Here is a 60,948-nt window from a genome sequence, read left to right on the forward strand (position 1 = left end):
CCAACACTGCTCTGAGACTAAACTGTGTCTCGGTTTCCCGGCCTAAGGAATATCTATATTCCTGGAACCTGGTCTCTGATGCATAGTAGGTGTTTGGTAAATAATCGCTGAATTGAATGGAAAGGAAATTGCAAAGTATCCTGTAGCTCTTAGTCATCTGCCTGCTTCTGAGGGTGAACGTGTACTCGGGGAGGGGCAGGCAAAGCAGTCACAGAAATAAACATTGAAGGTCAGCCTTTGGGCAACTCGACCTCAGCTAAAAACCCCAAAACCATTGGTGTGTGGTTCATGGTTCGGGGGGTGCTGCTGACAAGAGCCTGGACTTCTGCTCAAAATATCAGAGCGTGGGCAGAACGTGTGAATGCAAGGCACCCCTGACCCCCTAGGGCTCAGATGAGCAGCTGCTTCTCAAGGCCAGGCTTTGAAAGCTGGAGACTTGACATAGTCCTGGCTCTATCACCCCAGCTTGGTTGGAGGGTGTCCTCCCAGCCCTTTTTGATTAAACTCTATTTACCATTTTCTGCTTTTAGGTGACCTTTGACAATATCCACCCTTTGAAATGGTCTGCCCAAAGGATTTCGAAAGGTCAACATCTTGTATTGGGTATTTTACACAAGGGCCCTTCTTTTTGACATGTGGAACCCAGCTGGGTGGAAGTTTTTTGCTCGAGAAGCCAACCCCAAAATACCCATCTAACACATAATCAATTCAAGACTGGTCCTCGGTTTTCTCCCGCTTCCTTGGGGGGATTCCTCTGACACTATGGAGCAGAGGGGGCTGTGAGAGGGGTTGATGCCCTTTGTGCCGAGAGTTTAGTTCAAAATCTTACCATTGCCAGCCTTGAAGGGAAGGAAGGCGGAGAGGAGAGAGTCTCAGTTTGCAGCTGGATGGTTGTGGCCTCAGGAATAAATGTGAACTAGCCAAGACTCTCTAATGAGGACCAGAGGCGGCCTGCTCAGATAGCATCAGTTCTGTGGGTCTTCAGCACAGCCCCGGTCCACAAGGAAGTTAGCAAACTTCCAACTAAACTCTCCCTTGTCACCATGCGAGTGCTACAAAAGAAATGCCTCAAGGCAGAATAGACCAGTAGGACAAATTAGAAAGGAAGAAATGAGACCTCAGACTTTCCCTGCCCCTTGAGGACAACGATTCCTTCTCTTCTGCATGTGTTCCAGAATTCCAGGACCGCGAGCCTACTCCTTACAACTAGACCAGCAAGGTCTTCGTAAACACAAACAACAGAGAAACACATGAATAGGTACTTTGTTGACTTTTATCAGAATGGTTTTAAATGTTTGATACAGATGATAAGAAACAGGGATTTGGTTTCCCAACTGGTGTAATTTTCTGCTGGATGTAGTTCTTCTTAATGCAACATGGTACCCGTTGAGGCAGAGATTTAATAGGTACCTGCCTCGGTATAAATTAGGCAGCCATCCCATGCCTGGGGAGAGCTCCAGGTCACCTCAAGGGGGATCATCATCCCTTTCCCGCACTGAGAGTTGTATCTGGGGTCTCTTCTTAGTTATGTAAGTTACGCACACAGACCCAGAAAGCACCTGCTGCCCAGAGGGAAGGGGACAGTGGTACCATCTGTGGTCAGTCAGACACAGGGCTCTGAACAACAAACACCAAACGATATGACCAGCACTTCTCTAGGGACACAATGAGCCAGCTTTCATATTTCACCACAGCGGGCAAAATGGCAAATGTGACAGCATGCTTCAAAATGGTGCTCAGCAGGAAAGCCAAGGAAGTGTGGGTGAGGATGTGGGCTCAGCCCAAGGGTGGAAAGGTGTTCAGTTAGGCTGGTGGCACCCCTGGTATCAACAGGGTTCTGGAGCCAACCCTCCCAGGACCCAGCCACCCTGCACAGACGCCCTGCTTGGGGCATAGGAGTGAGCACAGACGTGTGCACTGAAGAACACAGGTAGCCATATAGCACACCTTGGCTGAGCATCGCTCCGAACGAGGAGTGGGGCTGCCATCTTTCCAGTCACCCCTGAAGCCTGTGCAGGATGAGGACCAGCCTGGAACCATCTCTGTGGAGACGCAAACCATGCAAGACTCATCTCCAACAGCGATACCATGTGGCAGCCAGTGCAACTGCGAGAGTGTCCGTTTAGGGTCTCTTGCTCCAGTCTGCGGACCCAGGACTGAAGCCCTTTGGCCTCTTTACATAAGGCCCTGGGATTTTTAACCCTGTGCCCCAAGCTTATGCAGAAGCTCCCATCAGTTACATTCATTTCCATCTCTCTCACAATTGCTATGTCTGTAAGCTCGTGAATGGCCTTTTGCTGTACTGACTTACGGGTTACTTGTATTGCATTTCTGGCTTCTCAGTGTCAGGGCTACCCTCAAGTGGCCCCAGTTTTACAGAAGGTCTCATGGCATCTCTCCACGGCTGCCAGCAGCAATGGGATACACACTGCTGGAAAAGTACAGTTCCTCTCCTGACTGGGTGGCAAAGGACCCAATATCCCCAGGACCCCATTGGATACTAGGTACTATCAGACCTCTCCTCTTCAGCCCTGTGACCACCTACGTGGCCTGAGGTGATACGAAACTGTGAGCCCCAAGTCTGTTCTTTGGCTGAAGGTTCTCATCTTTCTCTCCACAGCATCTCAGGAGGACCGCAGATGCCTTTTGCTGCTTTCTAGCATCTTCCTAGGATGATGTGTGTCTGTGCAGAGAGGGAAACTGGTCCTGGTTCACTTGGGGACCAGGAAATCAGGTTTCAATCACAGACGCATGAAGACAAATGTCACCACCTTTCTTCCCTAACGTGGCACAAAGTGCCCAAGGAGAGACCAAGTGGGCTGGGCTAGCCTTCGGTATTTTTTATATTTCTCAGTTATTCAGGGAAGCCACTTAATGGTGAGTTTTAAGTGGGGAGAAGGAAATGGATCTGGCAAATTAAATGGAAAGCTATCTGAAGTAAGATGAAGGCAATGCTCTACAATTTGCCCCCCTGCCTCAGGTCATAGACCTGGGCTTTCCACTCTATTGTAGTGTGTCCCACCCTTAACCCAAAAACGCAGAGACGATGTGCACCAGGTATGTCCCAGAAGATCATATGAATATAAGATCATTCAGACCTGGCCACCTGTCCTTGCCTGGATTTCCCAGAAAGGAGAATCTGAGGCAGAGGGCTCATAGGATTCAAAAGTCCACTAGGGAATAGAATCCCCTAAAGATTACAGGGAGCAGGAGTGAGGAAGAAGGGGAGGGAAGCAGAGAAGGAAGGAGAACCAATCCAAGGAAGCTAGTCACTGAGCTGCCTACCCCTACTAAGTGCAAATGCTGGCTACATATGTGGGCATCCGTTCCCAATATATTTCTTTCACACTCATTAAACCCCAGGTGTTACGCAAAAAGCTGTAGAGTCGGTGCCCGTCCTCACCGAATGGTGGGTGGGGAGGGAGAAATTAACCCACCAGCTCTTGCCTCCCATTGGCCGAAGGCTCACTCCCACAGGACTCCCCCGCCCCCACCCACTTCCAGCTTAAACACGGGGGGCATCAGGCAGGTCTCACGGAGGCATCCACCGAGGTGCCCGAGCAGGGAGATGAGAGGTGACCCGCGTGCCCATAGACCAAGCACCGTTGGGCCCATGGGAAGTCAACTGGAGTCCAGGTGCCGGAGGCTTGTCCACTGGGACAAGAGACGGACAAGGCCAAGAGGATGGGAGACACCAGCCACGGGAAGAGTGAGTAGGACAGGATGGGAGTGGCTATCTGCACACTGGGGCACCTGGAGCCAAGTGTCTCGGCCACAGCCAGCGCCACATGAAAGAGCCAGACGCTCGGAGGCAGACGGAAGGGACAGTAAGCACATTCTAAGTCTGGGGAGTGAATGGCATTTCACAGGCCTCCGGGGCTTCTCAGAAGGTGCTATGCTCTGATTCATAGGCCACGTCCTCCACCGTTTGAGGACCCAGCGAGATCACAGTTCCCTCCTCCTCCTGGGGAGGCGGTCAACGATGAAGCCTCACCAGTTTGCAGGCAGCCTGTGTTCCGGTCCCAGGCCTGCCACCTCCTGGCTTTGTCACCTTCTGCCAAGCTTCTGTGACCCTCCCAAACAACCTCAGCCTCGGTTTCTTTATCCGAAGAAGGGGAAGTTGAAAAATAAATAAATAAATAAATAAAAGGGGAAATCAATATATCCAATGAGATCATTCAATGCCGTGGTTAGCGCATAGTCTGGCACACAATACATTCTCCATAAATAGAAGCTTCTGTGGTTATCGTGCCACCAAACTCTGTGCCCCCAGGAGTATCGGGTTTCTCTGGGAAAACTGAGGATAGTATGACACTCAGAGAGGGCTCTAAATCCTTAAATATATCAATTGCTTCTATTTTAACACTGCTGTGAGCAAATAAAAAAACTTGGCAAAATCACCTGAAAAAAATACATAATCAAGTAGTAAAATTAGCACCACAGGTTTCCTTCTTCACTCCAGGGCCCCCAGTGCTCACCAGCACCCCCAGGAGTGAGTCAGTTCTGGCAGAAGAGAAATGAACTCGTCCTGAAAGAGGATCTCTTATTCTTTACCCCACTAATCCTTTTCTTTCAGACTCAACGTTTCAGCCTCAAGGAGGATGGTTGTGAATGACTACGTAGGCTTATGACGTGGCCCCGTATGTCTATAACTTGTCATAAGCTGATGTACCTACTTCTTGACACTCAGTGGCCCCACTCTGAGTTGATTTTTGAGTGCCTGGGACTCTTCTTAAGGCCTTTTTCTTGTTTCAGTGATAGAGGAGGGATAGCAGTGACAGAGGATATTTCATCACTGATGAAATATCAATGATGAGTTCATCACTTCGTTAGCCTCTCCCGGACGTCTACAGAGCCCTGAATAAATAAAATCTTTAAAAAAAAAAAAAGGAAGGAAAATTGCATAACTCATAAAGCGTAGCTGGATGTGCCAGGCCCTTGGGGATACAGAGGTGGGTCACTAGGGGAACACATTCCACAACAGGTGAGCCCAGAGGCTCAGGTGTGTGTTCAGTACATACTCACTGAGCACTTATCAAGCCCAAGTGCTGTTATAAGAGCCATAGACTCCGTGCCTGCCCTCAGGGAGCTTGGGAGCTAGAGGGACAGACTGACAAATAGCAGATGATTGCAATGTAAGGAGACGGGCAGTGCACGTGGAGGAACGTGCCCCTGTGCCCTTTCTAGAAATCTACTCCAGAAACCCGTACCAGGCTGCACTACAGCTAAGCTACTCCACGCTCAGTTCATCTCAACTTTTCAGGCTCTGGATATCCGTTCAGACCATTCTTCTCTCTTGGATGAGACTTTTACGTTTATCAAATAGGGCAAAGACTATTTTTTTAAGGGGTTGATAAAACACTCCTCTACACGAGACTTTCCTGTCTGGCTAAAAGCCACCAACCTGGATTACCAAAATGTCTCAGAGCTCAGGGCCTAAGAGAAGGAGAAAGTTCCTCTCACTCCATAAAAGGCCCACCTAGCAAATTTCCATTTCCAGGCCCCAGACTGCCTCTTCCCAGGTAAAAAGTCCACTCCCCTCAGTGGAGACCCTGCCTCCCTGTCAAGCCTTTCTCAAGCTAATTAATACCTGTGCAGTGGCTGAGATGAGCGGTATATATCCCTATCCCCCTAAATTATCAAAAATCACCCCAAAATGGTCAGCTCCTTTTTTCATTTTATAAAGTCTTTATGGATACATATAGAAAGTTGCAGGGGCACCTGGGTGGCTCAGTCATTAAGGGTCTGCCTTCAGCTCAGGTCATGATCTCAGGATCCTGGGATGGAGCCCTACATCGGATTCCCTGCTCAGCGGGAAGCCTGCTTCTCCCTCTCCCTCTCTTGCTCTCCCTGCTTGTGTTCCTTCTCTTGCTCTCTGTCAAATAAATAAAATCTTTAAAAAAGAAAAGAAAATTGCATAACTCATAAAGCACAGCTGGATGAATTATCTCCAAGGAACACCTCCCTCCCATGACAACTACCTAGGTCAACAGTTATGTGTTCGGTTTTGATCTGTCTTAAAGTCTAGATTGTTCTGAGACCTAGAGTTGAGAGTCACCAAACCCAGTCCAAGGCTTTGTTATGGCCCCTTCTCCAGCAGGAGGCCACGGGAATGCCTGTGTTCTCTTCCTCTGTCATGCCCTGTGAGTATCAGAGCCAGACCCAACGCTGCCCAGAACACTAGTGTGTAGACACAGCACGTACGGATCTGCCATAGAGGAGGAGCCATTTCCCAAAGGCAACATCAGCTGCGGAGAGACATCTCTGCGCACCTCCTAGACAGCCTTGGAATCGTTCAGCTCCAGCTTCTCAATATAACAGCCAGTTCGGGTGGGCTTTCCTAAAAGAGAACAGTTTCTATCAAAGCTATAGTCAAGACCCTACCTTTTGCATGACTGAAAACCATTGAGAGTGCAGAAATGATCTTTTCCCCACCTTTGACCCCTCCCGAAAGGGTTTCAAAGAACAGCCATTAAATTGCACTTTCCCCCAGAGGGCTCTGAAAGAAGGGTGCTTCTTCCCAGCACATGGCCAAGGACGGGGAGGTTCACGATCAGCCCAAATCCCATCTCTGCCCAGCTTTTTGTGCCCACTCCAAGGGCCACATTTGATATTTGTCATCTACTTTTTTGTATGCCACACCATCACACTTGCCCTGGCACCCGATGGCCGTCTAAGGCTCAGACAAAATCATTGACTCCACAGGCCTCCTAAACATCAACTTTGGTGTCAGACACTGGGTTAGGAGCTAGGAATACAAAGGTAAATATGTCCGGGATAGCTAGCTGACCGCCAAATTTTGTGTGTGTGTCCCCTCCTCCCCCTCCCCCCCCGGGCCCCTTCATAAAGTTGTCACAGAGAACTGACTTCCTAACCCGGAACAATGTCTTCCCCGTGCCCTGCCTTTACATGGGACTATGTGACCATTTCTCAACAATGGAAAGTGAGCAGAAGTAATGTGTGTCATTTCGGAGACAAAACATTAAGAAGTACGGCTTCCTCACCGTCTCTTCCCTTATCCAGTGGCTGGATACAGGATTCTCAAGATTTAAGGCACGGAAGATCCATATAAGGGAAGGAGTCAGAGTCCCTGTATTGCCTCGTAGAGGAAAACCACCCATCAACCAGGAGTATCCATTTTGTGACTGAGAAATGAATTTCTGCTGTGTTAAGCCACTAAGACATGGGAGATTGTTACAGCAGGTGACATCCCTCTAACTCTTACAATGAACAAGATATAGGCTCTATCCCCAAGATGCTAATTTATCAGAATGTTTAGACTTGCATTTTAGAAATCTCTTTCCAGCAATGGGAGGGAGAAGAGACCGAAGTGAGACCAGTTTACAGGCCCAGCATTTCCCCCTTCTTGTAACAACACCCTAATTTTCCTCGATCCATGTAGTTTAAGTGGGACTGAGTCACCATTGTCCTAAAGGTTGGTTTGGACAATCAGAACCAACCAGTGCTGTACTGAGACTTCTTCTAGAAGAGAGAGAAAGGCATTCTCTTTTTTTGTTGGGTTACTGACAGGGTAAATAGTGGGACTAGGGCTCAAGGCAGACATCTTGCCTCTACTGAGGGAGAAATTGCTGAGTGGAATGGTTGAGGAAGAAAGAGCTAAAACAGTCTGTGATCCATTTCTCTCCCAATGACTAGAGGGACCCCTAGGGAAGAAAAGGTAAGCGGCATGGCCTAGTCTCTCTGTAAATGTGATCACTGACCTCCTGATAACTGTTAACAACGTTTCAGGGAGAAAAGTCCTTATCTATGGAATTATCTTAGCAGGATGTCCCTGGTTTTGGCTTGCTTGTGGTAAACGACTCTAGAATCTATGGGTATCTGAGGCATGGCTCCCTGGAAAATGTCACATAAGCTCAGTAATGATCTTGCCGTAAAATGGAGACATTCATAACACGAACGCTCCCTGCCATGTAGGATGAGTATAAATATTACTTATAGACCTCGTTTTACTAAAAGAATGTCTTAAGCAGGAAGGAAGGACCTGGGGAGCTACATGGGATATCCACATGGGATGCTTTTCTGTGTATTCATTTATCTATTACTGTGTAACAAATTCCCTCAAAATGTAGTGGTTTAAAACATCATATTATTATCTCTGATGTTCTCTCTGGGCCAGGAAGTTGGGCAGCGTGCAACAGGGTCAATACATCTCTGCTCCATCAAGTCTTATGGGATGCGGGGTGGGCAGCACCACTGGAAGGACTCAAAAACTGGAGGGGAATTTAGTGGCTAGTGCTGGAATCACCTGGAGCCTCATTCACTCACCTACCTGAAGATCTGTGCTGTCTGGGGAATCAGCCATCACCAATGTGGGGTTCCTCTCCATAGCTTGCTCAGCTTCCTCATAGCTTGATGGCTGGGTTCCAAGAGAAAGCATCCCAAGAGGAACAAACAGAAGCCATATCACCTTTTATGACCTAGACTCAGAAGTCATATAGCAGGGGCACCTGGGTGGTTCAGTCGGTTAAGCGTCTGCCTTTGGCCCAGGTCATGATCCCAGGGAGCTCACATCGGGCTCCCTGCTCATGGGGAGGTCTGCTTGTCCCTCTGCCTCTGCCCCTTCCCCCTGCTTGTGCTCACTCTCTCTCTCCCCCTAGCGCGCGTTCTCTCTCGCTCACATAAATAAATAAAATCTTAAAAAAAAAAAAAAGATGATACAGCGTCACTTTGCAACATTCACAAGCCTGTCCAGATGCAATAAAAGGGAATCTAGATTCCACTCCTTGAGGGGAAAAGTGACAAAGTCATATCACAAGGACAGCATGGAAAATGGGAGGTCTGGTTATAGCCTTCTTGGAAAAATGCAATTTGCTTATGCTGTTTGATTATATTTTTTAAATCACTAGTAAAGATTACTCATCAAGGTAAGATCTCTGATTTGACCGAGGCAATCAGAGCCAAGAGGTGATGAACCAGAGAGAGCCATGATGACTGTGTGCTGTCTATTTGGCTATGTTTGAAGGTGAAATCATTCTTGGGCTGCCCAACTGCATGAGCCAAAAATGTCCTCCTTTTTTATTTAAGCTGGTTTGAGTTTTCCTTCACTTGGAATCAAAAGATTTCAAAATTACATAGTGTGTATGTATTATTTACCACTTTGTTCAGTGGTATTTTAGGCTGCTTATAAAAATACACACATTCTATGCAGCAAGATAAAAATGTTTTTTAAAAATGGAGGAAATTAAGCCCGAGAGAAAACAACAATAGAAAAACAAGTTTAGTTAAAATAAGGATGAGGTTGGAACTCACAATTCATGCTGCAAGATCATGAACACTTAATAGAAGGAGGGGAGAGCAGCTAAGAAATTGTAGAAATAATACAGGTGAGGGTGGGAAGGGACATGAGCGGATGGATCCGTTAGGGTTTGTTGACTAACTAAATGTGAAGAATAAAGGAAAGAGTAGGGTACAGTAGAAGTCTGAGAAAGTTCTTATGTTTCTGGCTTAGGTGATTGGGGCAGACAGAAGTATGACTCACGGAGATAGGGATATCCCAAGGAAAAAATGAGTTTGGGGGAGGATTACTTGGAGGTAAGCCGTTCTTTCTGGACGCTTTGAGTATAAGGTATCATGAGCATGCAACATGGGGTTGCAAGTGGGCAGCTGGTTTTCTAGGACAACAAATGGGGAAGAGCTCTGAACTAGAGATACTGATTTAGTTAACTATACGTATTTTTTTAAGATTTATAATGGGCAAGGCACTGTGCGAATTACTGGAGACAACTATGGAGAGGCCCAATAGGCAAGATTTGTGTCCTCACGGAGCCCACGTTCCAGCAAGCATCAGCAGCAGATACGTGACGCCTGAGGTCACGGGTGTGCACCAAGGCCCCCCGGGGAACGTCGTCTGGGACAAGCCAAGGAAAAGGTCGCACAGAGGAGACTGAGGAAGACGGCCAGGGAAGTAGAAGCCAAACCAGAAGGGACGGTCTAAATGCCACCCGGGAGAGAGGATGTGCACTGTGTACAAAAGGACTTAGTAAAGCCCAAGGTAAATATGTTGTATTATTTATTATTATCAATTGTGGATCTCCTCTCCTCTGCCTTTTCTCTTTTCCTCTTTTAGGTACTTGCCTTACTGAAGTTTCTTGAGGGCCGGGACATTTTTCACCATGGTAGCCCCGAGTGGCCTGGCTAGCATCCGGCATTATACCCGGTCAGTGCTCGGGGAGGTAGCATGTCTACTAATTATCATGAGTGTGTGAGCATGTGTGTGCTTCTGCACACGTGCACGCACGTGTGGCCGTGCCTGGTCTCCCTAACCCGGGCCAGCCCCTCGACGACCAGGGTTGGACAGGGCCTTGGGTTCTTGGTCATCAGACCTCCATTCAGTCTCTCCCATGTTAAGTCACTTGAGCAACATGCACTGAACGGAAATTTCTCCCCTGTTCCAGTAGCTAAGCATTCATGTCTGATCTCTGAGCATAAATGTACTGCCTGTAGGGAAACAATTTGTTTTCTTCTCTCTGATTCCTGTTGTTCCTTTGCACAATGTGTTCTCACAGGGCTGTTTTTATTCCAGTGTTGGAATAAAGGTTTCCAAGGTTAGTAAGCAGGGCACTTAGCCTCACCAAGCCCCAAACAAACCAGGTCTGCTGGGATCTGAAAAGGCAGCCCTAGCAACAGAATTTAGGACCAGAGGGACCTAGGAGATCATCTAGCGATGGTGCAAGTCTAGTCCCTCCCCTCTCTTACAAGCAGCAGAACGAATACTGAGAGAATTTCCAAAACTTGTCCAAGGACACAGCTAATTAATGGCAGAGCCGGGATTAGACCCAAGTTCCCAGACTCTCAGGCCTTTGATCCTTGCCCTGTACACACGGTTTTCTCTTAGACTGAGTTTTACCTATAAACCTAGAGGACTTTGCCCTAAGCTATTCTTCCTATCACATAGGATTTGAATAAGGCTGCAGAGGGGTGGCTGGTAGCCTGTTCTTGGGGTGCACCCAAACAGAAGCACAAGTGAGGGCTCATCATAGCACCGCGTGGCATTCCACCTTGCACTTCCATAACATACATACTAGTGTTTCTACGCAACATTCACCATGGCATAACATTTGCAAAGACCAGAGACTAGAAGTTTCTCCAGACTCTTTTTGCAAGACCTTCAGACTGCCACCTCTCTTTAACTGGCTGTCACTAGAATGGCAGGGCGAGGGAAAATATCGTTAACAAATCCAATAAACCAAACCACTTGAAAATGGTCACCTGCTCCCATTTACAACTCACTTGAAGCCTTAATCTTCTATCCGCGACATTAGAATCCTCTCCAGTGGCAACTAACTGTGGTGTCGCAAACAAAGGATTATAACTATTTGAGGAAGACGCAGTGGAGAGGAAAGATCCTGTTTCCACGTCAGTGTTTCTGGCAGACTTGTTCTTCAAGACACAAAATACAGCAGCCTCTTCATTCTCACATTTAATAAAAACAATAATGCCTAATATCTTTTGAGTCTCTTGGTGAATACTTTTTCACATATGTGACCCCAATTAATGTTTGTAACAATCTTTCAAAACAGAAATGATTCATAATTCACCACAATGGAAAAGCCGAGTTAGAAAGGTTAAATAAATTGCCCAGTGTTGTTACAGATGGTGTGCGGCCACGCCAACATTTCCTACAAGAGAGAGGAGGGATTAAATGCGATATTCAAAATATGAAATATGATATGGACAAATTCCATAGCCTTATAGGTTCTTAAAGAAACCACAGATGTCAGATAAAAACGTATCATCCCTTGTGGCGCCTCGGTGGCGCAGGCGGCTAAGCGTCCCACTTGGTTTCTGCTCAGGTCATGGTCTCAGGATCCTGAGATGGAGCCCCATGTTGGCCTCTACATTCTGTGCTCAGTCTGCTTGAGATTCTCTATCCCTCTCCCTGCCCCTCCTGCTTGTGCTCTCTCTCTCAATCTCTAAAATAGATCAATAAATCTTTTAAAAAAAAAAGTTATCCTTTTTACAGGCAAAGCTCCTAAGACCTGGAGAAGTTAAAGGACTCTTCCCCACATTCCTAGAGCCAGCAAGTAGCAGAAGAATAAACTCCTTGTCTCTTATTCATGCTCTAGCACACTGATCTGTAAGGTCATAATCTCAGTTATGACCAAGCATCCAATAGGTGCCAGGGACAGTTCTGGGCACATCATTTATCTCATTGAATCCTTGCAATAATCTTACAGGACAACTATTACAATCCCCACCTTATAAACAAAGATGGAAAGTTAGAATACACCAGGGCCTAAATGCAAACCCAAGTCTCCCCATGCTGGCTTGCTCCCTTTGTCTAGTTCAAATTATGTACCCCCCCAAAAATTGAAAGACTCTGAATCACCTTTATCATCAAAAAAAGGGGGGGGTCTGGGTGGCTCAGTCGGTTAGGTGTCTGCCTTCGGCTCAGGTCATAATCCCAGGGTCCTGGGATGGAGCCCCACATCTGGCTCCCTGCTTAGTGGGGAGTCTGCATCTCCCTCTACCCCTCCCCCTGCTCTTGATCTCTCTCTCTCTCTCACTCTCTCTCTCAAATAAATAAAATCTTTTTTAAAAAAAAGATTTTCCACCTATGTATCACTGTGCTTCCAATTTCCCCTATCTGATTCATTCCTTCAAAATGATATTATGGAAGAGACTGCTAATTGTCCACCAGTTTCCACTTTCCCCTCCATATTACCTAGCCCCCCTTCCCTGCAGTTGGCAGTAGAATGTGAGGAGTGGACACATACCATTCTGGCCTGAGCCCCAAGACCACGGGTGTGTCTCCCTTGCACACTTTTCCTTTCTTGCTGGCTGGACATTGGCAAAGAAGCAACCAAACTTGAACCACGCAGATGAGGGCCACACCCTAGGGGATGGCAGACAAGTGAAGCGAAAGAAGTGTAAATCCTTGAATGACTGTGTGGAGCAGACCCACATGCCAATCTGGGACATTTACCTCATACCATTATCTGAGAAAGAAATGAAATTCTATCCTCCAGCCACCAAGTTATTGAGCAATAATAAATATCCATTGTTTCGAGCCGCTGAGTCATACTGTCATGCAGCAATATCTGCTGACGCGAGTAGCAAGGGCAACTTCTCTCAGGAGGCCTTTCCATGGTTCTGGCAACAGGAAGTGGCAGACCATGTTAAGCAGGAAATAATCTATCGAGAGAAGAGTGAGTTGCTGACAGAGTCAAGAGAAGGCTGGAGAGGCAGCCTCTGGAAAATAGGCAGGAGAAAGGGAAGCTGGGCAACTGAACCCAGGGCCCAAAATTACACCCCAGCAACCACCTGGAGACACACTCCTGCGGCCACTGCTGGACACTGACTGGACACCAGATCTGGCACTGGGAAGTGGACACCACTGGGGTGACCGTGGCCATGGCCGCTCTGGAATCCATGGTTGCTTCTGCCGGAACAAAGTCCCCCCCACCCCCATCCTTGCTCCTTGCCTCTCTCGATCCAGAGTCTAAGTCTGAGCCAGAGAATCTGATTGGCCACCTCTAGATGAAAGTACCGAAGCCTGGCCTTCTTGGGAAGGGGGCATATATCTGGCTGTTCCAGCAACTCTAGTCCCACTACGACTCCTACAGGAAAGAGGTTCAGATGTTGGGCAGGCAAAAATAATAATACAAAATAAAAGCTGCAAAGTGTCCTCCTGGAAGAAAAATGCTTCTAGAGCAGTATGGTTCTATGGAAACTCTCAGGTTAGAGAAGTGCTCTCAGGAGGCTGCTGCTTCCCCCCAGCTTGCTACATCCGACCTCCTGGTTTGTCTTAACCGGGACTCTCAGTTACAAAGGACAGAAACATAATCAAAACTCTTTTGTGCTTTTTAAAATGGAGGAGTGTTATTGGCTCAAATAAGTAAACAGTACAGACATATTTGGGTGCAGCCTGAATGGTGTCACTGGGGCTCACTATTTCTCTGTTCTGCTTTCCCTGGAAGGCCCTCCATTATCACTATGGATCTCCCTGTATGCAAGATACCTTCTGCACCCTGAGGCATGTGTCCTTTCTGCTCAGTGTACCCAGAGGAAACTGAGTCCTTCCTCCACCATTCATGGAACCTCTGGCATTAACTGGTCCACGTCTTTTGTGGAACCAGCCACTGTGGGCAGATGGTACAATGGTCACATTCCCACACCTACAGTCAGCTCCACCCAGACCACAGGGACAGTGAGTAAAGGACGGCAGTTTGGCAAGGGAAATTAGGATCCTGCTGTGAGAGGGAGGAGGGTAGGCAATAAGAGGAGTCTATCAAAGGGTCAAATTGATGCTCTGGCCTAGGACACCCATAGGTTAGGTTGAAGAGGTTGAAAAAAATCACCACACAATCCGAACTAAATAAACAATCCCCCCTAAATCAGAGCTCTTTCTCCCATCCTCTGCAAAGCTTAGCTTTGCATCCCCAAGACAGACCTGAATGTTTGTCTAAAAAGGATGAACACCATCTGATGTAGTAAAACAGGGTTTCTCAACCTCGGCACTGTTGACATTTGGGGCTGGATCATTCTTTGTTGTGGGAGGTCTGTTCTGGACATTGTGGAATGTTTAGCAGCATCCTGGTCTCCACCCTACCCCCAGTTATGAAACTAAAAATGTCTCCAGACATTGCCAAAATAGGGGGACCTGGGTGGCTCAGTCAGTTGAGCGTCTGCCTTCAGTTCAGGTCATGATCTCAGGGTCCTGGGATTGAGTCCCACGTTGGGCTCCCTGCTGAGCAGGGAGCCTGCTTCTCCCTCTCCCTCTGCCCCTCCCCCTACTTGTGTGCTCTCCTTCTCTCTCAAATAAATAAATAAAATCTTTTTTTAAAAAAAGAAAAGAAAGAAAGAGAGAAGGAAGGAAGGAAAGAAGGAAGGAAGGAAGGAAAAGAAAGAAATTGCCAAATGTCCCCTGGGGACAAAACTGCTCCTGCGCACCCACAGGTAAAAACCAGCCTATTAGAAGGCTTGAGAACAGAGAGGAAGTGCTCTAAATCCTCACCAGGAAGGACAAACCTGAGTCACCTGGTCCCGCCGGGCCCCTCCACAGCTCTGGGGCCTGCACAGCTGGACTCCCGAGCAGAACTGGGCTATGGGACCCTAGAGACAGAGCAAGAGATCTTCTAGTCCTGCTCCAAAACTTTTGCTCGGGGCTGGGTCTGGCCTCAGGATGCCAGGGTCTCCCCTGCAAGTCAAGTTAGATGTCATCGTACCTCCCAGCACATTCTGAGCGCCTGCTGCATGCAAGACACCACTGGGTACCTGCGTGCACTTTTTCTCACTCAGTCGCCACAACCATACTCCAATACAGATGTTAGATCCATTTTACAAAGGAGGAAACTGAAACTCTGGGAAATGAACTGCCCCCAAATCACACTTAGTAAATGCTTAAAACTGAGATTCGAAATCATGTCTACCTTTTCCGAGGGGCCCTGCGGCCACTCTGTACCCCACCTCTGATGGCGTTTTACATGCAAGTTATTATAACTTACGATCTATATTCCAGGTTCTGTTTTCTTTGAGGTTTTATTGTATATTTTCTCTTTGTGTGAGTTTGTGCCTTTGGTTTCTGCTTTGAGAGTTTAATCCCTTTTATCACTACACATCCAAAACAACAAAGAACCAAATAACATAGTGGCTACTCCTCACTCTCCATGGATGACCATACTTCACTGTTTCTCTTGGAGATCTGGTCGTTTTAGAGATTTGTTTCATGATTCCATTTGGAATTGGGGGTTGAGGGGGTTCAGGCCACTGCCTGGATTTAAATGTATCATCTTAGACCCCTCGTAATATGATGAAGGGGCTTATGCTTGGGATTCAGACGACCCAGGTTTTCGTTTGGGCCCTACCACAGACTTGCTGTGTGACCTTGGGAAAGTGATTTAACCTCTCTGAATCTCATTCTTTTCAACTATAAAGTTAGAGGCCTGGACTTACTGATCTGCAAGTACTCTTCTGGCAAGTTGAGGGAAGGCACTAAATCTGACATTAATTCCACGAAATATTTAAAATAGGCTTCAAGTAAGTGGCAGGTGCTCCTTTGCAGGGAGGAGGCTGGAAAGAGCTGCTCTGTGTGGAAAAACAGCCCCCGGCTGACTTCAGCTATGATCCATGAGGACAAAGAAGGGGGTAGGGCTGTGTCACCTGAGTCTTGATATAAAAGTTAATTAAAAATGCATGCCAGGCTGAAGGAAGACACCTAGTGAATTAGTGATGGCCCTCGGATGTCTCCGTTTCAGGGGTGACAGCATCCGTACAGAATGCAGGAGGTGGGACCCGGAGTGAGGCCCTGCCAAGGAACAGAGAGCCTGGCTCAGAAGGTCCTCCTTGCCTGGTTTTGGGTGTAGCCATGGTGCAGAAGGAGGCTGCTTCCAAGTATTAGGTTAACATGATTCATTTAGCAGGAGTCGTGGGGCAAACGCTGAGCCTCCCACACAACCAGGGCACACACAGCCAAGCCCGCCGCCTTCTGTCTCCCAGCCAGAAAAATACCAACACTAAGGTCAAAAAGAGGGGCCCCGCAGCAGGAGTGGCGACCCTACCGAGATGACAGAGTAGCCTGACCTCCCTCCCGCCAGGAGCCCATGACCTCTGAAGGCAGGAGGGAGTTTGTCAGGCAGGCGCCCCCCTCCCCACCTCTCCCTGGTACTCTCAGGCCTAGCACAGTGGCTGTCAAAACGTTTCTTCTGTCCTGAGTCCTTGCAGGGAGTCTCTAATGGATCCTCACAGCCTAAGAATGTGAAACCCACCAGAGCTGGAGAGAACCCACCTGCTTTTCGCAGTAAGGGTGGTAGGAGAGCTCAAGAAACCCTCCGGGGAGTAATCAGGGAAAGGAGCTTCCTCCCCTCTCTGACTGCGCCATGGGCCATGGGCCGGAGACTGCATGCCCTGCCTGTAAAGGGAAGGCCCGGAGGCTGTCGGGGAGCCACTCAGGCCCTCCCTGGCTCCTCACATCCTGGGCAAATACACAAGCGCCCCTGGTCATATGCACAGGGAAAGTCAGTCCCAAGCAGTGGTGAGGAGGAGACAGTTCAGGGAACAATCCAGCATGAGGAGAGCGAGAAGAGGAATGCCAGGTGGCCCCAGGCTAGTAAGATGTCTGGAAGATGCCAGTCACTGAGGTTGGGAGGTGGCCACATGCAGCTAGCAGGTGGACAGAGAACCTGAAGCTCGGGGATCATGCCTTTGGGGTCATCAGCCACAGGGAGATAGCACGTGCAGGGTGGACAAGTCTGGATAGCAGGCGTGAGCAGATGAATAACAAAAAAATCTCATCTTGGGCACCTGGGTGGCTCAGTTGGTTAAGCGACTGCCTTCGGCTCAGGTCATGATCCTGGAGTCCCAGGATCGAGTCCCCCATAGGGCTCCCTGCTCAGCGGGGAGTCTGCTTCTCCCTCTGACCCTCCCCCCTCTCATGCTCTCTCTCTCTCTCTCTCTCTCTCATTCTCTCAAATAAATAAATAAAAACCTTTAAAAGACTTCATAAAAAGAAAAAAACACCTCATCTTAAGGTTCGTCCTCTGTTGAAGATGCTGAGTTGTCTCTGCCAGGTCACTTTTCAGTGATTAGGAAGTGCAAATGTGATATATCACATACAAATTTTGAAAAAACGTTAAAGTCTCAGCTAAAAGGGCAGCCAGCAGTCCTCAACACCTTCCAGGCTTTGTCAGATGTGCTGGGAAAGCTTCTGACTCCCCCAGGCCCAATGGAGGTCTCCTCCATCCGCTCAACACATACCTCCTCGATTTCAGGCCTTCATCTGCTCAGCTTGCCCTTGTACCCCGAGTGCTAGAACAGTCTCTGGCACATGGAAGGGAGTCAAGAATGAATGAATGAATGAATGAGTAAATGAATGAATGAATGAATCATCAATCTCTCTACTAAACACTAGACCCTTTCTTAAAAGCCATTTCTATATCCAAAGCCCCTCTTCCAGCGCCTGACACACAAAAGTGCTGCATAGGGCACCTGGGTGGCTCAGTCCTTAAGCGTCTGCCTTCAGCTCAGGTTATGATCCCAGGGTCCTGGGATGGAGTCCCGCATCGGGCTCCCTGCTCGGCGGGAAGCCTGCTTCTCCCTCTCCCACTCCCCCTGCTTGTGTTCCTGCTCTCGCTCTCTCTCTCTCTTTGTCAAATAAATAAATAAAATCTTTAAAAACAAAAAAAGTGCTGAATAAATGTTTCTAAATGACGTAAAATTGTCCAATGCCGAGAGCAGGCCATGTTTGTGCTCTGGCTGCCCTGGGGACCGTGAGCTCCCACCCAACTCCCCCCACACCACCTCTCATTCCCCTAAAGTTGAGATGAATTTCTGAGTTGTTTTCCAGACAAGCAATATATCCACTTCTCCTCTAAAAACATGTGTGCAAATTATTTCTTTTGGCTAAAGATCAAGCCAGGCAAGTGTCTACCCACCTCCAACAGCAGAAAAATAAACACAGGACATAGTAAGGACACAGCTTAAAGGGGGAGAAAATGTCTACCTGTTTTAGTTCATTTGAAGAGCTTATTTCCTAAGAAACTGTGTATTTGCAGAATTATAAATGAGAACGTCCAAACCTCCCAGGCTCTATCTGGTAGAGACAAAACGTCCTCCATGAATCCCCTCCGGAGCCCTGGCTAGCAGGACAGCACCTTCACCATCAAATCTGCATAATAGACATAATTACTACTATCAGGGTGAGTGACAGAAACACTGTCATTAAAAATGTTGTGTAATCTTCCTTTTTTGTTTTTGCCTATGGCAAATTAAGACCATTTTCCTCTCCTCTTGAAAGGATTCAGCTGTCCTGCTTCCCGGTCTCTTCCCCCACTCCCCCTACCACCCCCGGACATTCCACTCTTCCGCCGCCCCAACCCCTTCACCTTTGCTTCTCCCTCCTATTCCCACACCCGTTATCCATTGACTCACCTCCCACTGTTTTTCTCTGGGATCTGACCAGATGCCTCCCCCTTTCCCTTTCAATTTAGGGTTGCTGGATCCTCTCCTCTAGTTAGAAGACTGGAGCCATGCCCCACCACCACCCACCGCAGAGGGCTGCCCACCTCTCCCAGGTCTTGGAATTCGGTCTCAAGGAAGCATTACTGCCACGTGCAGCCTTCCGACAGGAAACCTGTTTGTCGCACAGAATTCGGGCTGTGGTTTGGGTGCCGTGGGAATGAACTTGCTGCGGTCGTGTTGAAAGCCAATCCAGCAGCGGGGAAGCATGTGGCCAAAGGTTAACCTTTCCCTGCAGGTTCATGCCAGCTCCAAAAAGCAAGGAGTCTGAAGCAGAAACTAGCAAGCCCACGTGTTAATAGAAAACTAAACCCGATTATAAAATAACCATTTGTATTGGTTTCCTAGGGCTGTAATTACTACAAATTACCACAAACTGCATGGCCTAAAACAACAGAGATCGATTCTATCTGGGTTCTGGAAGCTACACGTCCAAAACCAAGGTGTCAGGTGGCCGTAGGGGAAGATACTTCCTTGCCTCTTCTCAGCTTCGGGTGGCTCCCCACAATTGTGTTCTCTGGCTTGTAATGACTCGGTCCAACCTCTGCCTCCTTCTTCACACGGCCTCCTTCCCAGTGTGTCTCTCCATGTTCCCTCCTCTTTTTTTTTTTTTAAGATTTTATTTATTTATTTGACAGAGATAGAGACAGCGAGAGAAGGAACACAAGCAGGGGGAGTGGGAGAGGGAGAAGCAGGCTCCCCATTAAGCAAGGAGCCCGATGCGGGGCTCGATCCCTAACCTGAGCCGAAGGCAGCCGCTTAACCAAATGAGCCACCCAGGCGCCCCTCCCCTCCTCTTCTTTTAAGCCCACCATTCTTTGGGTTTAGGATCCACATTCATCCAGTATGATCTCACCTTAACTAATTACATCTGCAAAGACTATTTCCAAATCTGAAGTTCCAAGTGGACATGAATTGGGGGGTGGGGGCGCGCGGGAGGGGACTCAACCCCGTTCGCTATGGAAAAGACATAGGAAGATAAATAGATTTTAAAAATAAATTTTCTCTGGATTTCGTCATATTGTGTATCTTTCAAGTATCATCTAGAGAAGGGAAGCACTGAAAGGATATATTTTAGGAGGTGTTTTGAGGGGGAGTTAATCCCAAAGAGTTCCCACAAAGCTAATTTAAATGTAGGGACCTGAAGAAAAAAAAAATTCAAAACAATCCTCCTTAATGTTTTTTCAGCTCAGGGTCCACATCTCCTCACGCGAAAAGGGCCCATCCTTCTGTGCCTCACCTCCCCCACCTCCCAGATTCAGGGGCTGAGGAGAGAAAGACACACTGGAAGAAGACCAGAAATGTCAAGGGATGGATGTACAGAAGAAAGATCCCTCGGGCCTTTCAAAGGCTCATTTTGGAGTGAATTAAAACTTACTTGTATAAGCTTTGTATAAACTTTTCTTAAAATTTAAGTAAAAAAATATTCAGCAACTAGAACTAAGGTTGCCTTCCTATTTAAATGTGCAGTTCCTACGTCCACACAATCATAGTAAAATGAAACAGTCAATTATCAAGATATTTCAGGTCCAAAATCTGATTTCAAAAAAAAATAATAAAATAAAGATAAACAAAACCAATTTAAAAAAAAATTATTGGTTTCAACCAGAAGTGATTTTGCCCTTCCCCCACCCCCCAGGACATTTGGCCATTATCTGGAGACATGTTTAGTTGTCATGACTAGGAGGGCAGCTATTGGCATCTAGAAACCAGGGATGCTGCTAAACATCCTGCAATGCACAGGAAAGCCTTTCACAACAAAGAATGATCCAGCCCAAAACAGTAACAGTGCTAAGATTGGAAGCCACTAACTAGCTTATAGAAAATCTTTCTAAAACCACACTTTGAGCATGTCTCTCTCCTGCCCAAATGGCTGCACATTGTTCTTGAGAATTCAAGCTCCTTGGCCTATTAGACCTTCCGGAACTTTCCCGAGGTTGCCTTTCCAGACTTTTCTCTCACTACTCCCACTTATGAACCCTTCTTACTCACCACCTTGGGCCAGCACTTACCTGGCTCAAGCCCTTCACAGCTTATCCTACCTTGCGAACGTTTCCCTCTCTCAGACTCAAGCCTTGCGTGTCGGGCCACGATCAGCTCAAGCTCCACCCTTTCCAGAAACTCTCTGGGACCAGCCCTCCCCTGTCAATCTCAATCAGCGTCCCCTCACTCAACACACTCCAGCCACACTGGTCTCCTTGCTGTCCCACTAACACACAAGCTCTTTCCCACCTCCCTGCTCCTGGCTCCCTATGTGGCTGGCTTCTTATCCTTTAGGTTTCAACCATCACCTCAGAAAGGGCCTCACTGACCCTCCTATTCACTCCGCAAGTTCTCCATCATCACTCTGTTTGATCCCTTCATGGTGTTTATCACTATATAGTATCCTGTCTGTTCACATGCTTGCTTTCTTCTTTCCTGCCTCGTTCCTCACACTAGAATATACACTCTGAGGCAGGAACCCTGTCTAGCTTGTTCATCAATATGTCCCAGCCTTGTCATAATACCATGAGTCTGACTCAAAGTAGGTGTTCAAGGGGCATCTGGGTGGCTCAGTCGGTTAAGCGTGGGACTCTTGATTTCTGCTCAAGTCATGATCTCAGGGTGGTGAGATCAAGCCCCACGTTGGGCTCTGTAGTCAGCACGGAGTCGGCTTGAGATTCTCCCTCTGCCCCTCCTCCTGCTCATGCTCTCTCTCAAATAAATAAATAAAATCTTTTTTTTTAAAGTAGGTGCTCAATAAATACTTGTTGAATGAATGAACGCCCTCATTCATATGCAGGTCATCTGTTACTGAACTCTTGAGGTGCACCTCTGTCCTTCTCAGGCGCACAGCCGCCCCACCCCAATAGTGCATCATGGTGCGTTCGATACCTAGTAGTTTCACGTGGAATGAATAATTAATTGCCTGCCTCTGATTTAATATCTCCGGAGCTTACATTCTAGTATTTCTAGATTTAGACTCCACAGCAGACCTGCTTTATAGTTAATTCCAAATGGTTGATGGTGGAAGCAGGAAGCGGTATTCTGACCAGGTAACTTACCTGGTAAGGTAATTAGGTAAATTACCTGGTAGGTGCTGCATTCTGACGAAGACATCAAACTTGTTACACATATGTTTTATGGCACTTGTATGATTTATTATCACTGGGCTTTATATTCTTGCTAAGGAGAAATTTTCATTGGTCCGTTTATCAAAATCTACAGTTTGCTGTGCAAAGACCTGGCAGAGAAACTCTCAATTTCTAATTGATTTTCCTCCCTAGGCCAGTTACAAAGGAAAACCATCACCGTAAGCACAAGGCATTTTGCCATCATTTCCTCTAGTCACCTGTAGCAGAGATGCTGCTTCCGGATACATCTTTTCCTCCTCTTTCATGGTTGTACAATTTTTAGTTGGGGTGTGGCCACCCAGTTCAAGACCACATTTCCCAGACTCCTTCGCACTGAGGTACGTCCATGGACAAAGTTCTGGCCCGTGGGATATGACTGGAGAATATGTGTGCACCTTCTTCATGGTGAGCTTGAAAGCTGAGTGCCTTCCCCTTCTTTTCCTCTTCTGGCTTAAGTGTGGACGTGATAGTCCGATGAAGGCAATGTCCAAAATGGCAGAACAATGAGGAAAAGGAAAGTGGATCAATGACATCCTAGCTGCTGTGCAGCCCTGCATCAAAGTTCAGAATTTCGTTTAATTGACTGTTAGTTGGGATCTTGTTCCAAAAGATGGCTGATAGCCTCACAGCTTCCTTCCTTCCCCACTAAGAAAGTCAGCAGTAACACCCCCCACCCCCGTTTGGTCAAACCAAGGTTAAGAGGGGGCGTGCCCACACTGGGCAGTAAAATCAGTGGAAATGCTTAGCTTTAAGCCAGTACCTGCTGGGACATGTTTTCCTCAGCTTCCTTGGCCACCCAAGCTTCTCTTTTACTTCCCATCCTTGGCCTTCTCCTAGCTCCTTCCAAGCTGGATTTTGCCCATGGACACCGATCAGGTGGCACAGCATGATCTGAAGAAAGGACATTTTGAGAGACCCTGAGCAGACTTAGCTCCTGCCAGCAGTGTTTTTTTTCATTCCCAGATGGACTCACCCCATTCCCTTTCCTCAGCTTTCCCTGAGGTGTTATTTACTGCAAGACAGAAGCACAGTTCCTTCTGCCTTAGAGAGGTCTCCAGAACTGGTGATCTGAGCCTGTCCCTGTGGATCGTTTTCAGGTTATCAGAGACCCCTCGAACATTAAGACTATTTACTGATATCAAAGTGCTTTCAAATCATCTCCATTTCCCTTCCCTCGTTTACCCTTTGTTGAAAATAGATAATCGTACTGTCCACAAGTGCTCTAAATGGAAGCAGCCAAGGAAGAAGGTGGGGCGAGTTAACGTAGTCACACAACACATGTATCTTGAGCACCACCTGCTCAGGTGCCACCCCAGGCACTGCGATACATCTGCGAGCAAGACAGATAAGGGGCTGCCTCGCGGAGCTCCCATTTTAGTGGAGGACAAACAAGGAAGAAGAGGTGGCACAGGAAGGAGGGAGAGAGGAGAAGGGGGGAAGAAGGGAGAGATGAGAAATTAAACAATTCTGTATTGTGATGGAAGCGCTATGAGGAAAATACCAGGGGAATGGGGCAGGCAGGTCTCTGTTGGGAGATTCTGAGCTGAGGTCTGAATGACACCAAGCCAGTGGTGAGGATACCAATCTAGAGAAGGGTCCCGGGAGAGGAAACAGCAGGTGCCAGGGCTCTGGGGTGGGAACACCCAGATGTGCTGAGGGGTAAAGGGAAGACCCCCATGACTCCCGTGACATGAAGGAGGAGAAGCCTTGAGATGGACTCAGCACAAGGTCCTTCCAGTCCCACGAAAGTTCATGCATGGAGCTGGAAATGTGTGCCTGGAGGTCAGGAAAAGAGATGAGAAGCTTAATCTTAACTAATGTCCTTCCTGAGGAGAGAGGAGCTTAAGAAATCTCTGGAAATCTGGCTTCTGCTGAGCCCGATCTCCTCTAGAGAGCATTCTGCCTGTGTTCACACTTGTGTGACCAGTGCCTATGGCCACGATGGTAATATTGATAATGGACAGTCTCGCTCAGCTTTGGTGTTAAACGTGTCCCGGGTGGCTCAGTCAGTTGAGCTCAGTCAGTTGAGCTTCTGCCTTCTGCTCAGGTCATGATCGCGAAGTCCCAGGATCGAGTCCCGCATCGGGCTCCCTGCTCAGCAGGGAGTCTGCTTCTCCCCTCTGCCCTTCACCCCACTTGTGCTCTCTCTTTCTCTCTCTCAAATAAATAAAATCTTAAAAAAAAAATGCATCTTCTCCCACCTTCTCTAAAATATGTACCTTCTAGCCAAGCAGAAAGTAAAGCTTCTTCTACTAAGCCTGAATACTTAATAGAACAACTCATTCTAAAAGCAGAGCCTTGAGTCTAAAACAAAAGATTCTTGCTTTGAAACCCTTTCTTTCCTGCGTTTATGACATTGCAGCCCCGACGGCCTAATCTCAGCCTTGACTGACCCAAAATAGAGGTTCTGATCAGGCCTCTGGGATGACTGAGATGAGCTCATGTGACTCAATTTATATATTTGGGCCTCAGTTTTATCATTGAAATGAACATAAATACTTTAGAGACTAACGTCAGCTCATTGGCAAGTAGACTCTAGAATCTACCTTTTCTCTTTTTCGGTAAATCATGAGGACTTCTGCCTCTCTCTGTGGCATACCTCCCATGGTGGGTCTGTGGTTAGTGATTTATTCATTGCCTGGGCAGCCGAAGGGGATACCATGATGGACAGGATGGCCATAGAGCCCGCCTTCAAGACACTAAGTCTGGTAGGGAACACAGATACCGAGCGAGTAATTTCTGGAGTAAGCACCATACAAGAGAGACTCAGGTCCCTTTGGAAACAACCATCCACAATGACCAGGCCTGGGCTTGGAGAAATCAACTCTCCTTGAAGGTCTCATCCGTGTTAAGAAATTTATTCTATCCTCTGCAGATTGTGTTGCTTCGTGATGAATTGAAAAAACTATAGAAGCAACTAGTTTTGCTTTCTCTCACTTGCCGGCAGTACACAGTCTCCTGAATCATGGCCCCGCCCCATCTTTCTCTAAATACACTTCGGAGCATGTAACAGAAAGTGATGTGGTATGGTGGAAAGACCCAGCATTTGGCCCAAGATGATCTGGGCTCAAATCCCAGCTTTGCCTCTGAGAAGTCCCCACACACTCTGAGGATAATAACTCCTCCCCCACCCCCACTACCACCGCCTACTACCCCGCAGGATTATTATGAGGATCCATGTGATCATTTACATGAAAATGCTTTGCAAACTACAGAGCATTATTCTCATGTCAGCTGCTATTTCACAAGTCTTAGCATATTCTGGACTTCAGTTTTCCTGACACTAATATACAGATTCCTGCTATTCTTTTGTGACACCCTTCATTACATGCCCCTCCTTCTGTCTTTTGTTTGTGTTCATTTAAAATCCGAGCTATGGTGGCTTTCCCTCTACACCACGTTCGCTGGCTGCTTTCGCCTTTTCTTTCTTGTGATTTTTTTGTAATGGTACAGATAGGATGTTATTTAAAGGTTCATAACCTTCCTGGGTCCTTTTAAGTCACCCTCAAATCCAAACCCCCCAGACATCCCCCCATTCTGTCCTACTAACTTGGAAAATCAGAAAACTCCTTTTAACCCAGATCAAAATTGCCTCTCTCAGCCTGGTACCAAGGAAGGATCAGCATACCCCTCAGCTTTTCCATGAAATCTACCCCATTTGGTGGTGACCCCGGAAGAACTATTATGGAAGCTTCGAGGACCAGAATTTCATCGAGAGTCTGATAGGGCAGCTCAGACAACCCAGTAGCTGTTAATCTGGGGACATCCCAAAGTTGTCTTGGGCCTCCCAGACACACCTCCCCATAGACCTCATCAAACCCAGAAGCTGGGCTTCTGTTTGCTGGCCCGCCACTTTAGACCACTGCCTCAGCCTCCCAGGCAGTTGGAGGCAGGATGGGAGCCAGGTGGAAGCCAACTCACACCCGGTCTAGGAGGCAGGCCATTTCTCCTAGCACCCCCCAAAGGCAGCTCAAGCGTGAGCTTCCCTTCTTTGTCCAGGCAGTCCACCACTGACCCTGGGGGCAATAGCCAGCAGCGTTATCACCGTCTCTGTTCCTGACAATCACAGGGGGCTTTGCACCGGGTCACTTGGAGTCAAAGCAGGAGAGTCATAATCCTCCACTCGGGAAGGTCCAGCGGTTGCCAGGTAACACGGTGGGCAGAGATTGGGGTGAGCTGCGGAAGGCAAGCGAGGAGAGGCTGTGGATTAATCCAGAGTTTAAGTACAAACAGGTGAAAACTCAAGCCCACGGAAAGGAAATGAACATCACTTTTTCCCCCTTCAGTGGAAGAGGTCACTGGGTAACCAGTGGACTCAACTTCTTCATTGGAAGTGTCTTGCTGCCAATGACAGTGACCAGGGAAGCCAGCGGGATGGACGACCAAACCCCAGGTTGTTACCGTGAGGACAGGGGGCAGCTTGATGATGGCAGCCTGCACACTGCTATGGACGAAGCCCCTTCCACACTGCGTCCACAGCCTGCCTCTCTGGCCGAGGCAGTGTGGGCCCTGGAAACACACACGAAGAGACATACGCGGAGGGTATCCCATTAAAAAGGATACAGACCTTGAGTGAAGAACCGAAGCACGGAGGGGCTGTGGTCACACCCCAGCTCTCAGCCTCTGACCTCTGCTTTACCAGGTGACAGCACCTTTCTCTGGAGTGACTTAGGAGCAATCCCGGGAGAGTGTGCATGTGTTTTCAAACAAAGACACTGGAGCCCTTCAGTTCCTGCCCAGGACCCAGTCTTCTTTCCTTTTTTAGCCTTCTTCAATCAATCTACCCATCTTCCGTAGTCATTCCCAAGTGTCACCAAATCCTCCGTGTCAGAAACAACTACTGTTTGCTTGAAACACAGGTTCGTTTATATGTGGGAATATGACACATCTTAGAAACAGCAAGATCAAGAAGCATTCTAAAAACTAAGCACTGGCAAGAAAACAAAATGTAACTTTATATTGTCCAAAACACTCAACCGGGAAATACCCTCCTTCCCACTTGCTGCAATCAGAGCCCTTAATGCACCTCATCTTTCTAATTCTGAGTACTGTTTAAAAATGTGTGCCCTTTAAGTCCCGGCAATTAAAGCCTGGAGTGTCTGTTGTTGTTTTGGTGACGACTGCAGAACTGTTTAAGGATTTCTTGGAGTTGTTTAAGGGTGGCCTTATTTTCTTTTTCCTTCTCTCTCTCTCTTTTCTTGGGGGGTGGGGGGTGTGCAGTGAGGTGGGGTGGGGTATGGAAATATTGACCCATGAGGATTTACTTAAATCCTCCTTGGTTATAGGCCTCCAAAGACAAAGCCATATCCATGGCAACCACAGGCGACCCAGCAGAAGAGAGAGCACATGAGACACAGAGCATAATAGCTCTGTTGACTGATGACTAAGGTCTCGAAAGCACTACTGTACATTCCAACTCCCGGCTCAGGGCAGGACTCCAGACCCAGCAATCTATAATCAGAGACACGGAGAGGAAAAGAAGCCCTTTGCCCAGCCCTCAAATATTCCTCCTCCTTGGGAGGGAGGACTGTACCCCTTCTCTCGAGCCTCCAGACAGATGATCCTGCGGGAAAGGAAATGGTGGGCAACCTGAGAAGGAGGCAGAGGTAGGGCAAGCCGTGGGGGTGGGGTGGGGGCCGCACCTGCCAGAGCCCTCATGGCCCTTGGGGCTTCCCCACCCAGCTGGGCATGTTCTGAGGCAGTCCCTATAGGAACAGCCTCGTGCAGAGCCTACCTCCAGCGGTAGAGGCGCGTACAGCAGACCCGGGCCCTACAACAGCCCAGGTCACACTGGAGCTTAGTTCACAACGAAGTGTCTTGTGATTTACCCTCTGACCCCCTTCTTGCACCAACATGCCTAATTCCATCCGTCCTTCTCATGTGCTAAGAAAAATCTGGTAAGCACACCAACCCGAGTAAGGGTGGTGGGCACTAAGCACTTCCCCCATTTCTGACACATGAGCACAAAACAAGAACTCACACAGCTCTCACCAAACTCCTGCATGAGAATAATCACGCCCCGGGCTCAGCAAGAGCTCTCAGGCGGTAGTCGCACTGTCCCTCCGAAAAGTACGCGCACCAGCATAGAAAGAACTCTGATCCAAAGTGCTTTCATTTAAACCTAAGACACACCGGAGCCCTCCACGGGAAGATTCCAGTTGCCTGGATCTGGGAGGAGTGGGAGCAGTGGAAGGTGGCGAGCAGCACAAAGGGCAGCTATCAACAGTGCCCGTATTCCCCAGGGTCTCCCAGCAAACGAGAAAGGCCAGCCCGATGGCATCGAAACTGCAGGAAGCTTCCACAGAGGAGAAGAGGGGACAAAGCAAGGCCTTCCTTGGCAGCCACTTGGGGCGTTTATCTGTTTTCTATGCTGGGCTTCTACCTACACATTCATTTGAAATTTTTTTTTTAAGTTCCAGCAGTGAGGGACGCCTGGGTGGCTCAGTCGGTTAAGAGTCTGCCTTCAGCTCGGGCCATGTTCCAGGGTCCTGGGGTGGCGTCCCGCGTCGGGCTTGAGCCTGCTTCTCCCTCTGCCTGCCACCCTCCCTGCTTGTGTGTGCTCTCTCTGACAAATGAATAAAATCTTTTTAAAAATTTTTTAAAAAATAATAAAGTTCCAGCAGTTAAAATGGTTTGAAAATCATAGCTCTGGAGACCAGAGAAGGGGGTGGAGAGCAGGAGGAAAAAGAAGACTAAGAATCTGGGAGCGCCTCCTGGGCACTCTATGTGTTCATTTAGCCATCCGCATGTTGACCTTACCACATAGGCGCTGCGTTTTCTATTGCTTTTCAGATGAAGAACTAGGATTTAAAGAAAATACAGAATTTGCCCCTAAGGTCACACATCGGCAGAATCGATTCTGCATCTGTCAAAGTTGAAGTTGTGCTCCCAGGGCTGCTTGATTCCCCACCCCTCCCGCCCCCCAGCTTTATTTCTCTGTAAACCTAGTAGCTATTTGTCTCTGCTTTCAGATGACAAAGGTTACGCGGTCTGGGACAGCTTTGCCAAGAAATTCAAAATATTTGGGGACCACTAACGTCCCAGCAGGCCCCGAGTTGAAGCAGTCACTGTGACCGAACCTTGGAGGCCGGATTGATTCTAAATTCCGAAAGCTCCAGCCTGAAAAGTGGGGCCCTGTTTCTTGTCAGAGTGTCCCGGGGACTCTTTGTTTTAGATCCCAGTGATCTGAAGATGAGTAGGCTGCTCCATTTTTACCATCACAGAGAGAGAACTTCGTAGAATTGCTAGGAAAGAGAGCCAGCTCTCTACGTCGTCCGGGGAATTTTCCAGTGTGTTCTTGCCAGAGAGGGAGCCTGAGCTCCCGTTACAGGGTGAAGTGAAAGGGATTTGCCAAGCACTCCATTCAGAGCTGTGTGCCGGGGCAACCATTCGCTGTGGGGGACCAGCTTTTGTGCTTCCAAAAGGCTCGTGGAAGTAGCCAAGGTTCCCTGACCAGAAATGTTGGCTTTTGCAAAGTTTTGGCTGGTCGAGAATCTTGCCCGAAAAGGTTTGGTCTAGCTTCAGCGTCCAGGGCAGGCAGAACCAGTGAAGCAACATTGTCCCGAGGGCAAGGCCTTCTGCTTTGGCATCTGGTTGCTCAGGTCATTTTACTCGTCAGTGGCTGGTGGCCCAAGCAGAGTCTGGTGCACGAATTCATGACATGAACTTAAGAAAGAATCCTCCGTTGGCTGCACACTTGATCCCTCAGAGTTGTTGCACTTGTTTGACCCAACTCAGCCCTGGGCATCGGGCAAGTCAGTGGTGAGGAAAGGAACTCGAGTGTCCACACTGGAATTCAGCTGCAACGCCAGGAACAGACATCTACACCAAGCCATCCAAAAGTCAACAACAACAACAACAACAACAAAACAAAAAATAACCCCACACCACCAACGCTAGCAAAGTCTCTTCCGCCAACCTGACCCCAAAAAGTGTTCAAGGAAAATACAAGTGTTGCTTCCTTGGTCTGGTGGTGGAAAGGTAGAACCCGAGTTTTTCACTTCCGGTGTCTCTGCCCGCACTCTGCCCTCTACTTGTAAGCCGGTTACCCTTCACTCACCAGCATCCACATTTACCCCTGGGTCACGGATCTGGAGATGATGGCAGACTTGCAATCAGTGCGTTAAATCTACATAATCCCCTGGCTCCTTATGTTTATCCTTCTCACTTCTTTTAACTGTTCTTTTTTTTTTAAGATTTATTTATTTATTTATTTGAGAGAGAGAGTATGAGCAGGGCGAGGGGCATAGGGAGAAAGATAACCCCCCCCCCCCCCCCCCCCCCCACTGAGCAGGGACCCTGGGATCCTGACCTGAGCCGAAGGCAAATGCTTAACCAACTGAGCCACCCAGGCGCCCTTCTTTAAACTTTTTATTTTGACATAGACTCACCAGAAGTTGCAAAACATTTCAAATTGAATCGTAATTTACCTAAGGGAAGAGCTGTAGACTTACTTGCTCTGTCTCCCTTTCCTAGAAGTCTCTTGGCCCTGTGGCGGACACCACCTGAGCAAAGGAGTAATTGGATAGGAGACCGGAAATTTATGAAACCTTGGGGTCTAACTTTCTTGGAAGCAGAATGACTTTCTCTGTATATATGCATATGCATAGAGGTATATTTATATCATGTCATCAGAAGATCAAATTTAAAAGGTAGAGAGCTCTCTTGAAATATCCAAGTTTTTCATTATGTTTTTATCATTGCGGAGCCTCATAGGGAATGAATTCTATTTTCGCTTTTTATTGTCGTATTTGTAACACCTGACATGGAACTCTTTACAGCTTGTGAAAATACCAGTTGTTTCTGCTAACCCTCAGATAAGAACTCAAATAGAAATTCATTTTGATAAATCTCCCCAGGGCCTTCCACATCCAGCGAAGGAGTAATGGATCAAAACTCAACCTGAAAATAATTTTAAAAGGAAAAAACGGCTTTGATTTTCATTTGCAACAGAGCAATAAGGCAGGCAAGGCAGCGCCCTGACAAGAGGAAGTTACCAGATGAAGAAAATCTAACGAGATCCAAGTTGTGCGCTTAAACAGTCCTTAAACTCTTGAGAAGAGCCTCTCGTGAAGGGTTACCAGATAATTGGTTTACTCAAAGACTCACATACGACTCACCGGGCATTTACTGTGTGAGGCCTAGGACATCCAGGTTTTGTTTCTGGATGAGAAGATGGACTGCCCACCCCACCCTGGTGGAGGGCATGGGGGGCTGGTGTAGCGGGGCCTGGAGCCTTGTCCCTTCACTGCCTGCACTGCCCACTGAAGGGGTCAGCCCGGAGCCCCGAGTCTGGAAGGCAAGAAGAGCAAGTAAAGGCTGACAGAAGGTTGGACGGCCCTGAACTCTCCTTGTGCTGGGGGGGGCAGGGTGGGCTGAAAGCCCAAGAAAGGACCTTTCCTAACACTCAACATAGACTCCCAAGATGTATAGATATATTTCAGGGAAAAATGTTTGTGACTATAAAAGCAATATATACTCATTTCAAAGAAGTTAGAAAGTTAAAATAAGCATAAAAGGACAAAATCACTTGGAATTCTACCATCCAGAAATAGCCACTGTTAACTTTTTAGTATATTTCTTTCCAGTTTTTATGTGTGTGTTTACTTATATAAACATATTAATATGGGATACAAAGTTGGACCCACACTACAGTTTGGGATCCTGCTTTCTTCTGCATCCTAAAATAATCTTGACTGTAAATAACACCAGCTGTACAATATTCCATCATATGGATATAGCATTTGTTCATTCATTCTCCTATTTTTATCATTTTATTGTTTCCCACATTTTTAATGATAGACGATGCTGTAAGGAAAAATATCCTTGCTCATAAATCTATCCTTGTTCATAAACCTATTTCTTTGCTCTTCTCTGATTCTTCCCTCGAAGTTGATTTCTGGAAGTAGAATTACCAGGTGAAAGGAAGAACCATGTTTTTGGCTCTTGCTGTGTATTATATGCTAAGCGGCATTGCGTGAAATTTGCACAACTCACCTTTCCTGTGTGTCCCACAATCACACACAAAGCATGTGCAAGAAGCTATGTGCCAACACGAACGTGCCCAACTTACAAAATATTTAGTGGCACAGAGGCTTTGACCGATTCCTCACATAGTGTAGCAAGATCAGAAGGGACGAGGAAATTTGCAAGACTTATAAAAAATAACCTAACAAGGACCCCAGAGCCTCTGTCAGCTCATGTAGTACCTTGGTGCAAATTAGGAAAGTCACATCTCCCTCAAGACACTTTGCTGCCATTTGCCAGAAAATCATCATCCGAAACATCAAATCTATGCTGGCTGCAATGGGACCAGAGGCCCGTGGAGCTGTGCAAGGCACCATTGGTGCTCCTGAGAGGTCTGTCATGGCAGGACAACTACGCAACAGAACCCCAGCCACGTTCCCATGCACACGCTCCTCCATCTCCTCCCTTCCTACCACCGGCCGCCTGCAACAGCCGCCTGCCCCCCGCCCCATCTGCAAGAAAACCCCTCAGTCTCCTATTTGCCTGAAAATGACAGTTGCCCCCTAGGTGTCTGCTAGGTGTCTGGAACCCCCTCGATGGCCTGCGCTCTTAGGTTGCTCCATTTAGAGGTCCCGGCCTTGAATTTGTCAGAGGAGACAAATCTCATTCTCTCTGCCCCACTTCTCTATCTCTCTGGGGATGCTTATCATCTTGGGGTTGTCAACAAATCATCCCTTCCCTTCACACCCCACCGCTGAGCTGTTGCCAGCTCCTGATTATTCCTCCTTTCCTTCCCTCCTCGCGCCACTCTCTCTGCCTCCCTTGAATCCATTAACCCCAATCAGGACATTAACAAGCACAGGTTATGGAAAATTACTCCGGCTTCTGATAACTGTCAGGTTCACCGTCTCCACCTCCACTCAATGAACACATTTGATGCTTACAAAATCTCCTACCTTCCTCTCCATTCCCCCACTTCCAATTTGTCTATATTAGAGCTTAGAATGGAAAACAGCACTAGACCAGAAAGCACCAAGAGGCAAGAAATAAATGGTGGGGGTCACTGCCTTTGGCAGATAGACTCGCTAAGTTTATACACAGTGAGAAGGTCAGGGTGGAAGGTGATGCACCCAGACTCCTGCAGATGTCAGCCAACATAGCCAAGACCCACTGGGGGTGGCAGTACGGGGCAGGGGGAGCTCCCCAGGTCCACTCTCAAATGCTGCCAGATCTGGACAAATTCCTTATAAGACCTCCATTTTCCACATGCAATTCTGTAACTTTTGCTTTTGAGCTTCCAGTGGAAATCCTAATGCAGCTGACGTTCCTCAAACTAACCTGGGGTTCTGATGAAGCATCAAACACACCCCAAGGGCCCACTGTTTCCATTTTAAAATCAGAGCCCGGGGCTGTGAGGCAGCCAGCCAAAGAGCGTGGGCCTCGGAGAAAGACTGCTATTCCCCACAGCCCCTCCAAACCCCTCTTTTTGGAGCTTTCCCCTTGGGAAGTCTGGAGAGAAGCTGGGAGGGCGGCCAGAGCCAGGGTGAGCTGCTGTCCCGAGCACTTACCCATGTTTTGGCAGTTTGTGGCAATAACCAATCCTCTCTCCTCTACATCTAATGAGGAGAAAATTAGAAAAAAAAAAAAATAATGCATAGTAAAGAATTTGAAACTGCCCGGAAAGAGGTCTGGCCTTTGCCCTCAGCCTCTGGGAAGTAATCTATGTCATACCTGATAGAGTAGCTTTCCTTAAGGACAGGTGTTGGACACATCTGATAGTTTTAGGGGCGAGCTGGCCATGTCAGAAAGACCATGTGACTTAGGGTCAGGGCTCTGGGTCGCTTGTTATCAGTCAACCTAGAAACTGAGTTCAACCACATGGGTGATCGATCAATCATGCCTACATAATAAAGCCCCAATAAAAACTAAGATGAGCTTCTCTGGTGGGCAATAGTCAATGCATATTGTCACATACCAATACTGGGAGGGTAATGCATCCTGATTCCATGGAGAGAGAAGGCAATGGAAGTTTGGCATTTGGAACACCCCCAGACTCTGCCCTCTGTATTTCTTCCTTTGAATGATTTCATTCTGCATCCTTACCTGTAATAAACCATAACCATGAGTACTACAGCTTTCAGTGAGTTCTGTGGGTCCTTCTAGCACAGCATCAAACCTGAGGGTGGTTTTGGCAAGCCCCTCAAACTTGCAGTTGGTGTCCAAAGTGAGGGCAGTCTTGGCAACTGTGCCTTCAAACTCTGCAGTTTGGTTAACTTTGGGCAAATGGGCTGAAAGCAAAGTATAATGTGATCTAGGTTACCCCAAAAGGAAACTTTATTTTATGACAAAGTTGCCAAATTCTGAAAATGAGGTTATGAAGCCATCTCACAAGACCTGCCAAAACATTCTCCTCTTCCTACAAAAGTGTGGTTAGTGCCGACCACAAGCAGAGGGCCAGGCCAGAAGATTCTCAAAGGCCCTCGAATCCAGGGAGTCTCATCCTGGGGTGGAACTGTCTCCATGCTTAACCCTCCAGAGGTTTCCCATCACACTGAGAATGAAATCCAAGTTTCTTAGCTGATGTGTGTGTGTGATTCCCCAACTAAACTGTCAATCTAGATCAGTGCGGGCACATCATAGGCACACTATAAATGTTGGCTGAATAAATGAATGGCTCGAATAAAGGGAATATAAAAATGTTTATTTTTTCAGCAAGATTTTATTTCTGGCTTACCTTTTCATTATTATTTTTTTATTGGGATATAACTCACATACCATAAAATTCAGTCTTTCACAACTGAGAGGTTTCTCGTACATTCACAAAATGGTGCGACCATCATCACTATTTAATTTATCTGGCTTACTTCGAATCCCTGTTCCTCCTTCCTCTCCACCGTGGGATTCTGATGAGGGCTGCCAACCACAACACCCCATGCGCATCAACCATCAGGAGGGCATGGGCCCCAGATGAGGCTGAATTCCTCCCCAGCACTTTCCAACAGAAACTAAGAAAGGCCTTCCGTCTTGGCTGGGGAAGCTGTGCGGAATGAACATGGAGCTGGCAGGGCCCAGATCCCTTGCCGTGTGGAAGCAGCTGGCCCGTGAGAGATGAGAATAAATCTGACAGAGAGAGAGAGAGAGAGAGAACACCGGGCTGGTGGTTCTTGAGGCCAATCCCACTACCTCCACTTCCCACAGTTCGGTTACATAAGCTAATGATTCCCTTGGGCCCTACCTAGTTCCAGTGACTTTCTGTAACTTGGAGTCTAAGGTGTTCCTCAGGACAATACAGTCCTTGTCCAGCTCACACCTTCCCTCAACACACATTTATTAAGTATTTACTGTGTGCAGGGCACTGGCTTTGGAGCACATAATCTTGGGGCGCCATGGCAGGTGTGGGGAATGCAATGAGAGAGAAACGTGCAGAGCCAAGCATGTCACCTGTCAGTGGGGAAGGCAGACCTTTGGAGGAAAGGACATCTAAGGTAAGACTTGAAGTTAGAGAGGAATATGTATCAGAAGGCGGGTACACAGGACACTAAGGGGAATCAGAAGAGGTTCCCAGTGGCAGGAAAGGTAGGGGAAGCTCTGAGAAGGACATGACATTTGAAGTAAGCCTTAAAGGATGCGCAAGACACAGATTAATTTAGAGAAAGGGCACAAGAGCATTTCACAGAGGAAACACGGAGTGAAGGCAGATACAGGACCCAGGGAGAAATTAACAGGAATCTGTGATGCACAGAGGGAAGAGGTAGCAATTAGGCTGCAAAGGTGGGTTGGGAGCTCACAGTAGGCGAAGCCCCACAGGTGTAGGCCCAGGGCAGCAGCGTGCTCAGCTCTAAGCTATGTGACAAGCAACGGAATATGAGATGAAGAGATGGGTGAGTTGGGGACAGAGAAACCAGTTCGGTGCCTATTCCGACCAGTCCACGGAGCAAGACGATCTGACCCAGCAGCAGGGGAAATCGATGCCAACATACGTGGGCACCACTGAAAAGGTAGAAATGATCAGATGTAACGTTGTGATAGGAAGTAGAGGAGAAAGAGGAAGCAGACATGATAACCACGGTGATGCTCGCACTAAGGGTGAGGGCCACCGGTGGCCACTGGCCCCGCCCTGGGCCAAGCCCTTTGCGTGCACTTTCAGATCGCACCTCCACAACACCATGACGCGGGTCCCATTATTACCCCCCTTCTAGAGTCCAGGAAACTGAGGAACCGATGAAGTAATTTGCATCAACACCACCTGAATGACGCTTGAAGGAATCAAGCAGAGGCTTGGGAAAAGACGAGGTCATTTTTGCACAGAGTGTAAGTTGACCATCTGGGGGAAGCCCAGCCTTGAACTTCGGTTTGTTGTGTCCTTGCCAGACAGCAATAGCCTACGTCTTCTTCACGAGTACACAACAAAGGGCAAAATCCTAGGGTTTCTTAAATCGGGATACGTTATCTTGACCGCTCCCCCCATCCACTGTGCCTGTCACTCTGTGACAGAAGGAAATGAGATTTATCCGATAAGCTTTGTTTTTCACAAAGCTATGTGCCATGATTACCCAGGACCCTGTGGTCTTCCAGGTGTTTGCAAATTGATTTTTTGATTATTTGTTCCAGTGATTTTCCAAGTATTCAGTGTTTTTCCAAGTTATTCAGCTTTACAATGTGGGTGAGTTAAATTTTGTATTTGCCGTCCCTTTCCTGTATTAATATGAAGTTTTAATGTTGTGATTATTTAAGATACTTTTTGCATGCAGCCTATATCTCTGAGGGAACATACTTACAAATCTCTAGGACTATAAATACACACGTGGATGGGCACACAGCAATCTTCATGCACACTCCCTCAGACTTTATGACCACATGCAAAAATGGAAGCATATCGAGAACTTGTGACTAGTTCAAATATCCCAAATAAAGATCCTCACTGTCTAGAAATGTTTATATGGTGAATTAAAAAAAAAACCTCAAAATTTGTTATGACTATGTTCATGTAGCTATTCGGTGAACACTGACCAAAAGCCAGATACAACAAAATTTTAAAATTCATGTTTTCTGTACCCAAGCCCCTTCCCTGAAGCCAGGATTTGGACAGAGTGGTATCTGGCCAGGGCACCATGCAGAGACTTCATTTTTTTGGGTAAATCGAAAGTCCAATACCAAGGAATCAGAGGAATAAAATCCCAGACCCATGACTTCATGACTAAAATGAGGGGCTTAATTAAATAACTGCTAAGTATCTTTGCAGCTCAAATAGTCATTGAATCTAAAGACTGATTATGAGAATGATTAATAAAAATTATGGCAAAATGTTTTGCAAAAATGCAAGGCTATGAGAATGCCGAATATAACTCAACCATTTCCCCCAAAAGTTAAACTCTTTCATTTTATTAAGCATGTCTTTAGAAATATCTACTATGCTCTGAGCCTCAAGTATCATAGGCATCTAAAGAAAGCTTCTGTCAAATCCGTGAGCCCCAAAATCTATTTTATGAAAATGAATTATTCATAGGTTGAGTACATTTGACAGCCTTCATGTGAATAGAACTCACCTGCTAGATAAAAGCAAATTTTGAAAGAAACAAATAAACAAAAAAAACCACAACTCCTCACTGGCAGCCCGCTCCATCAGCGACCCTCCCTCCCCTTCTCCATTTAGACCCAGGAGCCCCAGGACTGACTGCATTATTCTTTGTTTCCCTAAACTCTAAATAAACCTGCAATAGTCCCTTTATTAAATTCTCTGCTAAGACTCTGTCATCAGTTTCCTACTGGGCCCCTGGCTGTTAGAGGCATAATAATATTATCTAATAACAAAATAAGAATTAAATTGAAAAAGGTACGTAAAGCATTTAGCCTGCTTCATAGCAAGTGCTCAATAAATATTACCCATTATTATGATGATTGAGCTTTTTATCTTCTTATCAGTTCTGTCCTACTTGATTCCATAAATGCAGAATATCGGCGGATGATAAATTTCTCCTCCAAGCCCTTTATTAGGAATTTTGAATAAATGTATATTTTCCACCGAGTAATTTTCTCATGAAGGATGACATTTGGTTTTGCGACCCTTAGAATCCCAAAGGACTTTTAAAGGAGAGCAAATTTCAAAGTCACAGGGACACCAAGTCTTTTTCACGGTCATGTCTTAGTGTTGGTGGCAGTCTGGGAACAGGGGAAGCTTCCAAAAATTCAACACCAGTGGGAAAGGAGTGTGGCTTCTGAACGCCTTGAGGATTTTCTTAATGGCAAATGTTTGGAGCGATAAGCAAGATAAACGATTACAGCCGAGGAAACACTTCTTGGGGTAACAGTTGAAAGCCGTCTTGTGACACATCGACGCTAAAATTCCTAATTCTAGTTCAGCCTATCATGAGTTCCAGAAGTTTTAAAAACAGAATGTGTCAAATACATGTTAGGGCTGGAGAAGGATGTGGTGTTCTCTGCCCTTGCCTCGCTCCTCGATAGTTACAATAATCGACGTTTCCCTTCTTCCCTCCCCCTCCCCACAGAACGAGTTTAGTGAGCTCTCCCGATGGCTGACCCCACAGACCGGACGCGGAGCTACTCTGCCCTTAATAATACGTCTTTTCTGGCAATCTTGCTGTCCTCAATAAAATGGCTTTAGGCAACTTAAAAGCCTTATAATGTCCCCACATGCGTCTTTTCTTTTTCTTTCAAAGAAGGGCACTGTTCAGTCACCCGCTCCATAGCCACAGAACAAGGAGCAATTACAGCAGTAGTACCAGCCGAACATGTATTTTAGCACCGAACCCACCTTCTTCACTCGGATTCAATCCCCTATTTCGAAAAGCTAACTTGCTCACTGTCGGAGCTACTGCTTTTTCGCCTGCTTCCGCCAGCGGTGCCTGCTTTGGGGAGGGAGGCCCGGATTTTCTTCAGGGCCAAGATTCCCTGCCGCTCTGAAATTGGGTTATAGGTTTTTCTAAAAACACCAGCCTCTGGTTAAGAAGCCGAGGACGGCCTGAATTGGCTTTTCTTTTTCCTAAAAGTTTTGGTGTTCCCACACCGGGAGTCGAACCCGGGCCGCCTGGGTGAAAACCAGGAATCCTAACCGCTAGACCATGTGGGAGACAACGAGTATCGTTGCAAGCCTCGGTAAATTGAGTCGTTCTCAGCGGCCTCCGCCCGCCGCCTCCCCCGCCCTCCGGCGTCAGACCTGCTTCTGCGCCTGCGGGGATCCTGTGGCGCCCTTAACCCCTTCCGGGCCCCCGCTCTGCTCCGCTCCTTGCCAAGAGCCGCGGAATCTTTCCACCCTCGCGTCCTTTCTGAGCTCATCCAGTCCCCTGGTTCTAGACACCACGTCTCCACCCGAGTAGATTGGATGAGTCATTGTTCCTAATTCCGCACAGGAAGTCCCGCAGAGTGCGAAAGGACTGGTGTTTGAGGGTTAGACTCGGGAAGAAGAAACCGGTGCCGTGGGGAGTCTCACGCCGCCACAGCGGAGGCCAGCCTGGAGCGGGTGTCCCAGCCGCGGAGCAGCCGCTCGGAGCCCGCCGCGCCCGGCCTCCGCCCCGCCGGGGCCTCCGCGTCGGCACCCGCTGCGCGCCGGCACCCCCGGGGCCCGGCTGTGCCCGCCGGCCGCCCCGCGTCGCCTCGCCGCGCGGCTGGCGCTGGGCCTGGCCCTCGCCCCCGACCCCGCCCGGCCCGGGAAAGTTTCTCTTTCTTCTCCAGAAACGAGAACGGGGGCTGCCTGGAAGCCCGCAGCATTCCAGGTTCTGTTGACTCAACGGCAAAAGGCAGGATCTATGTCACCCAAAGTAGGCGATGGTGGTCTGTAAAAGTAGCTTATAAACCTGGAGCGAGCCCCTCCTGCAAGCAGTCTTGGTTGGTGGAAATTCTTTGTGGTTTCCAAACCCGTCCTGGGGTTGAAGGAACATTTCATTGGGAGCAGTTTATGCCTTAGCGATCTACTGTTTGGATTAGGCAAGTACAAAGAGTCAGTTATTCAGGATGGCCAGGGTGGGGAGAGCTATGGTTCTGGTGTCCTCGTTGTGGCTTAGGCTACGCAGAAGTTGTTTTTCCAAAAGGCGGACACTTGGGAGTGCATTGAAAAACCCACTCCCCACTTGCCAAAGGAACGGTGCAGGTCCTGGCTCCCTCCCCCCCCCCCCCACTAACTGAGGCCCTCTAAGGCTTCAATTGTGACATTCAGCAGCAAGAGGGGAGGGGCGACCAGAGACCCGAAATAGAAACTATTCTGCCTAGCATTTATTAACCCAGATGAAGCTCCCTCACAGGGAATGAGGGATACCCCAACATCTCTGGAACTTCATGAAGCTCCGAATAAAACTAGAACCTACTGACTGCAAATCTATATGGGCATTAGACACATTCAAATATGTCTGCTCACTTAATCCTCACATTATACCTGTGAGATAGGTCTTATCCCAGTCTTTGGTGGTTCTTCCTGTACTGTCTTTGCATCTTTGAACAGTTTCATTGGTTTGTTTTTTAATCAGTGAGACAGTTGTCTTCCTTTTGGGGACATCTGGGAACACTAAAGAAAAGTCTCCAAAACAAGCCTCATTAATTACAGAATACATCCTGTGGTTCTCAGTTAAGGGCCATGATTTCTCAAGTACCTTTCAGTTCTGTATTTCCATTTGATGATAATCTTTTTATTTTTTTTCTAATTTATTTATTGGAGAGTGAGAGAGTGAGCACGAGCAGGGAGAGGGGCAGAGGGAGAGGGAGAAGCAGAATCCCCGCTCAGTGGGGAGCCAGACGGATGTGGAGCTCCATCCCAGGACCCCGAGATCATGACCCTAGCCTAAGGCAGATGCTTAACCGACTGAGCCACCCAGGGGCCCCGATGATAATCTTTTTAAAAAGTAACTTGCAAGTTCTTAAGATAAAAGTTCCCAGTGTAACCCATACATTGAACAGGCACCATCTTTAGGATATAACCAAAATGCGATTTTATTTTTGTCACTTTCTGTCCCCAAACTGAAATCTCCACCTGCCACTGGGTGAAAACTTGGGCAGTAATGGAAAGCCCTATGAGCACTTTAATAAAGCGCAGTGCAGGACAATATGCTTTTCAACAAATCAATCTTCATTTCTAAATAGTTCTGCCCCTCCATCTCAGCTGGAGCATGATTTCAGGCTAGGAACGCTGGTGGGCTTCTTCCCACTCTGTGTTCAGTGACATCACGTGGGCAGTCTGTAGCCGGGGATGGCCACGCTGGCAGGGTTACCCCCACAGGAATAGGCAAATGCTGCAAGGCATGGCTTTTTACCTCAGGAGCTGGTGTGCTGCTTAAAAAACAGTGGTGCACTGGTTAAATATTTACCCACAGAACACTGGGCCAAGGTCTACTTGTCAAGGGAACAGGGTGTGATCCACTTCTGATTTCACTTTCTTTGGCCTTCTTCCTTTTGAGACTCCCAGGCCCTCCAAGATCTGAGTGTAGGGAGGGCAAGAGAGTGGGGAAGTGAAAGTTCCTACCGGACTGGGACTATGTCAAAAGTTGGCTTCCTGCTTTCTGGGCCTGAATGTGTTCTAGAGCTGACTCTCTTTCTCAGTGGTTCTCCGTGGCTTCACCCGAGGCTTCCGTGCTTGGGGTCCTTAGACAGGGTTCCAGCCGGGAGGCCAGCCGTGTTCTCCCAGTGGGGGTCTTTCACCACTGGTCCCAGGATCACCAGTGGCAGAGTTTAACTGCAGATTCCCAACCCCACCCAGAACTTCGACACGAGAACTTCTGGGAGCGGGGGCCTGGGAGACTGAATTTTAACAAGCCCCCCCCTCCCGCCCCCGCAATGATTCTAATGCCACTAGAGTTTGAGAAACAATGACATAACTGTAAGTTCCCTAAAACTGTAAGTCTCTACAAGACGATGATCCCTAAAAGTCCATCATTTCCCTTTCCTGCTCAAAAACCTGAAAGAAAGAAAAAAAAAAAAAAAGGCTTGGAGTTGCCTATTGAGTATGTGAAAAGTGAAATGAAATGGGGTCACTTACGTCGAGGGGTTTTAAAATGGAGCCAGGAGGCCATTAAGGAGATGGGCTTTATGCACATCCTCATTGGTGGAACCACACACTTTTGAACCGAGCCAAACTGCAAATATTCCAAGGGCTGAGCCCCAACACCCACAAAACTTGCTACCATAAGAGAGTTCGTTTAGTGATAGACTTAGCAACCAATTATATTATGTTAAGACTAGCTTTCTGCCACCAACACCAATCAAAAATTCTTTAAGAACAATGCATACAAGCATTGCATTTTTGCTTTAAAAATCCCCGATTTTTGCCCCCTAGTGGGACACAATTTGGGTTATTACTCAAGTCTGTGTACCCTGAATTGCAATTCTTTGATCCCAAATAAAACACTCTTGCTTAATTGTTGCCTCCTGACAATTTTAGATTGACAGGTAAAAATCTAAATCCCCTGGCCAAGCCTTCCATGCTTTCCATAATCCAGCCGTCCCATACCCTGGTAATATTATCCTCCCGTGCCCCTCTTCAGAGACCACATTCCAAATCACCCTCTATGCTCCGTCTCCCTTGTCCCACATGCTTTCCCGCCCTGTTCCCTTCGCTCTGTGTAATGCCCTCCCCACTCTTCTTTCCACATCTGACCCCAACTCCAAGGCCAGCTCACCCCCATGAAGATGCCTTGGGTCCTCCTGGTCACAAGTCACTCCCGTTTCCTCTGAATCCCAAAGCACAGGCCTTTAAAAAGTGGTGACATGGGCTAAAATGCCTTGCCACCCTTATTATTTGAGTTATTTAATAGGAAAGTCCATGAATAAAAATTGGACTCCATAATCCCCCTGGGAACCCAGTCCTGCACTCAATCATTCTACCAAATAGTCCTTCCTTTTAACCAACTTAAATACTTCCTGCTGTACTTCTATGTGAAAGCTGCCCCCTTTTAACCACCAGCATGAACATAATGTTCCTGGGAGGAGGAAAAAAAAAAAAACAACACAAATTTTTGAAGTTTAGCCAGACCAGTAAGTGAGCTGCATTTCTTTAGCTCTGCACACACACAAAAAAAGCCTCCTTGTTGACACAAGGAACAGCTACTCTTGTTCCCATGCATCTAAGGCCGCCTCATTTGATACTGGGAAAAAGCCCCAAACATATTGTACTTGCTGGGCATCTATATTAGCCAAAGCACTGGGTGCGATTCAGGTCCCCGCCTGCCAGTCATTTAGGAGTTGGGATGGTTTCTATTTCAGTGGGCCCAGGAGTCACCCTTTCTAAGGGCACTGAAAATAAGCACCAATTAAATTCTGCTCTCCCAGGGAGAGCTCTGGCCAGCACAGACCCAGCCTATGGCACGAAGTTAACCTCCAAGCTCTTTTGGGTAACAGCACCTGCCCCTGCTGACCAGTTGGGGTGAGTTAATCTTCATGGCCTAACGCTAGGTTCAGTTTCTAAAATTGGATCTGAGCTCAGGAGGCCCCTGGGATGACAGAGTTTCCTCCGGGCTAGTTTAAATTATTTAACTCTGCCCCTTCACCTCTACCCCAAATCTAGCAACTCCTACTCATCCTATGACTCAGGGCAGATACCCTTGAACTCCTGAAAGTGGGTTAGGTGCTGTTCTGTGCATGCACCCTATTAAATCATGAGGCTGGACGAACTCCCTGCTTCCCTCTCTGGGGTGGTCTATACACTCCCGATGGCAGAGTCCGGTTCTTACTCTGTCGTGTTCCCAGCTTCTAGCACAGTGCTTGGCACACAGAACCATTTACTGAATGAATCAGTCTCCTAAAATATCTTTGTTTCTTTGGGGACCCTCGTATGAAGGTTACTTTTTTCCTCAAATCAACAAATAACAGGAAGAAACTATTCTTCTGTCAGGAATAAATAAGCTCTACAACATGGTTGTCTTTCCTGATACTCAGTCAGTGTTGGAGTGGTTTTTACTTGATTCATTTACTCATTCGGGAATCAGTGAGTCCCAGAGGAACTGTCTTGGTTTTCACGTGGCACGTCAATGGCAAGGCGACTAAGGGCTCAAGGGGACCATAATTTCAACATCTGAGCAACTACAGCATAGAACAAGAAACCACATCGCTGTCTGCTAATACCCTTCCCCACCTCACAGATACTCTCTTTTTCTCCTAATACCTTCCTTTCATCTGCTCTGCTCACAGAAGACAGGAAGAGCCTTGGCAGACTGCCCTCATACTCCCCTGGATGTGTCCTCCTCCCAGGGACTAGCCCTGGGACGAGAGAGAGCTTTTCTCATTTTTCTGGAGACCCACACTCCAGAGTGGTACGAGTCCACAACTCCATGGCCTGGCATCTAGAAAATGTGCCCAGCATTGTAGTTTCCTGTTCCGTGTGGCAATTGCTCAAATATCAAAATTATGGCCCTCTGAGACCTTCAATGAGTTTACTTTGCCACTTAAGTGCTAGGTGGAAATCAAGGTGGATGGGAGGTTAAAACTATTTCTGGTTCATTTCTGAACTTCCCACCAGCAGTTCTGAGTTGAGTGAGCTTTCTAAACTCATTTTCTTCTTTCCATGTGAGATATCTGTCTCAATTACCATCAGTAGATCCACAGCCAGGAATTATGTCAAGTTCAATGTTTGTCATGGCGCCCAGTATATATCTGACGGTGCTTGATATAAAAACAATAGCTATCACATATAGGATTCACTATGTGCCAGATCATTCTAAACACTTTAATATATTAACAATTTAATTCTCACAACGACTCGCTGAGATAGGTACTAATATTACTCCCATTTTACAGATTAGAAAACTGAAACACAGGAAGGCTAAGTGACTTGCTAAAAGTTTTACAACTTAAAAACAGTAGAAGCAGAATTCAAGAATTCCAGAATCTAAACTCTTTTTTTTTAATGATTTTATTTATTTATTCATGAGAGAGAGAGAGAGAGAGGCAGGGGCAGAGGGAGAAGCAGGCTCCCTGCTGATCAGGGAGCCCGATGTGGAACTCAATCCCAGGACCCCAGGATCACAACCTAAGTGGAAGGCACACACTTAACCGACTGAGCCACCCAGGCGCCCCAGAATCTGAACTCTTAATATCAAACTGACTCCACTATTATACAGAGTGCATAGAATAGGGGGCTGGCATTGGCAATAATAATAATGATGACAATGCCTTCAACAACAGTGACAACATACATCCTGAGGCCTGATGGCATCTTCAGGGGAGAGAAAAGATGTTATGGGCTCTTCTTAAACCAATGAAAATAAACATTTCATGATATAAGGCTTAATAGATGCTGACATTGGCACAGAGACAATACCCCTGGTCCCTTCTCTCTCATCATCATCTTCCCATTTTCAGACATACCACCTTCACAATTATCCAAAAACAAATTAATGTTTTTCCTCTCTCACAGTCCAGGATGAGAAATTTCCCCAAACCTCTATTCAGAATTACTGTTCACTGTTGATTAATTAGTTGAGTCATGCAATCAACAACCTAGACACAAAGATTCATGAGGCATAAAACATTTTGTCCTTCTGAAACCACAACCTACTTGACATCTGCTCATGGATGACTAAGGAGCATTTCAAACCTAACATGTTTAAAACTGAGCTCGTGAGCATCCACCACTCCCACTCCCCCCAACCTTCTACCTTCTTCCCTGTTTCTGTTAATGGCAGCCACAACCTCCCAGTTGCTCTGGCCAAAAATCCTGGAATCACCTTTGATTCCATTCTCTTGCTCTTTTTCTCCATCTGATCCCTTGAGAAATCCTATTGGCTCTATCATAAAAATATATCCAGAATCTGATCACCTCTCGCCATCCCTCTGGCCCAAGTCCCCATCATCGCTCACCTGGACCACCATAATAGTCTCACTCCGGCTTCAGCCCACAAGCTCCCCATCCCTGCAGCCTGTTCTCAACCCTGCAGCCTGAGGGCTTCTTTTAAAGATTTATTTATTTATTCGAAAGACAGAGCATGATGAAGGTGGAGGGGATCTCCAGCACACTCTCCATTGAGTGCAGAACCTGATGCAGAGCTCGATCTCACAACCCTGAGACCGTGACCCTGAAAAATCAAGAGTTGTGCGCTTAACAGGCTGAGCCACCCAGGCGCCCCTGAGGGCTTCTTTTAAAGATTTATTTATTTATTCCAAAGACAGAGCATGATGAAGGTGGAGGGGATCTCCAGCACACACCACTGGGTGCAGAACCCGACGCAGGGCTCAATCTCACGACCCTGAGATCATGACCCTGAGAAATCAAGAGTCGGACACTTAACCAACTGAGCCACCCAGGCACCCCTAAGGGCTTCTTAACACCTTTTTCGTTTTGTTTTGTTTTGTTTTGTTTGACAGAGACAGACACAGCGAGAGAGGGAACACAAGCAGGAGGAGTGGGAGAGGGCTTCTTTTAAAACAAATTAGGTCATGTCACTTCTCTCTCTAAAACCCTCCAATGGCTTCCCATCTCACAAAGAATAGAAGTCAAAATCCTGACAATGACCTACAAGGCTCTACATGGCAACCACCCCCTCCCGTTAATTATCCGCCCCCCTCGGCCAAGTGCATTTGGCTCCAGCCACACCACTCACCTGTCATCTTTCATCTTCACATCCTCTAGGTATGCTGTCACCTCAGGACCTTTGCACTTGTGTGGCGAGGAGAGAGCTTTCCCTAGCAGGGGAATACCTTCATAACTTGCCCCCTGACCCCTCTCAAATCCGTTAGAAATTATCTTCTCAGTGAGACTTTCTCTGTCCTCCCTATCACAAATTTCAGTAACCTGCCTTTTCCTGCTTTACATTTTCTCATGAGCACCTACTGGCACTTGATACACTATGTATTTTATGTATTTATTTATCTTGCTCATTGTCTGCCTTTCCTACCAGAGTGCAAACACTTCTGCTGTTTTGTTTTGTTTTTTAATTCTTTTTTTTTTTTTAAGATTTTATTTGTTTGACACAGAGAGAGAGACAGCGAGAGAGGGAACACAAGCAGGGGGAGTGGGAGAGGGAGAAGCAGGCTTCCCGCTGAGCAGGGAGCCCGATGCAGGGCTTGGGCTGGATGCGGGGCTCAATCCCAGGACCCTTGGATCATGACCTGAGCTGAAGGCAGACGCTTAACTGACTGAGCCACCCAGGCGCCCCACTTCTGCTGTTTTGATCACTGATAGATCCCCTGCTCTGAGCAAAACTTAGAATTTAGTGGGCATTCAGTAAAAACTTATTGAGCAAGTGAACGAATGAAGACAGTTACACCAAAGAGTGCACTGAAGGGCACTCTGAGTGGTCCGGACAATAACCACTACGAGAATTAAGAGGGAAAAGATCACTTCTCGTCAGGGCAATCACAGAAATGTCGAAAAGTACGTGGAATCTGAGCTGTGCCTTTATTTTTATTTTTTTTAGATTTTTATTTATTTTTTATTTATTTGACAGAGAGAGCACAAGTAGGCAGAGCAGCAGGCAGAGGGGGAGGGAGAAGCAGGCTTCCCACTGAGCAGGGAGCCAGACGGGGGGCTTGATCTCAGGACCCCGGGATCATGACCTGAGCTGAAGGCAGCCGCTTAACCAACTGAGCCACCCAGGTGCCCCTGAGCCCAGCTCAGAAACCGTTGGGCAGGTACAGGTGGTGGGGAGAGCACAACAGGGAAGAATGGAACAGGAGCAAAACCCTGGGAGCAAATACATGCAAGACGCACTTGCGTGCAGACAGTGTGCCTGGAAGGGAAGGTCCAAAAGAAGATAATGCCAAAAAGTTAAGCTGAGGCGGTTGAGGAAGCATGCAAGCCAAGGCTTCCACATGGAGCCTTACTTCCCACTTGATTTGTCCACACCATATTCGTAGTTGGCTCTGCAACCACAGCGTGTCAAACACGTGATGTGACGATAGGGCGTAAGGAAAGTAGATGTCAGGATTTCTTCTCAGTCAGATAGTCATATTTACTGCACTATTCGCGGAACCTGTGTCACCTGTTAACTTACTGTTCCCAAGCACAGAAAAGCAGCCTCAACCCAAACATCTGGAGGCTGGAACTAGGGCTTTTAGCAATGCACATACTAAAGTTATAAAAAGAAAACTCAAGAACAAATTGGAATTCTTCTTCCAGTCTCTATATTATGATTTGCCTGTACTACCATTAGGCATATATGGCTGAGACTCAGCAAATTAGAAAGCAGGCTAAGTCAGTATCGCCCCAAATCTTGAAGCAAATGTGATTTTCAGAGGCAGCATTCAGTAGAACATATAATTAACTTCCATGCAGCTGACAGATACTTCCCAACCATTAGCCACCACTGAACCACAGTAGCTTTCTTTGGAGCCACTCTTAGGATGGTAAAACTTTTATAAAGAGGACTGGGATGTACTACTAAGTGCAGGGTAGGTCAGCTACTGATTACTGATCCAAGAGGAGTTGAATTCCCCCTCAGCAGTCCTTGGAAATTAAAAAGCCATTCAGACCACATCAGAACGGCACTGTCTCCCATTGCTGATTCCATTAGAGCCCATGTTCTTGCCGCCCTATGTAAAAGGAGACACTCAACAGCATTTCCTAGTGACCCTCAAAAAGCAGACTCCCATCGGCATTGCTGTTAATCTATCTGTTTCTATTATTTCTCTTGGCAAAATGCCAAGCAAAGGACAAATGATGCTTGTTCAAGTAGAAACAGAAATGCAAGGGGGAAGCTATGCAGCAGATGAACCCGAACCAGCAGCAGCAGTACCCCTGTGGAAATAAATGAAGACCAATCCAATGAGAGAAGCAAAGGCTATTTGCAAGGTGGTCAGCCTCTGTCACTTGCATTTTGGCAGAGATTAAAAGGCAGGCAGAGGAGTGGGTTAAGTTGTATGGTGAAACAGAGGGAAGGCTGCAGAGTTCCCTGATTGGAGGCTGTTGGCGTGGGGAAGCCGGAGTCAGGCTAACTGGAAGTGGGTCGTCCATGTGATTGGGGGGTGGGGGGTGTGCCTATTCAGCTTTCTCTGATGGGTCCTTAGTTGGAAGTGGAGATAAAATAGGGAAGCTGTCAGTTATTAATCAAGTGCTGGCCATTTGGGACTGATTGTTACAGAGGTTAGTGTTAGCGTCCTGGGTGGTTCCTAGAGATAGCCGTCGGACTTCCTACAAGCCTGACCCGTGGCACGCTGCCTTCCTGGGTGTCTCATTATAGAGCATGGGTGGTTTTCCCCGGCAGGCTGCTGCAGGGTATAGGTCAGAGTTCGGGCTGTACACTCAGTCTCTGATTCCCAAGAGGGTTAGTTAGTAGCTGCAGCAGTTTCAAAGCACCTCTTCAGGCCAAGACACATAATCCAGCTACTCCTTCCTCCTTCCTTCCGCTTCCAGACTGGCCTGTCACCTATGGCCCAGCAACATGGACTCTTCCCTCCATTCTGCCAGAACCGTCCCTCCTACTTTGCATGAGCAAGAGCTCTCCTTTACACTCAAAACCACTTGGAAATGACTTGATGACAGGCCTCCCCAGAAGGTTCCAGTTCCCCTTCTTGCTGAAGTGTTCACATGTCATTTACTTATTTACCCGCACTCGTATTTATCATATGGTGTTAACATAAACAGCAATGACTGTGTCCTTTTTTCCAGGACTGCCCAGGGCCAGGGATAGTGCCCCACCCAGAAAGGTGTGTAGTCAATGAATGGCTCTGCTGGCTGACAACCTTTGCCTTAGGAAAGTGGGAAGCAATTCCCGTCCACCAGTCAGAGCGGTTTCTGGTAACCTGTTTAACGTCAGGGGGCATCTTTCTCTCCTCAGGCCCTCTTTCTTGTTAAATTTAGAAACACAGCAAAGGCATTTCCTCTATGTTTAGGGGAAAAAAGCTTCCCAGCTTTGTTTGAGAAGTAATTATATATATTATGTTATATATATTATAGATATTATAGTTATTATATTATATATATATCTTATCCAGCTACCGATTCAATTGTCACTTATGATAACTGTTAAACTAAAAGTCTTAAGGCAATAACAATGAAATAGGCCTCTCCACATTCTTAATCCGAACAAAATAAACTGGGTAGGTATAATAAAGGATGACAGACCAGCACCCTGTTATAACAATGCCCATTACCTAGATCCAGATTGTCGTCTGGAACACCTCAGGCCTTACCATTATCCACCATGAAAGTCTGCTGTGGCATGAGCTTTTGTCCAGTTTCTGGTACCAGACTCTAAATAAATTCCATTCAATTAAAATAAAGGGAGTTTGAAAAAAATGTCTATTATTAAACTTTCAGATACTGACATAGTCAAAGTCAGTCACTGCCATTTTCAAACAGCAAAAATACATGGACTAGTGCCCTTTATTGAGATATCTGTCCAACTTATCTGGGTCCAAATTCTGACTTCAAAAAGAATGTTCAGGAGAGCCATCATTTATATACGCCAAATCTTAAAACTATAAAACTGCTCTGTTGATTATGCAAGTTCTTTGCTCTCTGTTTTCTTTGTCTCCTCTGAAAACCTCCCTTGGATACAGAAACCTCCCTGGAACTCAGCCAAGGACCAGAAAGAATACAAATAATAAATACCACTTCTCGTTTGCATTATACTTTACAGCTTATAAATCAGCTCATATACAATGAAGTCATGTGGACCACAAATTATGGGTGAAATATAATCAAACATCTGTGGTGTTCTATCTCTTAGAAAAGGTATCAGTCATTATCAGGGTGTGGGCAGACATGGGAATTTGCACACGCTCTATGACAAGCTCATAAAATGGTATGCAATCTAATAAAGTTGCCAGTGGGCCTATCTCTCTGGATCATATGAACATGTTTCTTCCTGCCTCCATCCAGCATACCCCACAAAACAGGCCAGGTAATTGCCCATGGTGCTAAGCAATAATACAGGATGTCCAAGTTAGCTGTCCGTGACTACTCCCTTCCCCAACTTAAAGATACTAGGTTCAAGTTAATGCTGGAGACTCTTCAGGAGTCTGCCCCCAGGTAATAAGCAATTTCCTTCTCCCATTTTCTAACCTCTAGTCAAACAGGCTTTTAAAAATCCTGTGCCGGGGCACCTGGGTGGCTCAGTCAGTTAAGCATCCTACTCTTGGGTCTGGCTCAGGTCCTGATCTCATGGCCCCTGGGATGGAGCCCTGCTTCAGCATCCGCGCTCAGTGGGAGTCTGCTTGGACATTCTCTCCCTCTGTCCCTTCCCGGCCCCCCGCCCCTCTCTCTCAAATACATAAATCTTTTAAGAAATAAATAAAAATTAAAATCCTGTGCTGGTTATTTTTACCCTCTACTCTCTGATGGCCAGTAACTAAAGCATCCCATTGCTATAAAATGAATACACTTTCCAGATGCTACCCATTGTAAGATCCTACTATATGGAGAGGGCAGTCATGTTTGCAAGTAGTTAAAAATTACCTTACTCTCCTTTGGTACCATCTATCCCCAATCCCAAAAACTACCTTAGAGATCTACTTTGAACATAAAATTGTTTTCTGCTGTTTTTCCTTATATTTCCTTTAGGAAATATATCTTCTATCTATAGATCGTATCTTCTTTTTTTTTTTTTTTTTTTGAAAGGACAGACTTTATTGAGACCCTCAGCCCTAGTTCTCCTTCTCCTGCACAGTCTTGGTTCCCCGGAGACGCCCGGTCCGGCGGGCAGCAATAAGACCCACTTTGCGGCCAGCAGGGGCATCTCTGCGGATAGTAGAAGGTTTGCCGATGTGCTGGTGGTTGCCACCTCCGAAAGGATGCTCCACAGGGTTCATGGCCACACCCCGCACACGTGGCCAGCAATTCCTCTTTGCCTTATACTTGTGGTAGGCACGGCCAGCCTTCAGAATGGGCTTGTCAATGCGGCCACCTCCAGCCACCACACCGACCACAGCTCTGTTGGCTGAAGAAATGACCTTCTTTGAGCCTGAGGGCAGCTTCACTCGGGTCTTCTTGGTCTCTGGGTTGTGGGAGATGACAGTGGCATAGTTTCCGGAAGCTCGGGCCAACTTGCCCCGGTCACCAGGCTTCTCTTCCAGACAGCACACGATAGTGCCCTCGGGCATAGTGCCCACCGGGAGCACATTGCCTATGTTGAGCTGGGCCTTCTTGCCGCAGTACACGAACTGGCCGGTGTGGATGCCCTCGGCGGCGATGAACAGCTCCGTTCGCTTCTTAAACCGGTACGGATCCCGGAAGACGACCTTGGCGAGGGGTACACCGCGGCCCGGGTCGTGGATGATGTCCTTCACAATGCCCTTGATGTAGCCGTGCCGCTCGGCGAAGTCCACGGCGCGCAGACGCGCGGCGCCCTTGCGGTGCTTCACGTGCGCGCGGAATACCGAGCCGGCGCCCTTTCTCTGCCCACGGATGACACGGCCCATGGCGGTCTGCTGCCGAGCGCGGCCAGAAGAGGAGACGCGCTATAGATCGTATCTTTATAATACACATTGGCTTGTAGAATCGTAGGAAAAAGTAACAGATACTCGTAGGAAAAAACTAACAAGATATTAGCAGACTGAGATTCTTCACTTCCTAGATCAATGCCAAACATGAGATTATAGCTGGTGCCTGACATATATAAGTACTCAATAAACTGTAGTTCAAATAACAGAAACCAATGAGTATAGCTGTGCACAATAGGGAATTTATTATAAGAATAACAGAGTGTCGGGGCGCCTGGGTGGCTCAGTTGCTTAAGCGTCTGCCTTCTGCTCAGGTCATGATCCCAGGGTCCTGCGATCAAGCCCCATATCAGGCTCCCTGCTCCGCGGCAAGCCTGCTTCTCTCTCTCCCGCTCCCCCTGCTTGTGCTGTCAAATAAATAAATAAATCTTTAAAAAAAAAAAAAGAATAACAAAGTGTCTTCTAGAAACCCATAGGCAAGAATGCAGCCAATTTTGGGATGCCCACCCTGCCCGTGCTGCTGTTTGTATATGTGACCCCATTCGTTCACCTACTATGTGCCAGGCACAGTGTTTGTGGCTGGACCACAATAGGAAACACAAACTGATCCACCTTTTTACAGCATAAGTCCCAGGGCTTACAGTCTAGTAGAGAGAGACAAATCAAGTTATGACACAAGTAAATACACAAATGCAACTGTGGTGATGCTGGGAAGGGCAGGTACATGGTGCTGGGTGTGTAAAGAAGGACCTGACCTACTTAGGGAGGTCAGGAAAGGCTTTCTGAGGAAGTGATTGCTGAGCAGCGATCTAAGTGTAAGCAAGCAATAACAAGACACTGGGGAAAGGGAAGAGCCTTCCAGGTATGGAGAAGAGTAAAGGCCTCTTGGCAGGAGGGAGGCATGGCAAGGCACCAGAGCTGGAGCTCCCATGGCTGGAAAGCAGATTAGGGGACCTGCCCAAGATCACAATAAAACCAGTGTCAAAGCACAGGGATTTCTGCCCAGATCTGCACAACTCCTCAGCTGTTTTCATTCCCCTGCCAAGCCACCCTAACCAGCAAACATCATCTTCTTTCCACTCGAAACTATGCTTAGGGATAGAGGTCCATCGATTAATGCTCACTTCCAAGGAAGAAAAATCACCACGTAGAACATGAAAAAGAAAAGCAAAGGCTCGAGCCAAGGAAACCCGAGACCTTGCCACAGAATCCAGTTTGTTGTCTTTATTGAGTGTGACCAGTCTAGGACTGGGAAGTCTTGGGGAAGATCTATGTCAGGAGTACTCAGAAGTGTGGTCCTGGACCAGCAAAAGCAGCAGCACCGTCTCCTGGGAACTCAGTACAATTGCAAATTCTCAGGCCCAACCAGAGACCTATGAGTCAGAAACTTGGGAGGAGGGGGACCCAGCAATCTGTATTTTAACCAGCAAGACGCCCTGCAGGGGCTTCTCCCACACACACAGTGGTCGACACCAGGGCTTCCCAAACCCGTCAGACCACATTCATCACCTCACCTGGGGAACTTGTTAACATATTCCTGAGCTACATCCTAATATCCACAAAACCCAGAATCTCAGGGTAGGAATTTATATTCAGATGATCATCCTGGTTTGGGAGCCACTGGTTGTTGATACCAAATAATAGTGACTGACATAGTGAAAAATTAAATTTTCAAATGCCATTTTCCTTGCTAGGGAATTAAGGGCAATGAATACCACAGGCTCTATAAGTCTGACTCAGTACATAATTTGATTGATACCTTTTTATTTTGACTTGATACCTCTTCTTATTTTGATGGTTTTTGATGACCGTCTCCCGTCTCACAGTTTCCTATCATCACATCCACCAAACACCGTATGAGATCTTAAAATAAGTGCCTACCAAATTCAAACCTTGTGATTTTAGTTGTGGTCTAAAACCTGCTCTTGAAAATGTCCCCAAAGACAGCACCCAGCCTTGGAATACAAATATGTATCTAATTCAGAACTTTTTCTTTTTCCTGCTTCTGCAAGGAAGTAGATGTTCTCTCACAATGATTCAGCATTGTTTTAAATACATATGCACAAATAAATATGGGAGGAATTTGAGCCAATATTATGTCGAAAAACAAAAACCAGAAAATACTTTCAGAGCTGAAAGAACAGATATTATCATAGATTCATTTTAAAGCAATAACATTTTCAAGAATTTTCCCATTTTGGAATTCTTACATATTCTGGGATTTATGCAGCTCGGCTGCGAATAATACTGACTGGTCTACTGCAGGTAATTTTACGTGTTCTCAGACAAGGTAATAGTATGTGACTTCCTTCCCTCAAGATGTAAGAAGGCCACAGTCCAGTGAGAAAGGGCCAAAAATAACCAGTGGTCACTGTGACATAAAAAAAGGCCCCAGTTATTGGTTATCTTCAGATAGTTTAGTGGTTAGAGGCAGCTATCTTTGACTGTATAGAATCAAAATTTGGGAAGTGGCTGCTGCTACCACTCCCGGAAGATATGGCAACAATGTCAGTAGTTTTGAAGACATGGCAAAGAGCCGGGGGAGAAAACACGGCCTTGATTAAATAGCTGCCCCTTATGGTATTAAAAAGGAACCACTGTGAAATTATATAATAATAACAGATTACTTCCTATTATATGGTATCATCTTCAAAAAAAAAAAAAGAAAAAGAAAAACAGAAACCCTTCTATAGAGCACAAATACTAGAAGGCAGTATCAAGAAGGTAAACCATTTTACCTGCAAAAATAAAGGGATCAGAACAGCAAAAAAGTTTTAAGTTCTCTTCTACAGTTTTATAGAATAAGGAATTAAAAAAGTAACAGATGCCTAACTCATGCTATATGCAAAACAGATTAAAGATTCAAAATATAGTATCACAAAAGTATTAGAAGAAAAAAATATGTATATTTTAGGATGACACAAAGCCGCGAAGCCATCAAAGTAATAGAATGAATTTCCCCCCAAATAAAAATACTAGCAAGAGACTACAATATATAACAAAAGATTGAGATCCATAAAGTGTGTGTGTAAATCAGAAAGAAAAAACCAAGCAACCAACAGGAAAATAAAGATTTAGAACATGCAATTCACAGAATGCAATGGCCAAAAAAAAAAAAAAAAAATAGGAAAAATGGCTGGCCTCACTAGTGATGTGGGAAAGACATTATGGTTCACAGCTGAGGCCAAGAAAGTATTCTTGAGACATCTTTGGTGCAAAAAGGTGATTTTATGAAGGCATGGGGACAGGACCTGTGGGCAGGAAGAGCTGCACTGGGGTCATGAGGAGTGGCCTGTTATATACTTTCAAGTTGGGAGGGGGTTAGGGATAGCGTTAAGTCTCTATGGAATTTGGAAGCAAGGTTTCCAGGACCTTGAGGGGACTAGCTATTGTTGGGGAAAGGTTCATTTATTACGGTAAAATAAAACCCTTGTCATGAAACCCTTCAGATGTATATCGGTGGGCCACATGCTTGGGGGGTGATTGCCAACACGTATCTTGGGGGGTTTAGAGATAAAGGAATTTTTATATATTAAAATAGACTTACAGGATCTTGGCGGGGGGGGTGGGGGGGCGGGTTAGGATTGTCTTTTGCCCTTTTAGCAAAGTGGTAACATTGAGGCAGTTGAGTCCCTACAGGAAGGTCATTCTGCCTGTCTCAAGGACTTGTCAGTGGGCTGTAAGTAGTAAGGAAATTTAATAATTTTTCTTCTGTCTTTGTTTCCCACATCAACTAGTGTCAGGAAAATGCAAAAAAAAGATGCCATTCTCTCACCCGACCAAATAACAAAATTACTGTATTTGCTGTTCTGGGACGTTCTTGTCCCTCAACGAGGTTTTCTAAGTATAACGCGTGTTCCATGTGAAAGGCCCAACACTGAGGAGCTACTACTACTGCTCTGGACTGACAGCGGCTGGCAGGACTGCCTCCCGGGGTAGGAGCATTCGAAGGAAAGGCACACCTCCCCAGCCCACGCCACGTGGGATCACCCAGTCCTTCTCTTAGAGTCTCGAATCCTCTTCAGGCCCCTGAACAGAAAGCAGACCCACTGAACTCTGAGGAAATGTTTAAAAAAAATTTTTTTAACTTTTAAGTCCTTAAGTCTTACAACACCCTGGCACATTTCATGCATCAGCAAAACCAGTAAAAAGATCTGTGATACATTGGCAAGAGCATGGATAAAAAGAAACTCTTGTGAACTTGTCGAAGAATAATTTTCAAAAGTTGGAAACAACACAGTAAACACAGGTCAAAAGATTTCTTTAACTTATTACCAAAGGATCCCAAAGGATGATAAAAGACGATACTGGAAGAGAATGCAGGAGTAAGATTACAAAGTCAAATGACTAATGTCCTACAAGGCTAAACAACTATGACCTCCTTTCTCCTAGAGAAAATGAACAGGTCATACTACCAAATAAAAAACGATTTGCAGCTTATCAGTATTGTACAAGTTAACACCAGCCTTACAGAGTCTGGGCCCTAATCAGTCAGTCAAACAAAAAGGGTTAGTTAACCATCAGGTGGATTTGTTAGATACTTGCTCTAGTACAGTGACTTCCCGAACATTTTGGACTTAGGACTCCTTCACACTCTTAAAAATTACTGAGATCTCCAAGAGCTTTTGTTTATGTGGGTTATATTTATTAATATACATAGTGTTAGAAATTAAAACAAAATTTAAGCATACTGATGCACCTAAAAACAACAAACCATTCACATATTAACATAAATAACATTTTTTTAATCTCTATTTTCTAACACAAAAAAATAGTACTGAGCTGAGTGGCATCATTTTAAAGTTTTCCAGGTCACTGGCATTTCAAAATAATAATTTGTTGATGACATTAATTCAATAATTATAAGGTTACAAAGACTATAACAGGCAAAACCAAAGATAGTAAGAGTACTGAGAACAACCTGAGTTAAGCTCTAAAAACTCATGTATGTTTATCCTCAACCTACCACTTTAGAAAATTCTAGACAACACAAGAAAAGCCATGGACACTTCTCATGAGCTGTCAAAGTGATGACAGCATCACATATCATATAGCTTTTGGAAAACTATCCATTCATAAAAGAATGTGAAAAAGGCAAATAATGTCCTAGAATTCTGAAAATAGTTTGAATTTCACGGGTCCCCTGAAAGGTCCTGGGACACACTTTGAGAACCACTGCTCTTGTATGACCCTGAAAGGGCACACAGGAATCCATTTTCCTTATTTCAAGTTTCAATATGTTTTCTAAACCTATTTTTCCTAAGAATGTAATTTGATATAGCCTTTTAAAGACCATTTGACCTTTGAGCCCAAGACTCCTACAGAAATATTCATAAACACACACACACACACACACACACACTCACACAGTGTATCACCGTAAACTCAGCAGTGTTCACTGTAGTCTCATTAACATTAGAGAAAAATTGGAAACAAATTTCCCCATAGGGGAATGATTTAAAAAGTGAAAGCATATATATGCATACATGCATACATTTACATATATACATAAATATTCATGACATACTGTCAAGTGAAAAATTTGCAAAGCAATATCTATGATAATTTTTCTATTTAAAAACAAAATTTATATGAGCATATTTAGATATTTGTAAATATATGTATCTTAAAGGTCTGGAAATATACACCAAACTGTTAACAGTGGTATCTCTGGGTAATCTGATGAGAAGAGGATAGGGCAAAACAAACCTCACTTTTTTATTTTATATACTACTGGATTATTTGAATTTTTACAATGAGCGTATTACTCTCGTCATAAAAAAACATCAACAAAATGAACAACCAGGTAACTGAGAGACACACTGGCTAAATGCAGTGTGGCATCCTGAACTCAATCATCAAAAAGGACACAATGGAGGACTAGAGAAACACAAATAAAGCCTACAGTTTAGCTTTACAAATTAAATAAAAACAGAAAGATAACCAAAAAAACATATAGATGCTATATGTTTGCAAATACTAGACCCAGGAAATGGTGGTATTGCCCTTAGTCAGATAAAGACAGCCGGAAACCACAATATGGAAACCCTCACTCAACCTATGAAAAGTTCTGAAGTGAAGACATTATAGGTTGTCCTGGGGGTGCACAAAGACACATTCCAGTCAACTGGTACAAGAGATCAACAGAAGACCCTGAAAGGGTTGCAAACCGTAGCCACAGGGCTTCATAGGGTGCACTGCACTGCGGGACACAGTCGAAGGCAACAGTGATCAAGAACGGAAATTTCAACTCAGGTATGTTCTGAGTACCTGTCTTCTCTATTACTCCATGTACTCACATTTACTGGTTCTTTCCTCTCCCAATTCTGAAATAATCGTCGTTTCCTATGCCACTCCCAAGAAGTCCCCAGCTACGCTAACAGGAGACTGTTCTGGAACAAGTCTGCCCTCCGAAGCTCCTGCTTCCACCATAGTCGAAGTGGTTTCTCCTCTCCCAGAGTGACCATTCAGTCCTTTTCAGCCTTGGTTATCAGGCAAATCGTTACTGGGCAAAGGAAGTCAATTGGGCAACTTTCAAATGCTTATTAAATATGTGGCAAAACCCCTGGCCCTGGCCTATTCCTTCAGCAGGGCTTTCCTATCTTCCTCTCCCTCACAACAGTAGCAGCGGTGAGCTCTACTGTGCTCGACACTGCCATTTTCGCATTTAAAATGAAGATACGTAGTCCATTTCAGAATTTAAATGTCTACTTTTTCATGGAAAAGAGGAAGGTGACAATAGTAGTAAATACAATAAGCAAATTGAGCAAATTTTAAATCTGTCCAAAATATATTTTTCCAATCTGGCACTTGTGATATATAAACAAAGTACAAAATGAAATACACAGAATGATCTCAACTATGTTATCTTAGTAAGTGACAGAAACTTCATTTGTCTGATTGGACAGTAGATGATCTTAAGGAATTATTAATTTTAAAGATATGGTGGGGATTTTTTAAGTCCTTACCTTCTAGAGATATATAATGAAATATATAGGAATAAAATAATAGGATGCCTGAGGGGCGCCTGGGTGGCTCAATCGTTAAGCGTCTGCCTTCGGCTCAGGTCATGGTCCCGGGGTCCTGGGATTGAGCCCCGCATCGGGCTCCCTGCTCAGCGGGAAGCCTGCTTCTCCCTCTCCCACTCCCCCTGCTTGCGTTCCCTCTCTCGCTGTCTGTCAATAAATAAATAAAATCTTGAAAAAAAAATAGGATGCCTGGGCATTTGCTTCAAAATAATCTCAGGTGGGGTGGTGAGGGATAGGTGAGGTGTGGATGAAAATAAGACTGGCCACAGATGATAAAGTACTGAAGCTGCATGGCAGTTGGGAAGACGGGTGTCACTGCACTACTCTCTATACTTTTACCTAGAGGTGACATTTTCCAAAATGAAATGCTTTTTAAAAAGCCATAAAAAGGAAACGGGGTGCTTGGGTGTCTCAGTTGGTTAAGCGTCTGAGACCCACGTTGGGCTCTCTGCTCAGCAGGGAGTCTTCTTCTCCCTCTCCCCCTGCTCCTGCTCTCCCTTTCTCTCTCTCTCTCAAATAAATAAAATCTTTAAAAAAGGAAAAGCCATAAAAAGGAGAAATTTTTTTAGAGGCTTACTCTAAAACTGAGGAATACGACAAATGAAGAAATTAAAAGTCTAGATTAAAACAGTGGACTACCCCTCTCCTTATGCTCCAAATTCCTTGAAATGATATTTTTTTTAAAAGAACTGGAGATTTACAACAGGGAAGGAGTACAAAATAAAGGGTAATATTGGGGTGCCAGTGGTTTTGAGAACTCTTAAGTTCCTCACAGTGGTTCTTAAAATGTGGTCCTCTAGACAAACCTCATCAGCATTACCTGTAAACTTGTTAAAAATGGAAATTCACAGGCCACAGCCCAATCTCCTTATTTATAATCTTTAGGGGTAGGGTCCTGCAATCTGGATTTAACAAGCCCTTCTGGTGATTTCAATGTCCACTGAAGTTGGGGAACCACTGCAAAGCTGATCAGACTGACAAAAAAACAGTGGAGAGCCTCAGCCCCAACCAGCCCAGGAGACAACAATCAAAAAGGTAAAAAGGATACTCTGAATCAACAAGTGACAGAAAGGTGGGGGCCTCCAGCTCCAACTATCAAGTCCTAACCTTGCCCACCTCCAAAACCAAGTGGTTGGTGGGAGTGGGAGAGTTCTGCCCTGGAGAGAAGAGCTCTATCCTCAGAATCAAGCCCTCTCTGTATTTTGGCTAAGAGAGACACGGTGACTCTCCAGTGATGGGGGTGAGGATGGGACAAGAGCCTGGATCTCCTGCCCACTCCCCATCCATGTATTCTAAAAAGAATGAGTGAACAACCCCCCTTTTCTCAGTCAAGGTAAAAGTCTTTTAGAGACAAGAAGGCTTATACCAATGTAGGGAAAATCCACATCCACAATACCAATACATTAATCAAGTGAATCTCTTTCATGTATAAGAATGATCTTTTAGGGGCACCTGGGTGGCTCAGTCGTTAAGCGTCTGCCTTCGGCTCAGGTCATGATCCCAGGATCCTGGGATCGAGCCCCGCATCGGGCTCCCTGCTCTGTAGGGAGCCT

At 46.4% G+C, this 60,948-nt stretch overlaps 1 protein-coding gene and 1 non-coding gene across 2 annotated transcripts; both read right to left on the bottom strand.

The window, feature by feature from the left end:
- Positions 1 to 39,069: 39,069 nt before the first annotated feature.
- On the bottom strand, positions 39,070 to 39,141 carry TRNAE-UUC (transfer RNA glutamic acid (anticodon UUC)). The gene has a single exon. It is a non-coding gene; the product is annotated as a tRNA-Glu (tRNA).
- Positions 39,142 to 51,519: 12,378 nt separating this feature from the next.
- Positions 51,520 to 52,379, bottom strand: LOC112826659 (large ribosomal subunit protein uL2-like). Its single transcript, XM_073894517.1, has one exon. It carries the CDS (start codon positions 52,344 to 52,346, stop codon positions 51,573 to 51,575), a length of 774 nt encoding a protein of 257 aa, XP_073750618.1. The 5' UTR covers positions 52,347 to 52,379; the 3' UTR covers positions 51,520 to 51,572.
- Between the last annotated feature and the right edge of the window lie 8,569 nt (positions 52,380 to 60,948).

Source organism: Callorhinus ursinus, unplaced genomic scaffold, assembly GCF_003265705.2.
Source record: "Callorhinus ursinus isolate GAN/ISIS: 27379988/994484 unplaced genomic scaffold, GSC_fseal_2.0 scaffold7, whole genome shotgun sequence".
Taxonomy (NCBI): Eukaryota; Metazoa; Chordata; class Mammalia; order Carnivora; family Otariidae; genus Callorhinus; species Callorhinus ursinus.

What these genes read in the sequence shown, in the direction of transcription:
- LOC112826659 (XM_073894517.1), bottom strand. Translation starts at nt 52,346, where the DNA reads ATGGGCCGTGTCATCCGTGGGCAGAGAAAGGGCGCCGGCTCGGTATTC.